Below are 71,799 nucleotides of genomic sequence, written 5' to 3'. Positions count from 1 at the left end.
TTGCTTTCGGCATTATGCCGAAACCGCGCCCGCGCATCTGTATTGTCTGTGTATTTTTGTGCTTAATATGTTCTTTGTTTTGTATATCTGTTTGTACTCGAGTCTAAATCTGGTACCATGGGGCAGTAAGTAACCATCTCTTTGACCCTAACTCTAGGAAAATCCAAAAGAAATGCAGACAGTCTGCCCTTCCTTTACTTCTCTAGGCTCTGCTGCTGAACTGCCCTGCTTGCTGTCGCGAGGGGGGAGGGAACAGGACTGTGATCTCCTGAGGCACAGCCTGGAGCCAGGCCTAGACGGGGCAACTGGCTCCAGCTCTGAGCAAACCTGTCAGCAGGACGCAGGGCGGGGCATGGCAGCAACCCTGGCCCGAGTCAGAGAAGGGGGCAGCCGTGGCCCCCCCTGAAATCCCTGTGCTGAAAATGACGTCCTCCCTTGCTGACCTGAAGTCCACCAGCACCGCACGGGAGGACTGGGGGAGGAGGGCTGCCTTAGACAGTCCAGGGTGTTCCCTCCCCCTACAGCCAATGCAAAGGCCTTCCCAGCTGCTACTGGCAGTGTGAGGGCTAAGAGGAACTGAGTGGACCAATCCTGACCTCACAAGTTCCCTGGAGGGAATGCCTCCTGGGGCCTCTGGAATCCCATTCAGAGAAAAGCTGCTAGATTGCTGTGAGTATAGAGATGGGATGTGGGAAGCTTGTGCTATACAACTAGGAGCTCACTGTGGACAGAGCTGAGGCTGAAGCCAGGTCCTGGGAGGATCCCCAGTGGGGTTCCCTGTGGAGAAGGCTTGTTTTCCTTAGAAAATAAGGTGCTAGAGACTGAATGGCAGCCCCCATCTGCAAATGCCATGTAAAACCTTGTACTAAAGATCTGTGGCCCTTGCCCAGGGGAAATAGCTGGTGCTAGCGCCAGGGTCACAGAACTAAGCCTGGGAACCTGCAGTAGGCTATTTCTCTGGGGTCGGATACCCTATTAAAAAGCAAAGGTCCCCTAAAGAACCTGGACCTTTCCATTTTGGCAGTAGGGCAAGAGATTGCAAGTAAATTTCCCTGTGGCTGTTGATAAATGATAAGTGTGGATTCAGGAGTAGTAGCTAATGGAATAAGCTGACATTAAAAGGGCCTGCCAGCCCTAATAACATCTGTCTTCTGGGGATGCTCTATACCAGTCATCATGTGCTGCATCCAGGTAAAAGCCTCTGGTTTAAAAATTGGGAAAATTAAATTAAGTCACTTTAAAATAATATGCTATTTGAAAAAAAAAAAAAACTACTATGCAGTGTGTCTAGAAGAAAAGTAAATTCCCAGTTCTGTTTAGATGGATGCAGGACTACACTGTCTTCAAGAACTATTGCTGTAGAAGGCCTGGCACAGGGCCGGGGCCATATGAACAGCCCAGCTGAGCTTCTAAGCCAGCCCATGTTTAGATCTGAATTTAACACTTGTCTGCTCACAATGCTTATGATAAGGTGGGGGCCCTGAGTTGCCCCACAAGACAAAGATCTGCTAAAGCCTCTCACCCCACTACAATGGCAAAGGGGGTGTTACTAAATGATGAGGTTGAGTTAAAATGGTCCTTTTGACTCTTTATAATGTTTATGGCTATTAAAAAAAAAAACATGGCGAAGATTCTCATTTATTATTAATATAAAAAAGGTGCATTTTGAGTTGTTTTCAGATTCTGTCAATGATAATATAAAGGATGTCGCTAAGTTTTTAAGGTAATATGTTATCTAATTTTGAAAGTCCACCATGCTAATGTTCAAAGTAGCTGTAAGCATAAATTGTCAAATGATATTTTTAATCTTGGTCAGTTTTACAAGAATAAGATAAAACCTCAAAATTGTTTAATTTGCATTTCCCTGATGATTAAGGATGTTGTATTTAAACAAATTTTAAATATCTTTCAGTCACTTCAAGTTCATTTGTTGAGAATTTACAGTTTTGGTCTGTGACGTAATTGTACTAATGAGGATTAAGTTCCTAAGTTCCTTATATGTCTCATGATACCTCCCCATTCTACAGGTTGATATTACGTTCTGCTGATTATATCCTTTGCTAAAATAAATTTTAAACTTTTTTCCTTCTATAAAAGGTTCAATATTGTTGGTTTTATGTTAAGGTCTTTAATTTGTTTGGATTTCAGTTTTGTGCATAGAGAAAAATATGGATCTATCTTCATTCTTCTAAAGGGAGAAACTGACAGTCAAAATGCTGGGCTCATGGCAAATCTCAGGCGGGGGCTGCAAGGCACCCCACTAATTCGGCCGAGATAAGAGAGGTTCTCCAGGGGCCAGTTAAAATCTGTGTTCCTTAAATGATTAATGAAAGTTTACAGGCATTTTACCCAACCTCTGAAGGTCAGCAGACAGCAGTAGCCACAAAAGAGAGAAAGAGAAAGAGAGAAAGAGAGAGAGAGAGAAAGAGAGAGAGAGAGAGAGAGAGGCGGGAAGCAAAAGAAAGATAGGACTCAGACAGATTAGGAGCCTGGGCAACAGAAGATCAAAGACAGATAAAGAGGGACACTGGAACTGAGTAAAGAATACAAACTGGACACCTTACGAACTATAAATTTGGGAAAAAGACAAATAAATGACTCGTTCCTCCCTGGTCACTTCTGAATGTATGACCAAAGCCTTTTGTTGACCAAACGAGGGACTTTTGCTTTCGCTGCTGTTTTCAGTTCTGCAGGAGACACAGGCTGCTTGTCTGCCTCTGCCTCTACCACGCCCTCCTCACCAGGATGACCACCTCTCCCTGCCTTCACCGCTGAAGAAATCCTCACCTCCTAGCAACTGCCTTGATGCTGTGCTTGCTCTAAAGCCTGCATGAGCCCTGACTGCTCACTCTACAGTCTTGCTCCCCTCACCCATGTCAGACTGCGATACAGCAGTCACCATGCTACCACAGGTGCCCTCCTGTGCCAGACTACTGCTCCTGTGCTGGGCTGACGTCGATGGACTATGGATCCTACCAGCATCTGCCTAAAGGACAGGCGAATGGCAAAATGGCAGGCTAAGCTGTGCCAGGCAGAGCCGAAAATGAGGGTGAAGCTTGCCAGGGGTACAAGGCTGGCGGTCCGAGCTAAGCAGGTACAGAAGACCGAAGGTAAGCGGAAGGCGGGGGCAACATTGGTGGACAGGAAGCAAATGATCTGGGCCAGTAGCCTCCCTTCAGGGATGGTGGCCCGACCAGAACGCTGAACTTGTGGCTTTGATACAAGCTCTACAGATGGCAGAGGAAACGTCTATACTAACAGCAGGTATGCTTTTGCCCTCACCTATATATATATATATATATATAAAGCAATATACAGACAAAAAGGACTGTTGACATCTGCGGAAATTTTGAGCCTCCAGGAGGCCACGCATTTGCCAAAGAAGATAGCCATCATACATTGACCAAGATTGAGACACCCAATGTAATGGCTAAGAAGATCAAAAAAAAAAAAAAATCATCCTAAGGTTTGGGATGGCCAAGATAATCATGTCCCATAATAGGCCTGCCTTTGTTGCCCAGGCAAGTTAGGGTGTGGCCAAGACATTGGGGATCAATTGGAACTTAAGCTTACCAACCTCAAAGCTCAGGTCAGATAGATAGGATAAGTAAGATTCTAAAAAAACAAATTGATATAATTGGCCCTGGAGACCAGCAAAAATGACTGGACAGACCTCCCTCCTGTCCTGTTCTGGGTTCAAAACACCCCGGCATCGTTGCCACTAGCTCTGTTGCCTGGCTAGTTAGCTGCTGCTCATGTATCTGCCGGCAATGGTTGACCTTGATGATGGAATCCTGAGCTCAAGGCTTGCACAGGGCAGGCGCATCTGCTGTAAGATGGGCTTACATCACCTTTAAGGCTCTTCTTTCCTAAAGTCAGAAACCCACAGGGCTCTGCTCATTTTTAATGTCTTTTGAAGCATAATATCAGACAGCAGAAGCAAAAGACAATTCTGTTCTGTTCCTCCTTTGTGTGTCTGGGACCTATTGACAGGAATTATTTAGTACAGTTTGAGACTTTTCCAGATCAGACCGTTTTGTGCAGATAACTGCAGAGAGAAGCAAACACACCTAAAGCCTCCTTACCTCTTGACAGGTTTTGTTTTTCTACAGGAAAATCTTGTTTTAATCTATGGGGTTATAAAATGATATGACTTTCAAAAGGTAAACAGATGTAATTTAATATATAATAAAATAGATATCAATGGGATGTTAAAACTTTTTGATGCTGTACTTACAAATGTGAAGCCTGGGTAAGGTCAGTCTCAAAAAGATATTTATGTCCTCATTGGCTGTCCTCTGGCTTTAGGGCTTTCTGTTTTGTTTTAAACATTTGTCATCCTGTATTGCATTTTCTCTCATTGTTTGTTAAAGTTCTCACAATGGACACAACCCTGTACATTTGGATAAAGCTGATGCTACGGGATGCAATGGAAACTCGTAAATGCCATGTGGTGCCAGCTGGACCGAAACTGACTTCTCCGGCACATTCTCTGGAGCTGAGGAACAACACTCCCGGTGTCTACAGCAAAAGAGATTTGTCTTCATAATACTAAACTTGCCTCTTAGGAGAAGGCATCCATGTGTTTCTTAGGGCTGAGTTAAGCTCTTTGTAGTCAATAGACTATTATTGCCACAATGTTGGGTGCTATTCTCGGGTCTACAGTGGTTCACAATGTCTACCATGTAGTTACTTTCAAGCCTCATTCAGATAGTTTTGCTAAGAGCTATTCTGCAAACCCTAGAGATGTTCTACTATCTTCTCAACAAGGATATTTTAAAGGATGGTTTAATAAATCACCATGGTTAAAAGCCTTAATTTCCATTATAGCTGGGCCCCTACTTATTTTACTTCTTATCTTTACAATCGGCCCTTACATTTTAAATCGCCTGGTGCAATTTATAAAAGACAGACTTTCAGTTATCCAAACCATGGTACTCTCCCAGCAATATCAGATATTAAAGCAGAATGACGTAGAGGTCTTTAAACACATGAATTTATGATTAAATCCATGATAAAAAAAAAGGGGGGAATGAAAGACCCCCACTCACTAAGCAGCAGTAATGCCATTTTGCAAGGCTTAAACTTTGGAGCAACGCAAGTAATTAGAGCAGGGAAGTTCGACTTGAAAGCAAGGGTGGAGAAGCCAGGCGAGATATCTGCGGTCAGCCGGTCAGCCACCTGGCCCCAAGCGATAAGGAACCCGCAGCTGGCCTGCTCTAATGAGAACCTCCCGTTTGCATAGTCAGCACATGTGCCCAACTTAGAATGTCAGTAATTCACAGAAGAAGACAACTCCCCCTATGAAAGATCCCAGCTTATCTGCTGTAACGTCATTTCACAAAGCTTTTGACGAACGACTGTAAGTGCAGAGTAAGGTCAGGGTCCCTGGCTGCAAAACAGGATCTTTATATCCATAGATTAGGACAGGACATCAATTAACAGGATGTCTGTTCCCATACATCTGTGCTGGGAGAGGAAAAAACCCCCTGTGCCCCTGGCCCCATTCCAACTGACCACTAACAATGCGTTTGCTTCTGTAATCTGCTTCTGCTGCCCTCTTTCCTATAAAAAGACCTTCCCCCAGTCTGCAGGCACGCGCTTGTCTTCCGAGAGACTAAGCCGCCCCAGGTACCTGTGTATTAAATAAAGCCTCTTGCTATTTGCATCCGAAGAGTGACTCGCTGTTCCTTGGGAGGGTCTCCTCAGCCTGAAAGACTGCCCAGCACTGGGGTCTTTCAATATGAACAGCCCAGCTGAGCTTCTAAGCCAGCCCATGTTTAGATCTGAATTTAACACTTGTCTGCTCACAATGCTTGTGATAAGGTGGGGGCCCTGAGTTGCCCCACAAGACAAAGATCTGCTAAAGCCTCTCACCCCACTACAATGGCAAAGGGGGTGTTACTAAATGATGAGGTTGAGTTAAAATGGTCCTTTTGACTCTTTATAATGTTTATGGCTATTTAAAAAAAAAACATGGCGAAGATTCTCATTTATTATTAATATAAAAAAGGTGCATTTTGAGTTGTTTTCAGATTCTGTCAATGATAATATAAAGGATGTCGCTAAGTTTTTAAGGTAATATGTTATCTAATTTTGAAAGTCCACCATGCTAATGTTCAAAGTAGCTGTAAGCATAAATTGTCAAATGATATTTTTAATCTTGGTCAGTTTTACAAGAATAAGATAAAATCTCAAAATTGTTTAATTTGCATTTCCCTGATGATTAAGGATGTTATATTTAAACAAATTTTAAATATCTTTCAGTCACTTCAAGTTCATTTGTTGAGAATTTACAGTTTTGGTCTGTGACGTAATTGTACTAAAATATTTGTTTTTATGAGGATTAAGTTCCTAAGTTCCTTATATGTCTCATGATACCTCCCCATTCTACAGGTTGATATTACGTTCTGTTGATTATATCCTTTGCTAAAATAAATTTTAAACTTTTTTCCTTCTATAAAAGGTTCAATATTGTTGGTTTTATGTTAAGGTCTTTAATTTGTTTGGATTTCAGTTTTGTGCATAGAGAAAAATATGGATCTATCTTCATTCTTCTAAAGGGAGAAACTGACAGTCAAAATGCTGGGCTCATGGCAAATCTCAGGCGGGGGCTGCAAGGCACCCCACTAATTCGGCCAAGATAAGAGAGGTTCTCCAGGGGCCAGTTAAAATCTGTGTTCCTTAAATGATTAATGAAAGTTTACAGGCATTTTACCCAACCTCTGAAGGTCAGCAGACAGCAGTAGCCACAAAAGAGAGAGAGGCGGGAAGCAGAAGAAAGACAGGACTCAGACAGATTAGGAGCCTGGGCAACAGAAGATCAAAGACAGATAAAGAGGGACACTGGAACTGAGTAAAGAATACAAACTGGACACCTTACGAACTATAAATTTGGGAAAAAGACAAATAAATGACTCGTTCCTCCCTGGTCACTTCTGAATGTATGACCAAAGCCTTTTGTTGACCAAACGAGGGACTTTTGCTTTCGCTGCTGTTTTCAGTTCTGCAGGAGACACAGGCTGCTTGTCTGCCTCTGTCTCTACCACGCCCTCCTCACCAGGACGACCACCTCTCCCTGCCTTCACCGCTGAAGAAATCCTCACCTCCTAGCAACTGCCTTGATGCTGTGCTTGCTCTTAAAGCCTGCATGAGCCCTGACTGCTCACTCTACAGTCTTGCTCCCCTCACCCATGTCAGACTGCGATACAGCAGTCACCATGCTACCACAGGTGCCCTCCTGTGCCAGACTACTGCTCCTGTGCTGGGCTGACGTCGATGGACTATGGATCCTACCAGCATCTGCCTAAAGGACAGGCGAATGGCAAAATGGCAGGCTAAGCTGTGCCAGGCAGAGCCGAAAATGAGGGTGAAGCTTGCCAGGGGTACAAGGCTGGCGTCCGAGCTAAGGCAGGTACAGAAGACCGAAGGTAAGCGGAAGGCGGGGGCAACATTGGTGGACAGAAGCAAATGATCTGGGCCAGTAGCCTCCCTTCAGGGATGGTGGCCCGACCAGAACGCTGAACTTGTGGCTTTGATACAAGCTCTACAGATGGCAGAGGGAACGTCTATACTAACAGCAGGTATGCTTTTGCCCTCACCTATATATATATATATATATATAAAGCAATATACAGACAAAAAGGACTGTTGACATCTGCGGAAATTTTGAGCCTCCAGGAGGCCACGCATTTGCCAAAGAAGATAGCCATCATACATTGACCAAGATTGAGACACCCAATGTAATGGCTAAGAAGATCAGAAAAAATCATCCTAAGGTTTGGGATGGCCAAGATAATCATGTCCCATAATAGGCCTGCCTTTGTTGCCCAGGTAAGTTAGGGTGTGGCCAAGACATTGGGGATCAATTGGAACTTAAGCTTACCAACCCCAAAGCTCAGGTCAGATAGATAGGATAAGTAAGATTCTAAAAAACAAATTGATATAATTGGCCCTGGAGACCAGCAAAAATGACTGGACAGACCTCCCTCCCTCCTGTCCTGTTCTGGGTTCAAAACACCCCCGGCATCGTTGCCACTAGCTCTGTTGCCTGGCTAGTTAGCTGCTGCTCATGTATCTGCTGACAATGGTTGACCTTGATGATGGAATCCTGAGCTCAAGGCTTGCACAGGGCAGGCACATCTGCTGTAAGATGGGCTTACATCACCTTTAAGGCTCTTCTTTCCTAAAGTCAGAAACCCACAGGGCTCTGCTCATTTTTAATGTCTTTTAAAGCATAATATCAGACAGCAGAAGCAAAAGACAATTCTGTTCTGTTCCTCCTTTGTGTGTCTGGGACCTATTGACAGGAATTATTTAGTATAGTTTGAGACTTTTCCAGATCAGACCGTTTTGTGCAGATAACTGCAGAGAGAAGCAAACACACCTAAAGCCTCCTTACCTCTTGACAGGTTTTGTTTTTCTACAGGAAAATCTTGTTTTAATCTATGGGGTTATAAAATGATATGGCTTTCAAAAGGTAAACAGATGTAATTTAATATATGATAAAATAGATATCAATGGGATGTTAAAACTTTTTGATGCTGTACTTACAAATGTGAAGCCTGGGTAAGGTCAGTCTCAAAAAGATATTTATGTCCTCATTGGCTGTCCTCTGCTTTAGGGCTTTCTGTTTTGTTTTAAACATTTGTCATCCTGTATTGCATTTTCTCTCATTGTTTGTTAAAGTTCTCACAATGGACACAACCCTGTACATTTGGATAAAGCTGATGCTACGGGATGCAATGGAAACTCGTAAATGCCATGTGGTGCCAGCTGGACCGAAACTGACTTCTCCGGCACATTCTCTGGAGCTGAGGAACAACACTCCCGGTGTCCTACAGCAAAAGAGATTTGTCTTCATAATACTAAACTTGCCTCTTAGGAGAAGGCATCCATATGTTTCTTAGGGCTGAGTTAAGCTCTTTGTAGTCAATAGACTATTATTGCCACAATGTTGGGTGCTATTCTCGGGTCTACAGTGGTTCACAATGTCTACCATGTAGTTACTTTCAAGCCTCATTCAGATAGTTTTGCTAAGAGCTATTCTGCAAACCCTAGAGATGTTCTACTATCTTCTCAACAAGGATATTTTAAAGGATGGTTTAATAAATCACCATGGTTAAAAGCCTTAATTTCCACTATAGCTGGGCCCCTACTTATTTTACTTCTTATCTTTACAATCGGCCCCTTACATTTTAAATCGCCTGGTGCAATTTATAAAAGACAGACTTTCAGTTATCCAAACCATGGTACTCTCCCAGCAATATCAGATATTAAAGCAGAATGACGTAGAGGTCTTTAAACACATGGATTTATGATTAAATCCATGAAAAAGAAAAAGGGGGGAATGAAAGACCCCCACTCACTAAGCAGCAGTAACGCCATTTTGCAAGGCTTAAACTTTGGAGCAACGCAAGTAATTAGAGCAGGGAAGTTCGACTTGAGAATAAGGGCGGAGAAGCCAGGCAAGATATCTGCGGTCAGCCGGTCAGCCATCTGGCCCCAAGCGATAAGGAACCCGCAGCTGGCCTGCTCTAATGAGAACATCCGTTTGCTTGGGGAAACAGGATGCCTATAGTCAGCACATGTGCCCAAACTTAGAATATTCAGTAATTCACAGAAGAGACAACTCCCCCTATGAAAGATCCCAGCTTATCTGCTGTAACGTCATTTCACAAAGCTTTTGACGAACGACTGTAAGTGCAGAGTAAGGGTCAGGGTCCCTGGCTGCAAAACAGGATCTTTATATCCATAGATTAGGACAGGACATCAATTAACAGGATATCTGTTTCCCATACATCTGTGCTGGGAGAGGAAAAACCACCTGTGCCCCTTGCCCCATTCCAACTGACCACTAACGATGCATTTGCTTCTGTAATCTGCTTCTGCTGCCCTCTTTCCTATAAAAAGACCTTCCCCCAGTCTGCAGGCGCGCTTGTCTTCCGAGAGACTAAGTCGCCCCAGGTGCCTGTGTACTGAATAAAGCCTCTTGCTATTTGCATCCGAAGAGTGACTCGCTGTTCCTTGGGAGGGTCTCCTCAGCCTGAAAGACTGCCCACCACTGGGGTCCTTTCAACAAGCCTATGGGGGCCATTCTTAGTCAACACCACCCCTGAATGACTAACTTAAATAAAAATACTGAATTTTTCTGTGTAAAAAAATAAGTGATTATGAGCCAGGTATGGTGACACACGTCTTTAATCCCAGCACTCGGGAGGCAGAGGCAGGCTAATCTCTGTGAGTTTGAAGCCAGCCTGGTCTACAAAGTGAGTTTCAAGGCAGTCCTGATACATAGAAAGAAATTGTCTTTTTAAAAAAGTGATTATTTCTAAGACTAAGATCAGAGCAAGACCTTTTTAGTAAGGTTGATTTATTTAATTGTTGTTTCAGTTGTTATATAATTGTACATACTTAGAGAATGTATGTTTGCAATGCTGGGCAAATAAATAATAAATAAATAAACAAACAAACAAATAAATAAATAAATAAATAAAGCAAGCTAATTAACAACCAAAAAATGCAGGATTCAGACCTGGTGTTGCATGCCTATAGTCTTAGTATTTGGGTGGTGGAGGCAGGAGAATCAGGATTTCAAGGCAAGCCTCAGATATATAGTTAATTCATGGTCAGCCTGAGTTAAATGAGACCCAGGTGTCAAATTTTTTTTAAAAAATTCAGAAAAAATTAATAAAACATATTAACATTGTCATAACTCTGATTCATAATCAGAGGGGTGTATCGTCTCTGAAATTCTTTTTTAATTTAATTTTATACATATGAATGGTATGCAGTTGCACCATGCATGTGTCTGGTGCCCATGGAGGTAAGAAGAGGACCATGGATTTCCTAGAAGTAGTTAGCATGGTTGTGAGCCAGTATGTGGGTTCTGGGAACTGAATCCAAGTCCTCTTCAAGAGCAGTAAGTGCTCTTAACTGCTGAGCCATCTCCCTAGCCCCATCTCTGAAATTCTTGTCCCAAACTCATAACCTCAGTCTAATTGTGAAAAGTCATCATTCAACCCATATTGACATTGTATTCCATTTATTGGTTTATGTATGTTGTAACAATGTTGCCTTTCTAGGATGAAGCCCATTTGGTTATAATGTGTAATCTTCTCAGTGTATACCTGAATTCAGTTTGTAAGCATTTTGTTAAGAATTTTTGCATCTGTGTTCATCAAAAAATTGGTCTGTATTTTTTTCTTTCTTTTTCCTTTCTTTATTCTCCTCCTTCATCTCTTCTCTTTTTTCTTCTTCCCTCTTTTTTTTAATATTTATTTATTTATTATGTATACAATATTCTGTCTGTGTGCATGTCTGCAGACCAGAAGAGGGCACCAGACCTCTTTACAGATGGTTGTGAGCCACCATGTGGTTGCTGGGAATTGAACTCAGGACCTTTGGAAGAGCAGGCAATGCTCTTAATCTCTGAGCCATCTCTCCAGCCCTTCTTCCCCCTTTTTTTTTGTTTTGGGTTTTTCGAAGCAGTGTTTCTCTCTGGTTGCTTTGGAACCTGTCCTTGAATTCACTGTAGACCCCCAGCATGTGCTGGGATTAAAGGCATGTGTCATCATGCCTGACCTAAAGAACTTTTTTTAATATATTACCTGAACTAACCAAACTATCAACAAATGGAACTGTATGGAATTGAACACTTTGTGTACATCCAAAGGGTGTTGGACTCTAGCGTCCAAACACCGAGAAGGAGTCACCCCCAGAGACCATCTCATACACCACAGCCGATGCAAAAGCATAAGGATTTTATTAATTCTGTCATGACAGGGGTCCCCCAGCATTCGGAAGCCGAGGGACCTCGAATAGCTGGTACAGTCTACTTTTAAAGGGGCCACAGATGCAAGGGGGGGTTGTTCTTTGAACATTCTGATTGGCTTATTTGCAAGGGCTATTACCAATAATTGACTGGAGAGCTGTTGCCAGATCAGATGAGGTAAGAGGTCATTTTGACCCCGTTTCCCAGGGGACCGAACCAAAGCATACGTATATGAGTAATTGTTCAGGAACCGAGTACGTGTGAGTGTAGCTGTTAGGTCCTTGGTTCCCGGGGAGGAGGGGAAGCACTATGGCACAGAGGCTGAGAGGATTCAGAATTGTCAAAAATGGCTTCAGGATTTGTCTTAAAGTCTTACAAGGGAACAGTGGGCAGAGCCAAGAGCAGAGATCTTTACTAGCTACACCCTCAGACAATGGGCTGATAGCCAGAATTTTTTTTTTTTTTTTTTTTTTTGTTTTTCGAGGACAGGGTTTCTCTGTGGTTTCTCTGTGGCCTGTCCTGGAACTAGCTCTTGTAGGCCAGGCTGGCCTCGAACTCACAGAGATCCACCTGCCCTCTGCCTCCCGAGTGCTGGAATTATAGGCGTGCGCCACCACCAGCCCTGCTTGATAGCCAGAATTTACAAAGAATTAAATTAAATTAAATACCAAGGAAACAAAATTGCCAGTCATCAAAAAGTACAAATGAGCTGGGCGTGGTGGCGCATGCCTTTAATCCTAGCACTCAGGCAGGTAGATCTCTGTGAGTTCAAGGCCAGCATGGTCTACAAAGTGAGTTCCAGGACAGCCAGGACGTAGAGAAACTGTTTAAATAAAAACGGGCTGGAGGGTAGTAATGGTGATGGTGACTGCGCATGCCTTTAATTCCCAGCACTCAGGAGGCTGAGACAGGTGGATACCTGAGTTTGAGGTCTGCATGGGGAAAACCAAACAAAAACGACCAATAACCATTTTTAAAGTGTTCACTATCCTTAGCCATTAAGGAAATGCAAATTAAACCTACTTTGAGATACCACCTCACCCCAGTCAGAATGGCTGTCCATAAATCTGACAACCAATGTTGGAAAGGATGTGGAGAGAAAGTACCCTTAATCAACTTTTGATAGTGGTGCAAGCTAATATAAAGTCATTGTGGAAATCAGTTTGAAGATTTCTCAAAGAACCCCATACCCTACCATAGAGATATTGCCACCCCCCATGTTTTATCGCTGCTTTAATCACTATAGGAAAGAATGAAATCTATCTAGTCCATTAACAACACACACCAAATTTTCATTAGCCGTATTGAAGGGTTTACCCAGCACTCCCCACCCCAGTTGGCAACTGTGACAGGCTGCAGAAAAGACCCAGCAAGATACAGGCCCCTGACTGAGCAGGATGTGCTGAGCCCCTGGCCTTGCCTTAATTACTGGGAAGAAATTGCCAGGTATTCCTCCATTTGGTAAGGAAGCAATCAGAAGTGAGCTGGCGCTGGCGGGCTCTGGATGTGCTTTACTGTTAATGGTGGAATGCAGTAACCGCTCCCCCATGGCTTCCAGGTATAGCAACCTTTCCCCAGCTGCAGCTGACCAATTACCTCAGGACAGGTTCCCCCAGCCTGGAGGTGTGCCTATCCCAGACTGTCCGTGCAACTTGAAGACTCCCAGACCATCCCCCCCTTTGCTCTATCCCCCTGCCCCACTGCTGCTCTTGGGGGGTCCCTCCTCCATCGGACCAGCGGGTGGACCAACGGACAGATGGACCCCATTTAACTTGTAATAAAAAAAGACTTTGCTTTTGCATTGGATGTGGTCTCTTGGTGGTTTTGGGGTTCCAGAATCCCAACAATATATTTAAAACAATGGAATGTTATTCAGTGCTAAAAAAAAAAAAAAAGTTAAACAAAAACTCGCAGGAAAATGGATGAACTTAGAATGTATTTTATTCTCAGAAAAATGCCTGTTATATTTGGAATGTAGCCAATAATATATGTATATATGTAAGCAAATGTTTACATGGGACACAGTATAGCAAAGAAAAGAACAAGAAAGACTAAGTATAAGGGAATGGGGAAGGACTGAATGCAAGGGAGATGGACATGAATTATGAAAAAAGATATGAAGCTAATTGTTGGTGGGTTTTATTTCTCTTAAATCTTCTAGGTATTTTGCTTGCCTCTATGTCTCTGCCCTACATGAGTGCCTGGTGTCTGCAGAGACCAGGGGAGTGCTCTCCTGGAACTGGAGTTCCAGAGAGTTGTGAGCCACCTTGTGGCTGCTAGGGATGAGCCCAGTCCTTTGAAGAGCAGCCAGTGCTCTTAAGTGCTGAGCCATCTCTCCAGCCCCTATTGTTACTATTTTTGTTATTTGTTTTTTTGTTTTGTTGTTGTTTGTTTGTTTGTTTTTGGCGAGGACTCAAGAACAGGGTCTCATTTCGTAGGCCCTAGCTGTCCTAGAACTCAGTTTGTAAACCATTATGTCCTCAAACTCAGATATCCGCCTGCCTCTGCCCCTCTCCCCTGAGTCTGGTATTAAAGGAGTGTGCCACTATGCCGGGCTCACGAAAGTTACTTTTATGAAATATCTGTGTAACGTTCGGTATTTTCCCCAAGCCCCTCCCCACCCTGTCAATCACTCCTATAACCGCAGTGTTCAGCAGGGTAGCAGGAGGATCTCCTCGAGTTTTAGGTCAAACTGGCCAACACAGGATGTTAGAAGCAGTGTGGACAATATAGAGTGTACGACTCTATCTCAAAAGTGAAAACCAGGTCACTCCACAACGTTTTCCCTTTCAAATATTTGCAGTCTCAGGACCGCACCCACCCTAAGACCTGGTGCTCAGGGAAGTAGCCACTCCCAAGCCCTGTGACGCTAGCTCGGCCCAAACCACTGCGTGGTGACCGGAGGGGACCATCTGAGCCGCGGATCGCGGCGGCCTTGGCTGAACCACATGGATGTCGGGCGTGGGGGGAACTCGGGAGCCGCCGCCCGGCTCGAGCCCCTGCAGGGCGCGGCCATCTTGGGACGGTTCCACTTGTCCATGGCGGAGGAGCGGGGCAAACAGGGAAGCGGCATCTCGGCCGCAGACGGCCACCATCCGCTCACACCCCAAAAACCCCGTCTGGGCGTGCTTCCCGCCACGCTGCGCTGGCGGATGGAACTATCGGGCCAGCGGGACGCCGCTATCCCACCCGGCACGTTCGCCCGCTTATCCTGCGACCCCCTCGAACCATTTGGAACCCGCTCCTAAGGCCCTCGCGCAGGCCATTGACTGAGGCGCTGCCCGCTTGGCTCTGATTGGTCGCCGGTCACGTTCGCAGATTTCCTGCGACCCCTCGAACCATTCGGAACCCGCTCCCGAGGCCCTCGCGCAGGCCATTGGCTGAGGCGCTGCCCCGCTTGGCTCTGAATTGGTCGCCGGCCACGTTCGCCGCTTTCCTGTGACCCCTCGAACCCATTTGGAACCCGCTCCCAAGGCCCTCGCTTCAGGCCATTGGCTGAGGCGCTGCCCTGGTGGGCTCTGATTGGTTGCCGGCCGGGCTCGAGGTCGGCCCTTTCCTGCGACCCCGGGTCGGCTGCTTTCTGCGGCTTGCGGGGGTCCTGGGAATAATGTAGCTCCACCCCCACCCTTGCTCCGGGTTCCCGGAACTGCTTCTAGACATGCGCAGTGGTTGTGACCTGTAGCTAGGCATCTTTCCAAAACCCAGGTTTAAGAACCTTAAGTCGCTGGTTCAAATACCACCTCAGTGTTTAAAACTGCTCGTGGCCGGGGCGGTGGTGGCGCACGCCTTTAATCCCAGCACTCGTAAAGCAGAGGCAGGCGGATCTCTGTTGAGTTCAAAGCCAGCCTGCTCTACAGAGCGAGTTCCAGGACAGCCAGGGCTATTAAGCAGAGAAACCCTGCCTCAAAAAACAAAAATTATAAAATAAAATTGATCGCGGGTCAAAAGTCAGCAGAGGATGCTTGTTTTTACTGTCAAAGATTAGTGAGATCACACCACCAGGCCTGGCGCTTTCATCATACTACAGTTTAAAATTTATCAATGCTGTTGTGCATGTTAGTGCGCCCCTTTAATCCCAGCACTAGGGAAGCAGAAACAGGCTGATTTTTTAAGTTCCAGAATCATTCTGATCTACATGGTTCCGCCAGACAGTGGTGGCACACGCCTTTAATCTCAGAGTGGTGGCGTATCTCCGTGAGTTCAAGACCAGCCTTGTCTAAAGAGCTAGTGCCAGGATAGGCTCCAAAGGTACACAGAGAAACCCTGTCTCGAGAAAAAAAAAAAAAAAAACAAGCCAAATAGGTATGCATGGTGTTATTAACAGGCAATAAATAATCTCGCCTTGCACAAAAGAACACTCAAAGGGAAAAATAAAGTAGCTAGGTAAGTTAGTTCTTGGAGGAGAGGGTGGCAAAAGAAGTGCTAGAACGCACACCTGGGCAAAACATGGCTATTTTTTTTGTAGGTGGAGGTGGTTGGCTTGCATTGCATTATACCCATTGGTGGGAACTTAACTTCACAATCTGACACGATTGGCTAATCAAAGCAAGGGGAATGGGGAAATTAGGGGAATACAAGTCCATTGCTGGACTGACTGCTTTTGATTTAAAAAAACAAACTTTTCTCATTATTTCTTCTTTTATTATGATTTTTTATTTCAAACTTAGAAAGCATACATAGGATCATTTGGAGGCTCTAGTAGCAGTGTTGGGCCCTAAAGCCCCACCAAGCAGGAGGTCGCCCCAAGAGACACTCTCCAGCACGGTTGATGCAATAGCACGAGGAATTTTTATTCTGCCACGGCAGAGGTCCCTCAGCCTCGAGAGGAGAAGGAAGGACTCCTGCTTTGTCTATTACAAGCTCTTTTAAAGGAAAAACCACAAAATCAGGGAGGGGGTAGTACAGAATCAAGGGAAAGTCCAAAAATCATTTGTCAACTATTTTGACTAGTTTCATTCAACGGTCAGCTAACTCTACTTGATCAATGTTATGGCGATTACAAGGAGGAACACCTGCAGGTCGTCTCACCCCAGTTCCAGGTCCAGGTCTATTGAGAAAGACTACAATGGGGATGGAAAGCACTCAAAGCTCCAGTGTATGCGTGGTTGGTTCCCAGGAAAGGGGTGCAGTAATGCTGAGGTGCCCCAAAGTCTTTCAGCAGTACATTACTGTTATGAGTGATGGCCTAAACATGGCTTTCAGCAGGGCTGCTCAACTTTCCTCCTGCAGCGACCCTTTATATACCTCATCGTTGTGGGGACCCCCCCAAAACACCATAAAATTATTTTCGTTGCTACTTCCTGTCATTTTGCTACTGTTGTGAACTGCAATGTAAATATCTGTTTTCCAATGTTTATAGGCAACCCCCTGTTAGGTCAAGGCCCTTAGGCTGTTAAAGAAACCACTGACTTACAGTCAGGATACCTTCCAAAGGGTAGTTTCTTGACAAAGCTATTGAACAGGCCCAACTGGAATATAAGGTTTTCACCCTGTTCAAAAATTTTATTCTCTTGACTAGAAAGAAATTTGTCTTTGCAAAGTCTTTATTTTCACTATTCTCCTCTCTGGAAGGGTCACTCTAGAATTGTTTAGGGAGCCAGATTCAAGATCAGGTTTCCCAAAACACTTTGGTGCCCAGACATTTTTGGGTTTTAGCCAAAAAAGAAAAGAAACTATATGCTTTTCCTTGGGGCCTTTTTACTTTAAAACTGTCTGGCCAATGTCTACCCCCCTCTCAAGAGGTGTCCCTAATTGCCATTATGGGATTGGGGTGATGGCCGGTCTGGCTTGCTCCATATGAATTTTCAGTGTCAGGTGTGGCATTTGGGGAGTACCAGCCCAGAGGGACTATCCAAAGGTTACCAACTACCAGCTGTAGGGAGGAAAGGAAGTTCTTAACTGCTGTCGAGGCATGCAAGGAGGATAAAGGCCAGAGTTAGGACAAGCAGGTAAGGAGGGAAAGGCAGAATATGGGAATATGTCTAAAACAAAGCCTATTAGAAGTTCTTTCTTCATTTGATTTTTCAAGACAGAGTTTCTAGTAGCTTTGAAGCCTGTCCTGGAACTCCCTCTGTAGACCAGGCTGGCTTCGAATTCACGGAGATCCTCCTGTCTCTGCTTCCTGAGTGCTGGAATTAAAGGCGTGCGCCACCACCGCCCAGCTCATTAGAATTTATTGATGGGCTCACATGGACATATTCTACTGGGCCTCTCATTTTTCCCCCAAGGTGGGGTTCAACAGGATCTGTGGGTTCTGGAAATCCAACCCATGTCTGTTGGAAAACAGCCAATGCTCTAAAGACTGAGCCATCTCAGCCATGGGTGTGGTGGTACACACTTCTAATCCCAGCACACAGGAGGCAAAGGCAGGCCATTCTCTGCGAGTTCAAGGCCACCCTGGTCTGCACAGCAAGTTCCAGGACAGGCGTTAAAGCCACAGAGAATCCCTGTCTCGAAAAACCAAAAGAAATGTATATTATTTTGTGTATATGGGTGTTTCTGCCTGCATCTATGTCCTGAATATCACATGCATGCAGAGTCCTCAGAGACCAGAAGAGGACATCAGATGTGCTGAGACTGGAAATACAGTTGTGAGCAGCCATGTGGGGACTGGGGACAGAACCTGGATCCTCTGGAAGAGCAGCCAATGCTCTTAACCATTAAGCCATCTCTCCAGCCCCCGTACATAGTTTTGCTTTGCTTGAGGCAGGGTCCTACTAGGCAGCCCTGAATGGCCTCAAAACTCGGAGGTCTGTCTACCTGTTTCCAGAGTCTAAAGTCTAGCCCATACCTGGCTCTCTATTGTGGTTGAGACGGGATCTCTCACTGGACTAGAGTTTGCCACTTTGGCTAAATGGTGGGCTACTGAGCCCCTGGGATCCTTCTGTCACCCCTGCCAGCTCCCACTGCTGAGATTAGAGATATACCACTCTGCCCAGATTTTACATGCATGCTGGGGTTCTGAACTCAGGTCCTAATACCTGCGCATCAAGCACTTTACCCACCAATGCATATCCATTACCCATTTTAATTTTTTTTAATTTTATATTATTATTGTTGTCATAATCTGGCTTTTTTAGACAGAGTTTCTCTGTAGCTTTGGATCATGTCCTGGAACTAATTTTATTTTTTAATGCGCATGGCTGCTTTGCTTGTATGTATGTCTGTGCACAACTTTATGCCTGGCGCCAGAAAAGGCCATTGGATCCCCTGGAACTGGAGTTAGAGAGTTGGGAGATTCCTTGGTACTGGGACCGACACTCGAGCCCTCTGGAAGAGTGGCCAGTGCTCTTAACTACTGAGTCATTTCTACAGCCCAACACAGTCTTCTGAAACAAGGTCTCATGAAATCTAGGCTTATCTCAGCCTTCCTGTATAACTGAGCCTGGCCTTGAACTCTCAGTCCTTGGTCTCTGCCTCCAAAATGCTGAAATTGCAGCTTGAGCCACCATGCCCAGCTTCCCTGAGATATTTTTTTTCTTCTGAGACAGGGTCTCACTGTGATCCCTGGCTAGCTACGTGAATGTGGACCAGGATGGCCTGGAAGTTGTGACAATCCTCTTGCCTCCCTGAGATATTTTTTTTTCTTCTAAGACAGGGTCTCACCGTTTATCCCTGACTAGCTACGTGAATGTGGACCAGGATGGCCTGGAACCTGTGGCAATCCTATTGCCTCTCTGCCTGCTGTGCTAGAATTATAAGCATGAGACATCATGCTCAGCCGCTCGTGCTATCTTGAGGGGATTCTTTAGATCTTCTGACTGAGGAATCGTGAGTGTTCTCCCCACGTTTGGGTCCAAGGCTAAATTGTCCTGCACAAGCTCAAACTCCTATAGCTCCAGGAGCTACTGGATACACGCCCTCTGCCGGTGGTAGAGGAGGCCAAGGGGTTGCTTCTGTAGCTTGTTGCAACACATTGCGCCTGCGCGGCAAAAACGAAACCAAGAAACCCTGCCCATTTACTGGGGGAGCCTTAGCCTCCCATGGGCCTGGGCAGGCAGAGAGCCGATATTTGGGAGCCGAGGGCCCGTGATTGTCTGTTAGGTTCCTAGGTGGGGCCAAGTGGGTATACTTCAGGACAAAAGCCTAGGAGGTGAGGCCTTAGGTTATCCTAGTGTAGTCTTCCCTGCAGTGGCTCTCAAGCTTCCTAACTGCGCCCCTTTGATCCAGTTCCTCGTGCTGTGGTGACCCCCCCCCCACCATAAAATCAGTTTCCTTGCTTCTTCATTACGTCATTTTGCTACCATTAGGAATCGTAATGCAAATCGTTCTGGAGACAGAGGCTTGTCAAATGGGGTGTAACCCACAGGTTCAGAACTGCTGTTTTCAAGTTTCAATGATAGAGGATTGTCAGAAGTTTTGTTCACCTGGGGTGATTTAACGCTTGGGAGGCTGAGGCAGAAGATTGTCACGAGTTCCTGGGTAAAACAAACAAACAAACAAAAAAAAAACACAACCTTAATTTCTCAATATTATTAATGGTATAAGTAATAGATAAGTAAATAGATGTTCGCTAAAATAGGAACCAGGAGGTAGAGGAGGCCCTTGGATTGTCTTTACCTTTTTAAAATATTTTTTGAAGGCCGGGCAGTGGTGGTGCACACCTTTAACCCCAGCTCCAGGCAGTGACAGGTGGATCTCAGAGTTCAAGGCCAGCCTGGTCTATGGAACAAGTTCCAGGACAGGCTCCGAAAAAACTATATATGTGTGTGTATGTATGTATGTATATATATGTGTGTGTGTGTATACATATATATATATGTGTGTGTATATATATGTATATATATATATATATATATATATAGAGAGAGAGAGAGAGAGAGAGAGAGAGAGAGAGAGAGCGCTAAGGTCTCATTTGTATGTTCGTATGTCTGACTGATTACTTATGTAGACCAGGCTGGCTTGGAACCTCCAGAGACTCACCTTCTTCTGACTCTGAGTTCTAAAATTAAAGGCATGGGTCATCATGTCCAGCTCAATTTAATTTATTAATCATTTGCCTTTAAACAGGTTTGAGGGAGAAGACATCACACTTCAATTTAAGCAAACACTTTCTACTGTCAGACTTCTCTCTTTCTGTACAGTAGGCCACGAATCCATAGGCAAGGGCCCCACCAGCTTGGGCTCCTTCGTATCAGTTTAATTACTTTATTTAATGATTTAAAATAGTTTTGTTGTTGTTTTTGTTTGACACAAAGTCTCAGTATGTATCCCTGACTGTTCTCGAACTCACTTGTAGACAAGTGGCCTTGAACTGCCAGAGTTCTAACACCCCTCTTCTTAACTCCGCGAGCTCTGCCAGCGCTTGGTACAGGTCTACATGCAAACACAAAACATTCACAGAAATAAAAACACCTCCAAACACCCTCTGAGGATCTGTGTCACACATGGCTGTAAAAGCAGGAAGGGACGGGCACAGGAGTGTATCAAGGGCACAAAGGGAGGCTAGTGCAAGACCCCTGCAGGTACAGGTGAGGGCATAAAAAGAAAAACTAGTGTCATTTCTAGCACCCTGTGCCAAGGCCTACTCTGGAGAAATTAAAGGCATAAAAATGGATGGATGAGTGGCCGGGCAGTGGTAGCACATGCTTTTAATCCCAGCATTCAGAGGCAGAGTCGAGTGAATCTCTGTGAGTTCAAGGCCAGCCTGATCTACAAAGTGAGTTCCAGGACAGGCTCCAAAAGCTACAGAGAAACCCTGTCTTGACACCCCTCCCCCACACACACTGAGAAAAAAGGATGAATGGACAGAAGGAAATAATACATGGTGGCTCGCACCTGTAATCCTAGCACTCAGGGGGCAGAGGAAGGACTGCTAGGAGTTCAAGCCCAGCCTGCACTATCTAATAATCAGACCATCCAAGACTACACAGCATGATCCTGTCCCAAAAAAGAATAAAGTTTTACATTGATTTATTTTGTGTATATTTGGGGAGGGGGTATGTGTACCTTGGTGTGCTTGTAGAGGTCATTGTCAGACTTGGTGGCAAGTGCCCACACGTGCTGAACCATCTCAATACCCCTAAATAAATCATTTTTAAAAAGGGCTGATGATATAGAACAGTGGTAAAGAGAAATCTTTGAAGAAAGAAATTGAAGGCCAGGCGATGGTGGCATACGTCTTTAATCCCAGCACTCGGGAGGCAGAGGCAGGTGGATCTCTGTGAGTTCGAGACCAGCCTGGTCTACAGAGCTAGTTCCAGGACAGGCTCCAAAGCTTCAGAGAAACCCTGTCTCGAAAAACCAAAAAAAAAAAAAAAAGAAAGAAAGAAAGAAAGAAAGAAAGAAATTGAAGAAGATGCCAGAAAGTGGAAAGATCTCCCATGCTCTTGGGTTGGTAGTTGGTAGAATTGTAAGACTTTAAGACAATCCTGAAGCCATTTTTGACAATTCTGAGTCCTCTCAGCCTCTGTGCCATAGTGCTTCCCCTCCTCCCCGGGAACCAAGGACCTGACAGCTATACTCACACGTACTCAGTTCCTGAACAATTACCCATATACGTATGCTTTGGTTCGGTCCCCTGGGAAACGGGGTCAAAATGACCTCTTACCTCATCTGATCTGGCAACAGCTCTCCAGCCAATTATTGGTAATAGCCCTTTCGAATAAGCCAATCACAACCCCCCTTGCTTCTGTGGCCTTCTCCTTTAAAAGTAGCCTGTGCAAGCTATTCGAGGTCTCTCGGCTTCCCGAATGCTGGGGGACCCTGTCATGACAGAATTAATAAAATCCTCATGCTTTTGCATTGGCTGTGGTGTGTGAGGTGGTCTCTGGGGGCGACTCCTCCTCGGTGTTTGGACGCTAGAGTCCAACAGAATTAACATAGTAAAAGTGGCAATCTTACAGATTCAATGCAATGCCCAGCAAAATCCCAACAAAATTCTTCACAGACCTCGAAAGAATGGTACTCAACTTCATGTGGAAAAGCAAAAAAAAAAAAAAAACAACCCAGGATAGCCCAAACAATCCTGTACAATAAAAGAACGTCTGGAGGCATTGCAATCCCTGACTTCAAACTCTACTACAGAGCTACAGTAATGAAAACAGCCTGGTATTGGCATAAGAACAGACAGGAGGACCAATGGAACCAAATTGAAGCCTGGATATTAATCCACACTCCTTCAAACTCCTGGTTTTTGGGGGGGTTTTTTTGGTTTTTTTTTTTTTGGTTTTTCGAGACAGGGTTTCTCTGTGGTTTTGGAGCCTGTCCTGGAACCAGCTCTTGTAGACCAGGCTCGAACTCACAGAGATCCACCTGCCTCTGCCTCCCAAGTGCTGGGATTAAAGGTGTGCGCCACCACCGCCCGGCCAAACACCTGGTTTTTGACAAAGAAGCAAAAAATATCAAATTGAAAAAAGAAAGTCTATTTAACAAATGGTGCTGGCACAACTGAATATCATCATGTAGAAGAATGAAAATAGACCCATATTTATCACCATGCACAAAACTCAAGTCCAAATGGATCAAAGACCTCAACATAAATTTAAGCACACTAAGCCTTAAAGAAGAGAAAGTGGGAAGTACACTTGATCGCATTGGCACAGGGAACCACTTCCTAAATATAACCCCAGCAGCACAGACACTGAGAGAAACAATTAATAAATGGGACCTCCTGAAACTGAAAAGCTTCTGTAAAGCAAAGGACATGGTCAACAAGACAAAACAGCTTATGGAATGGGAAAAGATTACCAACCCCACATCAGACAGAGGGCTGATCTCCAAAATATACAAAGAAATCAAGAAATTGTTTATCAAAAGAACAACTAATACAATAAAAAAATTGGAGTACAGATCTAAACAAAGAACTCTCAACAGAGGATCACAACCCAAGAGAACCTAGACAACAATGAGGACACTAAGAGAGACACACATGGACCTAATCTACATGGGAAGTAGAAAAATATAAGATCTCCTGAGTAAATTGGGAACATGGGGCCCTTCGGAGAGGATATAAGGGGAAGGGAGAAGCAGGGAGGAGAGCAGAGAAAAATGTAGAGCTCAAGAAAAATTTTTAAAAATGTGTATGTATAAATGTTTTGCCTGCATGTATGCATGTGAACTACATGCATGGTAGAAGCCTTCAGAAGTAAGCAGAGGGGGTCAGATCCCCTGGCACTGGGGTTATGGATGGATGTAAGTCACCATGTGGTTTCTGGGAAGAGAACCCAGGTCCTCTGGAGAACAAGTACTCTTAACTGTTGAGTCATCTCTCAGCCCCAAATAGACTTATTTTTTTATTTGTATGTGTGTATGTGCACATGTGCGGTGCCTATTGAAGAAAGAAGGGGACATCAGATGGTTGTGAGCTACATATGGTGCTGTGAATTGAATGGACTCATTCATCATAACCACTGAATCTTTTCTCCAGCATCTGGTTTCTTGACTTTGACAAAGTGTGTCCCAGCACGGGAGAGGCAGAGGCAGGTAGACGTCTGTGAGTTCAAAGTCAGCCTGTTCTATAAAACAAGTTCCAGGATAGCCAGAATTGTTACACAGAGAAACTCTGTCTCAGAAAAAGAGAAACAAACAAAAAAGATAAAAAGGGTCTTGCTGGCCTTAGTGGCAAGTCTGTAGTCTAGGCAACTGAGAGGCAGAAGCAGGAAGAGCAGAAGTTCAAGGTTCTTCCTGGCTAAAGATTTCTGGACCAGTTGGATGGAAATACAGTTAAGCAATATATATATGCTTGGAAGATGCAGTGTGTAGTGTCTTATGGGATCACACCTGTACATTTGTAATATCAGCAGTTCTTAAAACCAAGGGGGATCTAGAGTTCAAGGTCATCCTTAGCTACATATCAAATCTCAAACCACACATGAGATCCTGCCTCCAAAACCAAAAAGCAAAAGAGCAAAATAAAAACAAGGACCCACATGAAAGGAGAGAACTGACTCGGACAATTTGTTTTCTGACCTTCACACAGGCAATGTAACAAGTATACTCCCCCACACACACAAAAAATGTAAAGTCATTTTATTATTCTGTTTGCATGAATGTTCGGCTTGCATGTATTATCTGTACACCACACGGATCCAGTGAGTGCTACTGGAGGCCAGAAGAGGGTATCAGATCCCCTGGGACTGAAATAACAGACAGTTGGGAGAGCCCTGTGGATGCTGAGGATCGAACCTGGGTTCTTTGAAAGAGCAGGCAGTGTTTGTTCCATTGAGCCATCCCTCCAACCCTCTAAAAGATTTTTTAAAAAAACAAAATTAAAGCCAGGAATGGTGGTGCATGCTTTTAATCCCAGCACTCAGAGGGCATGGGGCCTACTCAGTGACTTTCAGGACAGTCCAAACTACATAAAGAGAGTGTATCTCAATAAAGAGAGAGAATGAGGGAAGAAGTAGAAAAAAGAAAGACACACACAGAGGAGAGGAGATTATTTAATGGGCAGATATACACATACATACATACATATATCATTTTTTAAAAATCATAAAGAAGCTGCTGGTAGTAGTCCATACCTTTAATCCCAGAACTCGGGAGGCAGAGGCAGGCAGATCTCTGTAAATTCAAGGCCAGCCTGGTCTACAGAATCAGTTCCAGAACAGGCTCCAAAGCTACACAAAGAGACCCTGTCTCAAAAAACAAAAACAAAATCATAACGATACTCAGTCTTGCACATTTAAGGAATTCCTCCAAAAAATTTCTTTTTTTATTTTTTGTTTTTTTTGTTTTGTTTTTTTCAAGACAGGGTTTGTCTGTTTAATAGCCCTGGCTGTCCTGGAACTAGCTCTAGTAGACCAGGCTGGTCTCGAACTCACAGAGATCCACCTGCCTCTGCCTCCCAAGTGCTGGGATTAAAGGCGTTCGCCACCACCGCCCAGCGATCTCATTTCTTTCTACCTCATCTGTAGGCGTGACAGAAAACATGCTGGAAACCCTGATTCCCAAGGGAGAGGGTCACCGTGTGATGGTGGTGCTGGGACCACATGCTGGAAAGGTGAGTCCCCACACCTGGAAATGACTCTGGAGATCACTGAGGATCTAGGCTGCCTTTGCTGACTCTCCCCATTCCTCCTCAGGTGGGACTTCTTCTGAGTCGGGACAGCGTGCAGAGTCAAGCTTTGGTGCAACTTGGGAGAGAGAACCAGGTTGTAGAGCTCCACTATGATGCTATCTGCCAGTACATGGGTCCCAGTAACTCGGATGAAGACTGACATGTGGACCACTGTCATCCCCCAGGCTGTCACTAGTTGTGTTGCAATCTGCAATGGATGCCATGGAGAAGATAGGAGACAATTGTTCTATCCTCCTTTGAGGAGCAAGAACAGAGGTGTGAGTTGATAGACCAGACTATTTACCAAAATTTAGAATATAATAAAACCCATTTTAAAAAGTGGGAAGATGACATCAAAACCAGTATGTGAGCTGTGAATTCAGGTGGGAACTGAGATGACTGAGGTGGAGCTACTTCACTTCTTAGCCTCATTTCCCTGCTCAGGGTGCAGGACAAGTTAAATTACCTATCCAATACAGAGTTCCCTCTTGGAGCATAGAAATGATGAGATCTGCCGGGCGTTGGTGGCGCACGCCTTTAATCCCAGCACTCGGGAGGCAGAGGCAGGCGGATCTCTGTGAGTTCGAGACCAGCCTGGTCTACAGAGCTAGTTCCAGGACGGGCTCCAAAGCCGCAGAGAAACCCTGTCTCGAAAAAACAAAAAAAAACAAAAAAAGAAATGATGAGATCTGTCCTCACACAAACACTATAGAATCTCCAGTGCTACATCTCAGAACAGCTTCCTGAGTTTGGATCTTGAATGGCTTTCAAAGACCCATATCTTTCTTTTTTTAAGGTTCATTGTATTTTTAGTTATATTATGTGTGTGCCTGTGTGAGAGTGTGCAATTATGAGTACAGATGCTTTCAGAGACCATTAGTGTTAAGTCCCCTGGGAACTGAAGCTACATGCAAGGAACCAAACTTGGGTCCTTTGAAAGAGCAGCAAGCACTCTTAACCACTGAGCCATCTCTCTAGCCCATATATCCATATGTTAAAGGATTCTTGCCCAGGATGATGCTAGTAGCACTTATTTTTGACCTTTGAAAGCTAACGGCCTGCTAGAGATTGCTTAGGCCATGACTTAGAACCTCCAAAACTGTGAACCAAAATAGACCTTTCCTCCTCACACTTTATTTCTGGTAGTTTGTCTGAGTAAGGGAAAACTGCTGCCCCCGCTGAGAACTCTAGTAGGACATCCGTTATCCTTGATCCAGGGCAGACCTCCAGGAATGTCACTGAGGTGATGATGCACTGAAGAGACATGGAGACTTATGCCCACAGATGGGATGGGTTACTTCTAATTTCCAAAGAAGCCAGTCACTTTTAGTCCTAAATTATTAGCTTGCAGGTTAAAAGCTATTTCTGACTCATGCAGTTTCTCTGCTTGCCCTAGGTAATTATATTTTTTTAAAAGGTTATTGTTGAGAATCCTGAACATTTTTCCTGCTTAATGGTGTAAGATAAAAATCAACAAGAGAAGTCAGAGTATTAGACACTATTGCTTCTCAATCATATTTGAAGCTTAAGTCATTCATGCAATAAATGGTATTTGACTTAGATCTGGGCCACAGATAAGAATACCTAAATGCCTATGGCATACATTGAAAAGAGTCAAAACACCCCAGAACAGGATGATAAGATAATTGGGACTAGGGATGGGGCTTAGTGTTGGTGTATGTGCCTAACATATGTAAAGCCTTGGGTTCCATCCCCAGTACCACCAGGAAAAGAGAAATTGCTGACTGTTGAACAAAGGCAAACTGAACTCTCTGGCCAAAATGAACAAACATAAAAACGATGTGAGTCACCAAGTGTGGTTGGTAGCCCATACCTGTAATCTAACACTTGAGAGCCGAGACAGGAAGATTTCCATGAGTTCTAGGACAGTCTGAGCTTCATCAAAAGACTCTTTCTTCAAAAACTTAAAAACAGGAAATGGGCTGGGTGTGGTGGCACACAGCTCTGATCCTAGCACTCAGTAGGCATAGTCAGGCAGATCTCCATGAGTGTGAGGCCACCTGGTCTACATAGCAAGTTCCATAGGGCTACATAGTGGGTCTCAGAAAAGAGTGTCGCTTTTCCCCTTCCTATTACCCCTTTTATGTCTCTTGTCTAATTGCTACAGCTAAGACTTTGACACTGTAGAAAACAGGTAGAGGAGAGTGGGCAACTTTCCTTATCTCATTCCTGATTTTAGAGGAAATGCTCAGTATGTCTCCATTTAATATAATGTTGGCTATAATAACATGTTGGTATATAACCTTTATTATTTTGAGGTGTTTTCCATCTGTTCCTACAGTCTCCAGAGCTTTTATCACAAAAACTTGTCGAACTTGTCCAATGTGTTTTAAACATCAGTTTAAATAATTAATGTAATTTCTGTCCTTGAGTTTGTTTGTATTCCATTTATTGGTTTATGTATGTTGTAACAATGTTGCCTTTCTAGGATGAAGCCCATTTGGTTATAATGTGTAATCTTCTCAGTGTATACCTGAATTCAGTTTGTAAGCATTTTGTTAAGAATTTTTGCATCTGTGTTCATCAAAAAATTGGTCTGTATTTTTTTCTTTCTTTTTCCTTTCTTTATTCTCCTCCTTCATCTCTTCTCTTTTTTCTTCTTCCCTTTTTTTTAATATTTATTTATTTATTATGTATACAATATTCTGTCTGTGTGCATGTCTGCAGACCAGAAGAGGGCACCAGACCTCTTTACAGATGGTTGTGAGCCACCATGTGGTTGCTGGGAATTGAACTCAGGACCTTTGGAAGAGCAGGCAATGCTCTTAATCTCTGAGCCATCTCTCCAGCCCTTCTTCCCCCTTTTTTTTTGTTTTGGGTTTTTCGAAGCAGTGTTTCTCTCTGTTGCTTTGGAACCTGTCCTTGAATTCACTGTAGACCCCCAGCATGTGCTGGGATTAAAGGCATGTGTCATCATGCCTGACCTAAAGAACTTTTTTTAATATATTACCTGAACTAACCCAAACTATCAACAAATGGAACTGTATGGAATTGAACACTTTGTGTACATCAAAGGGTGTTGGACTCTAGCGTCCAAACACCGAGAAGGAGTCACCCCCAGAGACCATCTCATACACCACAGCCGATGCAAAAGCATAAGGATTTTATTAATTCTGTCATGACAGGGTCCCCCAGCATTCGGGAAGCCGAGGGACCTGGAATAGCTGGTACAGTCTACTTTTAAAGGGGCCACAGAAGCAAGGGGGGTTGTTCTTTGAACATTCTGATTGGCTTATTTGCAAGGGCTATTACCAATAATTGACTGGAGAGCTGTTGCCAGATCAGATGAGGTAAGAGGTCATTTTGACCCCGTTTCCCAGGGGACCGAACCAAAGCATACGTATATGAGTAATTGTTCAGGAACCGAGTACGTGTGAGTGTAGCTGTTAGGTCCTTGGTTCCCAGGGAGGAGGGGAAGCACTATGGCACAGAGGCTGAGAGGATTCAGAATTGTCAAAAATGGCTTCAGGATTGTCTTAAAGTCTTACAAGGGAACAGTGGGCAGAGCCAAGAGCAGAGATCTTTACTAGCTACACCTCAGACAATGGGCTGATAGCCAGAATTTTTTTTTTTTTTTTTTTTTTTTTTGGTTTTTCGAGACAGGGTTTCTCTGTGGTTTCTCTGTGGCCTGTCCTGGAACTAGCTCTTGTAGGCCAGGCTGGCCTCGAACTCACAGAGATCCACCTGCCTCTGCCTCCCGAGTGCTGGAATTATAGGCGTGCGCCACCACCGCCCTGCTTGATAGCCAGAATTTACAAAGAATTAAATTAAATTAAATACCAAGGAAACAAAATTGCCAGTCATCAAAAAGTACAAATGAGCTGGGCGTGGGTCCAGGACAGCCAGGACGTAGAGAAACTGTTTAAATAAAAACGGGCTGGAGGGTAGTAATGGTGATGGTGACTGCGCATGCCTTTAATCCCAGCACTCAGGAGGCTGAGACAGGTGGATACCTGAGTTTGAGGTCTGCATGGGGAAAACCAAACAAAAACGACCAATAACCATTTTTAAAGTGTTCACTATCCTTAGCCATTAAGGAAATGCAAATTAAACCTACTTTGAGATACCACCTCACCCCAGTCAGAATGGCTGTCCATAAATCTGACAACCAATGTTGGAAAGGATGTGGAGAGAAAGTACCCTTAATCAACTTTTGATAGTGGTGCAAGCTAATATAAAGTCATTGTGGAAATCAGTTTGAAGATTTCTCAAAGAACCCCATACCCTACCATAGAGATATTGGCACCCCCATGTTTATCGCTGCTTTAATCACTATAGGAAAGAATGAAATCTATCTAGTCCATTAACACACACACCAAATTTTCATTAGCCGTATTGAAGGGTTTACCCAGCACTCCCCACCCCAGTTGGCAACTGTGACAGGCTGCAGAAAAGACCCAGCAAGATACAGGCCCCTGACTGAGCAGGATGTGCTGAGCCCCTGGCCTTGCCTTAATTACTGGGAAGAAATTGCCAGGTATTCTCCATTTGGTAAGGAAGCAATCAGAAGTGAGCTGGCGCTGGCGGGCTCTGGATGTGCTTTACTGTTAATGGTGGAATGCAGTAACCGCTCCCCCATGGCTTCCAGGTATAGCAACCTTTCCCCAGCTGCAGCTGACCAATTACCTCAGGACAGGTTCCCCCAGCCTGGAGGTGTGCCTATCCCAGACTGTCCGTGCAACTTGAAGACTCCCAGACCATCCCCCCTTTGCTCTATCCCCCTGCCCCACTGCTGCTCTTGGGGGGTCCCTCCTCCATCGGACCAGCGGGTGGACCAACGGACAGATGGACCCCATTTAACTTGTAATAAAAAAAGACTTTGCTTTTGCATTGGATGTGGTCTCTTGGTGGTTTTGGGGTTCCAGAATCCCAACAATATATTTAAAACAATGGAATGTTATTCAGTGCTAAAAAAAAAAAAAGTTAAACAAAAACTCGCAGGAAAATGGATGAACTTAGAATGTATTTTATTCTCAGAAAAATGCCTGTTATATTTGGAATGTAGCCAATAATATATGTATATATGTAAGCAAATGTTTACATGGGACACAGTATAGCAAAGAAAAGAACAAGAAAGACTAAGTATAAGGGAATGGGGAAGGACTGAATGCAGGGAATGGACATGAATTATGAAAAAAGATATGAAGCTAATTGTTGGTGGGTTTTATTTCTCTTAAATCTCTAGGTATTTTGCTTGCCTCTATGTCTCTGCCCTACATGAGTGCCTGGTGTCTGCAGAGACCAGGGGAGTGCTCTCCTGGAACTGGAGTTCCAGAGAGTTGTGAGCCACCTTGTGGCTGCTAGGGATGAGCCCAGTCCTTTGAAGAGCAGCCAGTGCTCTTAAGTGCTGAGCCATCTCTCCAGCCCCTATTGTTACTATTTTTGTTATTTGTTTTTTTGTTTTGTTGTTGTTTGTTTGTTTGTTTTTGGCGAGGACTCAAGACAGGGTCTCATTTCGTAGCCCTAGCTGTCCTAGAACTCAGTTTGTAAACCATTATGTCCTCAAACTCAGATATCCGCCTGCCTCTGCCCCTCTCCCCTGAGTCTGGTATTAAAGGAGTGTGCCACTATGCCGGGCTCACGAAAGTTACTTTTATGAAATATCTGTGTAACGTTCGGTATTTTCCCAAGCCCCTCCCCACCCTGTCAATCACTCCTATAACCGCAGTGTTCAGCAGGGTAGCAGGAGGATCTCCTCGAGTTTTAGGTCAAACTGGCCAACACAGGATGTTAGAAGCCAGTGTGGACAATATAGAGTGTACGACTCTATCTCAAAAGTGAAAACCAGGTCACTCCACAACGTGTTCCCTTTCAAATATTTGCAGTCTCAGGACCGCACCCACCCTAAGACCTGGTGCTCAGGGAAGTAGCCACTCCCAAGCCCTGTGACGCTAGCTCGGCCCAAACCACTGCGTGTGACCGGAGGGGACCATCTGAGCCGCGGATCGCGGCGGCCTGGGCTGAACCACATGGATGTCGGGCGTGGGGGGAACTCGGGAGCCGCCGCCCGGCTCGAGCCCCTGCAGGGCGCGGCCATCTTGGGACGTTCCACTTGTCCATGGCGGAGGAGCGGGGCAAACAGGGAAGCGGCATCTCGGCCGCAGACGGCCACCATCCGCTCACCCCAAAACCCCGTCTGGGCGTGCTTCCCGCCACGCTGCGCTGGCGGATGGAACTATCGGGCCAGCGGGACGCCGCTATCCCACCCGGCACGTTCGCCCGCTTTCCTGCGACCCCTCGAACCATTTGGAACCCGCTCCTAAGGCCCTCGCGCAGGCCATTGACTGAGGCGCTGCCCCGCTTGGCTCTGATTGGTCGCCGGTCACGTTCGCAGATTTCCTGCGACCCCTCGAACCATTCGGAACCCGCTCCCGAGGCCCTCGCGCAGGCCATTGGCTGAGGCGCTGCCCCGCTTGGCTCTGATTGGTCGCCGGCCACGTTCGCCGCTTTCCTGTGACCCCTCGAACCATTTGGAACCCGCTCCCAAGGCCCTCGCTCAGGCCATTGGCTGAGGCGCTGCCCTGGTGGGCTCTGATTGGTTGCCGGCCGGGCTCGAGGTCGGCCTTTCCTGCGACCCCGGGTCGGCTGCTTTCTGCGGCTGCGGGGTCCTGGGAATAATGTAGCTCCACCCCCACCCTTGCTCCGGGTTCCCGGAACTGCTTCTAGACATGCGCAGTGGTTGTGACCTGTAGCTAGGCATCCTTCCAAAACCCAGGTTTAAGAACCTTAAGTCGCTGGTTCAAATACCACCTCAGTGTTTAAAACTGCTCGTGGCCGGGCGGTGGTGGCGCACGCCTTTAATCCCAGCACTCGTAAAGCAGAGGCAGGCGGATCTCTGTTGAGTTCAAAGCCAGCCTGCTCTACAGAGCGAGTTCCAGGACAGCCAGGGCTATTAAGCAGAGAAACCCTGCCTCAAAAAACAAAAATTATAAAATAAAATTGATCGCGGGTCAAAAGTCAGCAGAGGATGCTTGTTTTTACTGTCAAAGATTAGTGAGATCACACACCAGGCCTGGCGCTTTCATCATACTACAGTTTAAAATTTATCAATGCTGTTGTGCATGTTAGTGCGCCCCTTTAATCCCAGCACTAGGGAAGCAGAAACAGGCTGATTTTTAAGTTCCAGATCATTCTGATCTACATGGTTCCGCCAGACAGTGGTGGCACACGCCTTTAATCTCAGAGTGGTGGCGTATCTCCGTGAGTTCAAGACCAGCCTTGTCTAAAGAGCTAGTGCCAGGATAGGCTCCAAAGGTACACAGAGAAACCCTGTCTCGAGAAAAAAAAAAACAAGCCAAATAGGTATGCATGGTGTTATTAACAGGCAATAAATAATCTCGCCTTGCACAAAAGAACACTCAAAGGGAAAAATAAAGTAGCTAGGTAAGTTAGTTCTTGGAGGAGAGGGTGGCAAAAGAAGTGCTAGAACGCACACCTGGGCAAACATGGCTATTTTTTTTGTAGGTGGAGGTGTTGGCTGCATTGCATTATACCCATTGGTGGGAACTTAACTTCACAATCTGACACGATTGGCTAATCAAAGCAAGGGGGAATGGGGAAATTAGGGGAATACAAGTCATTGCTGGACTGACTGCTTTTGATTTAAAAAAACAAACTTTTCTCATTATTTCTTCTTTTATTATGATTTTTTATTTCAAACTTAGAAAGCATACATAGATCATTTGGAGGCTCTAGTAGCAGTGTTGGGCCCTAAAGCCCCACCAAGCAGGAGGTCGCCCCAAGAGACACTCTCAGCACGGTTGATGCAATAGCACGAGGAATTTTTATTCTGCCACGGCAGAGGTCCCTCAGCCTCGAGAGGAGAAGGAAGGACTCCTGCTTTGTCTATTACAAGCTCTTTTAAAGGAAAAACCACAAAATCAGGGAGGGGGTAGTACAGAATCAAAGGGAAAGTCCAAAAATCATTTGTCAACTATTTTGACTAGTTCATTCAACGGTCAGCTAACTCTACTTGATCAATGTTATGGCGATTACAAGGAGGAACACCTGCAGGTCGTCTCACCCCAGTTCCAGGTCCAGGTCTATTGAAGAAAGACTACAATGGGGATGGAAAGCACTCAAAGCTCCAGTGTATGCGTGGTTGGTTCCCAGGAAAGGGGTGCAGTAATGCTGAGGTGCCCCAAAGTCTTTCAGCAGTACATTACTGTTATGAGTGATGGCCTAAACATGGCTTTCAGCAGGGCTGCTCAACTTTCCTCCTGCAGCGACCCTTTAATACCTCATGTTGTGGGGACCCCCAAAACACCATAAAATTATTTTCGTTGCTACTTCCTGTCATTTTGCTACTGTTGTGAACTGCAATGTAAATATCTGTTTTCCAATGTTTATAGGCAACCCCTGTTAGGTCAAGGCCCTTAGGCTGTAAAGAAACCACTGACTTACAGTCAGGATACCTTCCAAAGGGTAGTTTCTTGACAAAGCTATTGAACAGGCCCAACTGGAATATAAGGTTTTCACCCTGTTCAAAAATTTTATTCTCTTGACTAGAAAGAAATTTGTCTTTGCAAAGTCTTTATTTCACTATTCTCCTCTCTGGAAGGGTCACTCTAGAATTGTTTAGGAGCCAGATTCAAGATCAGGTTTCCCAAAACACTTTGGTGCCCAGACATTTTTGGGTTTTAGCCAAAAAAGAAAAGAAACTATATGCTTTTCCTTGGGGCCTTTTTACTTTAAACTGTCTGGCCAATGTCTACCCCCCTCTCAAGAGGTGTCCCTAATTGCCATTATGGGATTGGGGTGATGGCCGGTCTGGCTTGCTCCATATGAATTTTCAGTGTCAGGTGTGGCATTTGGGGAGTACCAGCCCAGAGGGACTATCCAAAGGTTACCAACTACCAGCTGTAGGGAGGAAAGGAAGTTCTTAACTGCTGTCGAGGCATGCAAGGAGGATAAAGGCCAGAGTTAGGACAAGCAGGTAAGGAGGGAAAGGCAGAATATGGGAATATGTCTAAAACAAAGCCTATTAGAAGTTCTTTCTTCATTTGATTTTTCAAGACAGAGTTTCTAGTAGCTTTGAAGCCTGTCCTGGAACTCCCTCTGTAGACCAGGCTGGCTTCGAATTCACGGAGATCCTCCTGTCTCTGCTTCCTGAGTGCTGGAATTAAAGGCGTGCGCCACCACCGCCCAGCTCATTAGAATTTATTGATGGGCTCACATGGACATATTCTACTGGGCCTCTCATTTTTCCCCCAAGGTGGGGTTCAACAGGATCTGTGGGTTCTGGAAATCCAACCCATGTCTGTTGGAAGAACAGCCAATGCTCTAAAGACTGAGCCATCTCAGCCAGGGTGTGGTGGTACACACTTCTAATCCCAGCACACAGGAGGCAAAGGCAGGCCATTCTCTGCGAGTTCAAGGCCACCCTGGTCTGCACAGCAAGTTCCAGGACAGGCGTTAAAGCCACAGAGAATCCCTGTCTCGAAAAACCAAAAGAAATGTATTATTATTTTGTGTATATGGGTGTTCTGCCTGCATCTATGTCTGAATATCACATGCATGCAGAGTCCTCAGAGACCAGAAGAGGACATCAGATGTGCTGAGACTGGAAATACAGTTGTGAGCAGCCATGTGGGGACTGGGGACAGAACCTGGATCCTCTGGAAGAGCAGCCAATGCTCTTAACCATTAAGCCATCTCTCCAGCCCCCGTACATAGTTTTGCTTTGCTTGAGGCAGGGTCCTACTAGGCAGCCCTGAATGGCCTCAAAACTCGGAGGTCTGTCTACCTGTTTCCAGAGTCTAAAGTCTAGCCCATACCTGGCTCTCTATTGTGGTTGAGACGGGATCTCTCACTGGACTAGAGTTTGCCACTTTGGCTAAATGGTGGGCTACTGAGCCCCTGGGATCCTTCTGTCACCCCTGCCAGCTCCCACTGCTGAGATTAGAGATATACCACTCTGCCCAGATTTTACATGCATGCTGGGGTTCTGAACTCAGGTCCTAATACCTGCGCATCAAGCACTTTACCCACCAATGCATATCCATTACCCATTTTAATTTTTTTTAATTTTATATTATTATTGTTGTCATAATCTGGCTTTTTTAGACAGAGTTTCTCTGTAGCTTTGGATCATGTCCTGGAACTAATTTTATTTTTTAATGCGCATGGCTGCTTTGCTTGTATGTATGTCTGTGCACAACTTTATGCCTGGCGCCAGAAAAGGCCATTGGATCCCCTGGAACTGGAGTTAGAGAGTTGGGAGATTCCTTGGTACTGGGACCGACACTCGAGCCCTCTGGAAGAGTGGCCAGTGCTCTTAACTACTGAGTCATTTCTACAGCCCAACACAGTCTTCTGAAACAAGGTCTCATGAAATCTAGGCTTATCTCAGCCTTCCTGTATAACTGAGCCTGGCCTTGAACTCTCAGTCCTTGGTCTCTGCCTCCAAAATGCTGAAATTGCAGCTTGAGCCACCATGCCCAGCTTCCCTGAGATATTTTTTTTCTTCTGAGACAGGGTCTCACTGTGATCCCTGGCTAGCTACGTGAATGTGGACCAGGATGGCCTGGAAGTTGTGACAATCCTCTTGCCTCCCTGAGATATTTTTTTTTCTTCTAAGACAGGGTCTCACCGTTTATCCCTGACTAGCTACGTGAATGTGGACCAGGATGGCCTGGAACCTGTGGCAATCCTATTGCCTCTCTGCCTGCTGTGCTAGAATTATAAGCATGAGACATCATGCTCAGCCGCTCGTGCTATCTTGAGGGGATTCTTTAGATCTTCTGACTGAGGAATCGTGAGTGTTCTCCCCACGTTTGGGTCCAAGGCTAAATTGTCCTGCACAAGCTCAAACTCCTATAGCTCCAGGAGCTACTGGATACACGCCCTCTGCCGGTGGTAGAGGAGGCCAAGGGGTTGCTTCTGTAGCTTGTTGCAACACATTGCGCCTGCGCGGCAAAACGAAACCAAGAAACCCTGCCCATTTACTGGGGGAGCCTTAGCCTCCCATGGGCCTGGGCAGGCAGAGAGCCGATATTTGGGAGCCGAGGGCCCGTGATTGTCTGTTAGGTTCCTAGGTGGGGCCAAGTGGGTATACTTCAGGACAAAAGCCTAGGAGGTGAGGCCTTAGGTTATCCTAGTGTAGTCTTCCCTGCAGTGGCTCTCAAGCTTCCTAACTGCGCCCCTTTGATCCAGTTCCTCGTGCTGTGGTGACCCCCCCCACCATAAAATCAGTTTCCTTGCTTCTTCATTACGTCATTTTGCTACCATTAGGAATCGTAATGCAAATCGTTCTGGAGACAGAGGCTTGTCAAATGGGGTGTAACCCACAGGTTCAGAACTGCTGTTTTCAAGTTTCAATGATAGAGGATTGTCAGAAGTTTTGTTCACCTGGGGTGATTTAACGCTTGGGAGGCTGAGGCAGAAGATTGTCACGAGTTCCTGGGTAAAACAAACAAACAAACAAAAAAAAAACACAACCTTAATTTCTCAATATTATTAATGGTATAAGTAATAGATAAGTAAATAGATGTTCGCTAAAATAGGAACCAGGAGGTAGAGGAGGCCCTTGGATTGTCTTTACCTTTTTAAAATATTTTTTGAAGGCCGGGCAGTGGTGGTGCACACCTTTAACCCCAGCTCCAGGCAGTGACAGGTGGATCTCAGAGTTCAAGGCCAGCCTGGTCTATGGAACAAGTTCCAGGACAGGCTCCGAAAAAACTATATATGTGTGTGTATGTATGTATGTATATATATGTGTGTGTGTGTGTATACATATATATGTGTGTGTATATATATGTATATACATATATATATATATATATATATATATATATATATATATATATAGAGAGAGAGAGAGAGAGAGAGAGAGAGAGAGAGAGAGAGAGAGAGAGAGAGAGAGCGCTAAGGTCTCATTTGTATGTTCGTATGTCTGACTGATTACTTATGTAGACCAGGCTGGCTTGGAACCTCCAGAGACTCACCTTCTTCTGACTCTGAGTTCTAAAATTAAAGGCATGGGTCATCATGTCCAGCTCAATTTAATTTATTAATCATTTGCCTTTAAACAGGTTTGAGGGAGAAGACATCACACTTCAATTTAAGCAAACACTTTCTACTGTCAGACTTCTCTCTTTCTGTACAGTAGGCCACGAATCCATAGGCAAGGGCCCCACCAGCTTGGGCTCCTTCGTATCAGTTTAATTACTTTATTTAATGATTTAAAATAGTTTTGTTGTTGTTTTTGTTTGACACAAAGTCTCAGTATGTATCCCTGACTGTTCTCGAACTCACTTGTAGACAAGTGGCCTTGAACTGCCAGAGTTCTAACACCCCTCTTCTTAACTCCGCGAGCTCTGCCAGCGCTTGGTACAGGTCTACATGCAAACAAAACATTCACAGAAATAAAAACACCTCCAAACACCCTCTGAGGATCTGTGTCACACATGGCTGTAAAAGCAGGAAGGGACGGGCACAGGAGTGTATCAAGGGCACAAAGGGAGGCTAGTGCAAGACCCCTGCAGGTACAGGTGAGGGCATAAAAAGAAAAACTAGTGTCATTTCTAGCACCCTGTGCCAAGGCCTACTCTGGAGAAATTAAAGGCATAAAAATGGATGGATGAGTGGCCGGGCAGTGGTAGCACATGCTTTTAATCCCAGCATTCAGAGGCAGAGTCGAGTGAATCTCTGTGAGTTCAAGGCCAGCCTGATCTACAAAGTGAGTTCCAGGACAGGCTCCAAAAGCTACAGAGAAACCCTGTCTTGACACCCCTCCCCCACACACACTGAGAAAAAAGGATGAATGGACAGAAGGAAATAATACATAGTGGCTCGCACCTGTAATCCTAGCACTCAGGGGGCAGAGGAAGGACTGCTAGGAGTTCAAGCCCAGCCTGCACTATCTAATAATCAGACCATCCAAGACTACACAGCATGATCCTGTCCCAAAAAAGAATAAAGTTTTACATTGATTTATTTTGTGTATATTTGGGGAGGGGGTATGTGTACCTTGGTGTGCTTGTAGAGGTCATTGTCAGACTTGGTGGCAAGTGCCCACACGTGCTGAACCATCTCAATACCCCTAAATAAATCATTTTTAAAAAGGGCTGATGATATAGAACAGTGGTAAAGAGAAATCTTTGAAGAAAGAAATTGAAGGCCAGGCGATGGTGGCATACGTCTTTAATCCCAGCACTCGGGAGGCAGAGGCAGGTGGATCTCTGTGAGTTCGAGACCAGCCTGGTCTACAGAGCTAGTTCCAGGACAGGCTCCAAAGCTTCAGAGAAACCCTGTCTCGAAAAACCAAAAAAAAAAAAAAAGAAAGAAAGAAAGAAAGAAAGAAATTGAAGAAGATGCCAGAAAGTGGAAAGATCTCCCATGCTCTTGGGTTGGTAGTTGGTAGAATTGTAAGACTTTAAGACAATCCTGAAGCCATTTTTGACAATTCTGAGTCCTCTCAGCCTCTGTGCCATAGTGCTTCCCCTCCTCCCCGGGAACCAAGGACCTGACAGCTATACTCACACGTACTCAGTTCCTGAACAATTACCCATATACGTATGCTTTGGTTCGGTCCCCTGGGAAACGGGGTCAAAATGACCTCTTACCTCATCTGATCTGGCAACAGCTCTCCAGCCAATTATTGGTAATAGCCCTTTCGAATAAGCCAATCACAACCCCCCTTGCTTCTGTGGCCTTCTCCTTTAAAAGTAGCCTGTGCAAGCTATTCGAGGTCTCTCGGCTTCCCGAATGCTGGGGGACCCTGTCATGACAGAATTAATAAAATCCTCATGCTTTTGCATTGGCTGTGGTGTGTGAGGTGGTCTCTGGGGGCGACTCCTCCTCGGTGTTTGGACGCTAGAGTCCAACAGAATTAACATAGTAAAAGTGGCAATCTTACAGATTCAATGCAATGCCCAGCAAAATCCCAACAAAATTCTTCACAGACCTCGAAAGAATGGTACTCAACTTCATGTGGAAAAGCAAAAAAAAAAAAAAACAACCCAGGATAGCCCAAACAATCCTGTACAATAAAAGAACGTCTGGAGGCATTGCAATCCCTGACTTCAAACTCTACTACAGAGCTACAGTAATGAAAACAGCCTGGTATTGGCATAAGAACAGACAGGAGGACCAATGGAACCAAATTGAAGCCTGGATATTAATCCACACTCCTTCAAACTCCTGGTTTTTGGGGGGGTTTTTTTGGTTTTTTTTTTTTGGTTTTTCGAGACAGGGTTTCTCTGTGGTTTTGGAGCCTGTCCTGGAACCAGCTCTTGTAGACCAGGCTCGAACTCACAGAGATCCACCTGCCTCTGCCTCCCAAGTGCTGGGATTAAAGGTGTGCGCCACCACCGCCCGGCCAAACACCTGGTTTTTGACAAAGAAGCAAAAAATATCAAATTGAAAAAAGAAAGTCTATTTAACAAATGGTGCTGGCACAACTGAATATCATCATGTAGAAGAATGAAAATAGACCCATATTTATCACCATGCACAAAACTCAAGTCCAAATGGATCAAAGACCTCAACATAAATTTAAGCACACTAAGCCTTAAAGAAGAGAAAGTGGGAAGTACACTTGATCGCATTGGCACAGGGAACCACTTCCTAAATATAACCCCAGCAGCACAGACACTGAGAGAAACAATTAATAAATGGGACCTCCTGAAACTGAAAAGCTTCTGTAAAGCAAAGGACATGGTCAACAAGACAAAACAGCTTATGGAATGGGAAAAGATTACCAACCCCACATCAGACAGAGGGCTGATCTCCAAAATATACAAAGAAATCAAGAAATTGTTTATCAAAAGAACAACTAATACAATAAAAAAATTGGAGTACAGATCTAAACAAAGAACTCTCAACAGAGGATCACAACCCAAGAGAACCTAGACAACAATGAGGACACTAAGAGAGACACACATGGACCTAATCTACATGGGAAGTAGAAAAATATAAGATCTCCTGAGTAAATTGGGAACATGGGGCCCTTCGGAGAGGATATAAGGGGAAGGGAGAAGCAGGGAGGAGAGCAGAGAAAAATGTAGAGCTCAAGAAAAATTTTTAAAAATGTGTATGTATAAATGTTTTGCCTGCATGTATGCATGTGAACTACATGCATGGTAGAAGCCTTCAGAAGTAAGCAGAGGGGGTCAGATCCCCTGGCACTGGGGTTATGGATGGATGTAAGTCACCATGTGGTTTCTGGGAAGAGAACCCAGGTCCTCTGGAGAACAAGTACTCTTAACTGTTGAGTCATCTCTCAGCCCCAAATAGACTTATTTTTTTATTTGTATGTGTGTATGTGCACATGTGCGGTGCCTATTGAAGAAAGAAGGGGACATCAGATGGTTGTGAGCTACATATGGTGCTGTGAATTGAATGGACTCATTCATCATAACCACTGAATCTTTTCTCCAGCATCTGGTTTCTTGACTTTGACAAAGTGTGTCCCAGCACGGGAGAGGCAGAGGCAGGTAGACGTCTGTGAGTTCAAAGTCAGCCTGTTCTATAAAACAAGTTCCAGGATAGCCAGAATTGTTACACAGAGAAACTCTGTCTCAGAAAAAGAGAAACAAACAAAAAAGATAAAAAGGGTCTTGCTGGCCTTAGTGGCAAGTCTGTAGTCTAGGCAACTGAGAGGCAGAAGCAGGAAGAGCAGAAGTTCAAGGTTCTTCCTGGCTAAAGATTTCTGGACCAGTTGGATGGAAATACAGTTAAGCAATATATATATGCTTGGAAGATGCAGTGTGTAGTGTCTTATGGGATCACACCTGTACATTTGTAATATCAGCAGTTCTTAAAACCAAGGGGGATCTAGAGTTCAAGGTCATTCTTAGCTACATATCAAATCTCAAACCACACATGAGATCCTGCCTCCAAAACCAAAAAGCAAAAGAGCAAAATAAAAACAAGGACCCACATGAAAGGAGAGAACTGACTCGGACAATTTGTTTTCTGACCTTCACACAGGCAATGTAACAAGTATACTCCCCCACACACACAAAAAATGTAAAGTCATTTTATTATTCTGTTTGCATGAATGTTCGGCTTGCATGTATTATCTGTACACCACACGGATCCAGTGAGTGCTACTGGAGGCCAGAAGAGGGTATCAGATCCCCTGGGACTGAAATAACAGACAGTTGGGAGAGCCCTGTGGATGCTGAGGATCGAACCTGGGTTCTTTGAAAGAGCAGGCAGTGTTTGTTCCATTGAGCCATCCCTCCAACCCTCTAAAAGATTTTTTAAAAAAACAAAATTAAAGCCAGGAATGGTGGTGCATGCTTTTAATCCCAGCACTCAGAGGGCATGGGGCCTACTCAGTGACTTTCAGGACAGTCCAAACTACATAAAGAGAGTGTATCTCAATAAAGAGAGAGAATGAGGGAAGAAGTAGAAAAAAGAAAGACACACACAGAGGAGAGGAGATTATTTAATGGGCAGATATACACATACATACATACATATATCATTTTTTAAAAATCATAAAGAAGCTGGCTGGTAGTAGTCCATACCTTTAATCCCAGAACTCGGGAGGCAGAGGCAGGCAGATCTCTGTAAATTCAAGGCCAGCCTGGTCTACAGAATCAGTTCCAGAACAGGCTCCAAAGCTACACAAAGAGACCCTGTCTCAAAAAACAAAAACAAAATCATAACGATACTCAGTCTTGCACATTTAAGGAATTCCTCCAAAAAATTTCTTTTTTTATTTTTTGTTTTTTTTTTGTTTTTTTCAAGACAGGGTTTGTCTGTTTAATAGCCCTGGCTGTCCTGGAACTAGCTCTAGTAGACCAGGCTGGTCTCGAACTCACAGAGATCCACCTGCCTCTGCCTCCCAAGTGCTGGGATTAAAGGCGTTCGCCACCACCGCCCAGCGATCTCATTTCTTTCTACCTCATCTGTAGGCGTGACAGAAAACATGCTGGAAACCCTGATTCCCAAGGGAGAGGGTCACCGTGTGATGGTGGTGCTGGGACCACATGCTGGAAAGGTGAGTCCCCACACCTGGAAATGACTCTGGAGATCACTGAGGATCTAGGCTGTCTTTGCTGACTCTCCCCATTCCTCCTCAGGTGGGACTTCTTCTGAGTCGGGACAGCGTGCAGAGTCAAGCTTTGGTGCAACTTGGGAGAGAGAACCAGGTTGTAGAGCTCCACTATGATGCTATCTGCCAGTACATGGGTCCCAGTAACTCGGATGAAGACTGACATGTGGACCACTGTCATCCCCCAGGCTGTCACTAGTTGTGTTGCAATCTGCAATGGATGCCATGGAGAAGATAGGAGACAATTGTTCTATCCTCCTTTGAGGAGCAAGAACAGAGGTGTGAGTTGATAGACCAGACTATTTACCAAAATTTAGAATATAATAAAACCCATTTTAAAAAGTGGGAAGATGACATCAAAACCAGTATGTGAGCTGTGAATTCAGGTGGGAACTGAGATGACTGAGGTGGAGCTACTTCACTTCTTAGCCTCATTTCCCTGCTCAGGGTGCAGGACAAGTTAAATTACCTATCCAATACAGAGTTCCCTCTTGGAGCATAGAAATGATGAGATCTGCCGGGCGTTGGTGGCGCACGCCTTTAATCCCAGCACTCGGGAGGCAGAGGCAGGCGGATCTCTGTGAGTTCGAGACCAGCCTGGTCTACAGAGCTAGTTCCAGGACGGGCTCCAAAGCCGCAGAGAAACCCTGTCTCGAAAAAACAAAAAAAAAACAAAAAAAAAAAAAAGAAATGATGAGATCTGTCCTCACACAAACACTATAGAATCTCCAGTGCTACATCTCAGAACAGCTTCCTGAGTTTGGATCTTGAATGGCTTTCAAAGACCCATATCTTTCTTTTTTTAAGGTTCATTGTATTTTTAGTTATATTATGTGTGTGCCTGTGTGAGAGTGTGCAATTATGAGTACAGATGCTTTCAGAGACCATTAGTGTTAAGTCCCCTGGGAACTGAAGCTACATGCAAGGAACCAAACTTGGGTCCTTTGAAAGAGCAGCAAGCACTCTTAACCACTGAGCCATCTCTCTAGCCCATATATCCATATGTTAAAGGATTCTTGCCCAGGATGATGCTAGTAGCACTTATTTTTGACCTTTGAAAGCTAACGGCCTGCTAGAGATTGCTTAGGCCATGACTTAGAACCTCCAAAACTGTGAACCAAAATAGACCTTTCCTCCTCACACTTTATTTCTGGTAGTTTGTCTGAGTAAGGGAAAACTGCTGCCCCCGCTGAGAACTCTAGTAGGACATCCGTTATCCTTGATCCAGGGCAGACCTCCAGGAATGTCACTGAGGTGATGATGCACTGAAGAGACATGGAGACTTATGCCCACAGATGGGATGGGTTACTTCTAATTTCCAAAGAAGCCAGTCACTTTTAGTCCTAAATTATTAGCTTGCAGGTTAAAAGCTATTTCTGACTCATGCAGTTTCTCTGCTTGCCCTAGGTAATTATATTTTTTTAAAAGGTTATTGTTGAGAATCCTGAACATTTTTCCTGCTTAATGGTGTAAGATAAAAATCAACAAGAGAAGTCAGAGTATTAGACACTATTGCTTCTAAATCATATTTGAAGCTTAAGTCATTCATGCAATAAATGGTATTTGACTTAGATCTGGGCCACAGATAAGAATACCTAAATGCCTATGGCATACATTGAAAAGAGTCAAAACACCCCAGAACAGGATGATAAGATAATTGGGACTAGGGATGGGGCTTAGTGTTGGTGTATGTGCCTAACATATGTAAAGCCTTGGGTTCCATCCCCAGTACCACCAGGAAAAGAGAAATTGCTGACTGTTGAACAAAGGCAAACTGAACTCTCTGGCCAAAATGAACAAACATAAAAACGATGTGAGTCACCAAGTGTGGTTGGTAGCCCATACCTGTAATCTAACACTTGAGAGCCGAGACAGGAAGATTTCCATGAGTTCTAGGACAGTCTGAGCTTCATCAAAAGACTCTTTCTTCAAAAACTTAAAAACAGGAAATGGGCTGGGTGTGGTGGCACACAGCTCTGATCCTAGCACTCAGTAGGCATAGTCAGGCAGATCTCCATGAGTGTGAGGCCACCTGGTCTACATAGCAAGTTCCATAGGGCTACATAGTGGGTCTCAGAAAAGAGTGTCGCTTTTCCCCTTCCTATTACCCCTTTTATGTCTCTTGTCTAATTGCTACAGCTAAGACTTTGACACTGTAGAAAACAGGTAGAGGAGAGTGGGCAACTTTCCTTATCTCATTCCTGATTTTAGAGGAAATGCTCAGTATGTCTCCATTTAATATAATGTTGGCTATAATAACATGTTGGTATATAACCTTTATTATTTTGAGGTGTTTTCCATCTGTTCCTACAGTCTCCAGAGCTTTTATCACAAAAACTTGTCGAACTTGTCCAATGTGTTTTAAACATCAGTTTAAATAATTAATGTAATTTCTGTCCTTGAGTTTGTTTGTATTCCATTTATTGGTTTATGTATGTTGTAACAATGTTGCCTTTCTAGGATGAAGCCCATTTGGTTATAATGTGTAATCTTCTCAGTGTATACCTGAATTCAGTTTGTAAGCATTTTGTTAAGAATTTTTGCATCTGTGTTCATCAAAAAATTGGTCTGTATTTTTTTCTTTCTTTTTCCTTTCTTTATTCTCCTCCTTCATCTCTTCTCTTTTTTCTTCTTCCCTTTTTTTTTAATATTTATTTATTTATTATGTATACAATATTCTGTCTGTGTGCATGTCTGCAGACCAGAAGAGGGCACCAGACCTCTTTACAGATGGTTGTGAGCCACCATGTGGTTGCTGGGAATTGAACTCAGGACCTTTGGAAGAGCAGGCAATGCTCTTAATCTCTGAGCCATCTCTCCAGCCCTTCTTCCCCCTTTTTTTTTGTTTTGGGTTTTTCGAAGCAGTGTTTCTCTCTGTTGCTTTGGAACCTGTCCTTGAATTCACTGTAGACCCCCAGCATGTGCTGGGATTAAAGGCATGTGTCATCATGCCTGACCTAAAGAACTTTTTTTAATATATTACCTGAACTAACCCAAACTATCAACAAATGGAACTGTATGGAATTGAACACTTTGTGTACATCAAAGGGTGTTGGACTCTAGCGTCCAAACACCGAGAAGGAGTCACCCCCAGAGACCATCTCATACACCACAGCCGATGCAAAAGCATAAGGATTTTATTAATTCTGTCATGACAGGGTCCCCCAGCATTCGGGAAGCCGAGGGACCTCGAATAGCTGGTACAGTCTACTTTTAAAGGGGCCACAGAAGCAAGGGGGGGTTGTTCTTTGAACATTCTGATTGGCTTATTTGCAAGGGCTATTACCAATAATTGACTGGAGAGCTGTTGCCAGATCAGATGAGGTAAGAGGTCATTTTGACCCCGTTTCCCAGGGGACCGAACCAAAGCATACGTATATGAGTAATTGTTCAGGAACCGAGTACGTGTGAGTGTAGCTGTTAGGTCCTTGGTTCCCGGGGAGGAGGGGAAGCACTATGGCACAGAGGCTGAGAGGATTCAGAATTGTCAAAAATGGCTTCAGGATTGTCTTAAAGTCTTACAAGGGAACAGTGGGCAGAGCCAAGAGCAGAGATCTTTACTAGCTACACCTCAGACAATGGGCTGATAGCCAGAATTTTTTTTTTTTTTTTTTTTTTGTTTTTCGAGACAGGGTTTCTCTGTGGTTTCTCTGTGGCCTGTCCTGGAACTAGCTCTTGTAGGCCAGGCTGGCCTCGAACTCACAGAGATCCACCTGCCTCTGCCTCCCGAGTGCTGGAATTATAGGCGTGCGCCACCACCGCCCTGCTTGATAGCCAGAATTTACAAAGAATTAAATTAAATTAAATACCAAGGAAACAAAATTGCCAGTCATCAAAAAGTACAAATGAGCTGGGCGTGGTGGCGCATGCCTTTAATCCTAGCACTCAGGCAGGTAGATCTCTGTGAGTTCAAGGCCAGCATGGTCTACAAAGTGAGTTCCAGGACAGCCAGGACGTAGAGAAACTGTTTAAATAAAAACGGGCTGGAGGGTAGTAATGGTGATGGTGACTGCGCATGCCTTTAATCCCAGCACTCAGGAGGCTGAGACAGGTGGATACCTGAGTTTGAGGTCTGCATGGGGAAAACCAAACAAAAACGACCAATAACCATTTTTAAAGTGTTCACTATCCTTAGCCATTAAGGAAATGCAAATTAAACCTACTTTGAGATACCACCTCACCCCAGTCAGAATGGCTGTCCATAAATCTGACAACCAATGTTGGAAAGGATGTGGAGAGAAAGTACCCTTAATCAACTTTTGATAGTGGTGCAAGCTAATATAAAGTCATTGTGGAAATCAGTTTGAAGATTTCTCAAAGAACCCCATACCCTACCATAGAGATATTGGCACCCCCATGTTTATCGCTGCTTTAATCACTATAGGAAAGAATGAAATCTATCTAGTCCATTAACACACACACCAAATTTTCATTAGCCGTATTGAAGGGTTTACCCAGCACTCCCCACCCCAGTTGGCAACTGTGACAGGCTGCAGAAAAGACCCAGCAAGATACAGGCCCCTGACTGAGCAGGATGTGCTGAGCCCCTGGCCTTGCCTTAATTACTGGGAAGAAATTGCCAGGTATTCTCCATTTGGTAAGGAAGCAATCAGAAGTGAGCTGGCGCTGGCGGGCTCTGGATGTGCTTTACTGTTAATGGTGGAATGCAGTAACCGCTCCCCCATGGCTTCCAGGTATAGCAACCTTTCCCCAGCTGCAGCTGACCAATTACCTCAGGACAGGTTCCCCCAGCCTGGAGGTGTGCCTATCCCAGACTGTCCGTGCAACTTGAAGACTCCCAGACCATCCCCCCTTTGCTCTATCCCCCTGCCCCACTGCTGCTCTTGGGGGGTCCCTCCTCCATCGGACCAGCGGGTGGACCAACGGACAGATGGACCCCATTTAACTTGTAATAAAAAAAGACTTTGCTTTTGCATTGGATGTGGTCTCTTGGTGGTTTTGGGGTTCCAGAATCCCAACAATATATTTAAAACAATGGAATGTTATTCAGTGCTAAAAAAAAAAAAAAGTTAAACAAAAACTCGCAGGAAAATGGATGAACTTAGAATGTATTTTATTCTCAGAAAAATGCCTGTTATATTTGGAATGTAGCCAATAATATATGTATATATGTAAGCAAATGTTTACATGGGACACAGTATAGCAAAGAAAAGAACAAGAAAGACTAAGTATAAGGGAATGGGGAAGGACTGAATGCAGGGAATGGACATGAATTATGAAAAAAGATATGAAGCTAATTGTTGGTGGGTTTTATTTCTCTTAAATCTCTAGGTATTTTGCTTGCCTCTATGTCTCTGCCCTACATGAGTGCCTGGTGTCTGCAGAGACCAGGGGAGTGCTCTCCTGGAACTGGAGTTCCAGAGAGTTGTGAGCCACCTTGTGGCTGCTAGGGATGAGCCCAGTCCTTTGAAGAGCAGCCAGTGCTCTTAAGTGCTGAGCCATCTCTCCAGCCCCTATTGTTACTATTTTTGTTATTTGTTTTTTTGTTTTGTTGTTGTTTGTTTGTTTGTTTTTGGCGAGGACTCAAGACAGGGTCTCATTTCGTAGCCCTAGCTGTCCTAGAACTCAGTTTGTAAACCATTATGTCCTCAAACTCAGATATCCGCCTGCCTCTGCCCCTCTCCCCTGAGTCTGGTATTAAAGGAGTGTGCCACTATGCCGGGCTCACGAAAGTTACTTTTATGAAATATCTGTGTAACGTTCGGTATTTTCCCAAGCCCCTCCCCACCCTGTCAATCACTCCTATAACCGCAGTGTTCAGCAGGGTAGCAGGAGGATCTCCTCGAGTTTTAGGTCAAACTGGCCAACACAGGATGTTAGAAGCCAGTGTGGACAATATAGAGTGTACGACTCTATCTCAAAAGTGAAAACCAGGTCACTCCACAACGTGTTCCCTTTCAAATATTTGCAGTCTCAGGACCGCACCCACCCTAAGACCTGGTGCTCAGGGAAGTAGCCACTCCCAAGCCCTGTGACGCTAGCTCGGCCCAAACCACTGCGTGTGACCGGAGGGGACCATCTGAGCCGCGGATCGCGGCGGCCTGGGCTGAACCACATGGATGTCGGGCGTGGGGGGAACTCGGGAGCCGCCGCCCGGCTCGAGCCCCTGCAGGGCGCGGCCATCTTGGGACGTTCCACTTGTCCATGGCGGAGGAGCGGGGCAAACAGGGAAGCGGCATCTCGGCCGCAGACGGCCACCATCCGCTCACCCCAAAACCCCGTCTGGGCGTGCTTCCCGCCACGCTGCGCTGGCGGATGGAACTATCGGGCCAGCGGGACGCCGCTATCCCACCCGGCACGTTCGCCCGCTTTCCTGCGACCCCTCGAACCATTTGGAACCCGCTCCTAAGGCCCTCGCGCAGGCCATTGACTGAGGCGCTGCCCCGCTTGGCTCTGATTGGTCGCCGGTCACGTTCGCAGATTTCCTGCGACCCCTCGAACCATTCGGAACCCGCTCCCGAGGCCCTCGCGCAGGCCATTGGCTGAGGCGCTGCCCCGCTTGGCTCTGATTGGTCGCCGGCCACGTTCGCCGCTTTCCTGTGACCCCTCGAACCATTTGGAACCCGCTCCCAAGGCCCTCGCTCAGGCCATTGGCTGAGGCGCTGCCCTGGTGGGCTCTGATTGGTTGCCGGCCGGGCTCGAGGTCGGCCTTTCCTGCGACCCCGGGTCGGCTGCTTTCTGCGGCTGCGGGGTCCTGGGAATAATGTAGCTCCACCCCCACCCTTGCTCCGGGTTCCCGGAACTGCTTCTAGACATGCGCAGTGGTTGTGACCTGTAGCTAGGCATCCTTCCAAAACCCAGGTTTAAGAACCTTAAGTCGCTGGTTCAAATACCACCTCAGTGTTTAAAACTGCTCGTGGCCGGGCGGTGGTGGCGCACGCCTTTAATCCCAGCACTCGTAAAGCAGAGGCAGGCGGATCTCTGTTGAGTTCAAAGCCAGCCTGCTCTACAGAGCGAGTTCCAGGACAGCCAGGGCTATTAAGCAGAGAAACCCTGCCTCAAAAAACAAAAATTATAAAATAAAATTGATCGCGGGTCAAAAGTCAGCAGAGGATGCTTGTTTTTACTGTCAAAGATTAGTGAGATCACACACCAGGCCTGGCGCTTTCATCATACTACAGTTTAAAATTTATCAATGCTGTTGTGCATGTTAGTGCGCCCCTTTAATCCCAGCACTAGGGAAGCAGAAACAGGCTGATTTTTAAGTTCCAGATCATTCTGATCTACATGGTTCCGCCAGACAGTGGTGGCACACGCCTTTAATCTCAGAGTGGTGGCGTATCTCCGTGAGTTCAAGACCAGCCTTGTCTAAAGAGCTAGTGCCAGGATAGGCTCCAAAGGTACACAGAGAAACCCTGTCTCGAGAAAAAAAAAAACAAGCCAAATAGGTATGCATGGTGTTATTAACAGGCAATAAATAATCTCGCCTTGCACAAAAGAACACTCAAAGGGAAAAATAAAGTAGCTAGGTAAGTTAGTTCTTGGAGGAGAGGGTGGCAAAAGAAGTGCTAGAACGCACACCTGGGCAAACATGGCTATTTTTTTTGTAGGTGGAGGTGTTGGCTGCATTGCATTATACCCATTGGTGGGAACTTAACTTCACAATCTGACACGATTGGCTAATCAAAGCAAGGGGGAATGGGGAAATTAGGGGAATACAAGTCATTGCTGGACTGACTGCTTTTGATTTAAAAAAACAAACTTTTCTCATTATTTCTTCTTTTATTATGATTTTTTATTTCAAACTTAGAAAGCATACATAGATCATTTGGAGGCTCTAGTAGCAGTGTTGGGCCCTAAAGCCCCACCAAGCAGGAGGTCGCCCCAAGAGACACTCTCAGCACGGTTGATGCAATAGCACGAGGAATTTTTATTCTGCCACGGCAGAGGTCCCTCAGCCTCGAGAGGAGAAGGAAGGACTCCTGCTTTGTCTATTACAAGCTCTTTTAAAGGAAAAACCACAAAATCAGGGAGGGGGTAGTACAGAATCAAAGGGAAAGTCCAAAAATCATTTGTCAACTATTTTGACTAGTTCATTCAACGGTCAGCTAACTCTACTTGATCAATGTTATGGCGATTACAAGGAGGAACACCTGCAGGTCGTCTCACCCCAGTTCCAGGTCCAGGTCTATTGAAGAAAGACTACAATGGGGATGGAAAGCACTCAAAGCTCCAGTGTATGCGTGGTTGGTTCCCAGGAAAGGGGTGCAGTAATGCTGAGGTGCCCCAAAGTCTTTCAGCAGTACATTACTGTTATGAGTGATGGCCTAAACATGGCTTTCAGCAGGGCTGCTCAACTTTCCTCCTGCAGCGACCCTTTAATACCTCATGTTGTGGGGACCCCCAAAACACCATAAAATTATTTTCGTTGCTACTTCCTGTCATTTTGCTACTGTTGTGAACTGCAATGTAAATATCTGTTTTCCAATGTTTATAGGCAACCCCTGTTAGGTCAAGGCCCTTAGGCTGTAAAGAAACCACTGACTTACAGTCAGGATACCTTCCAAAGGGTAGTTTCTTGACAAAGCTATTGAACAGGCCCAACTGGAATATAAGGTTTTCACCCTGTTCAAAAATTTTATTCTCTTGACTAGAAAGAAATTTGTCTTTGCAAAGTCTTTATTTCACTATTCTCCTCTCTGGAAGGGTCACTCTAGAATTGTTTAGGAGCCAGATTCAAGATCAGGTTTCCCAAAACACTTTGGTGCCCAGACATTTTTGGGTTTTAGCCAAAAAAGAAAAGAAACTATATGCTTTTCCTTGGGGCCTTTTTACTTTAAACTGTCTGGCCAATGTCTACCCCCCTCTCAAGAGGTGTCCCTAATTGCCATTATGGGATTGGGGTGATGGCCGGTCTGGCTTGCTCCATATGAATTTTCAGTGTCAGGTGTGGCATTTGGGGAGTACCAGCCCAGAGGGACTATCCAAAGGTTACCAACTACCAGCTGTAGGGAGGAAAGGAAGTTCTTAACTGCTGTCGAGGCATGCAAGGAGGATAAAGGCCAGAGTTAGGACAAGCAGGTAAGGAGGGAAAGGCAGAATATGGGAATATGTCTAAAACAAAGCCTATTAGAAGTTCTTTCTTCATTTGATTTTTCAAGACAGAGTTTCTAGTAGCTTTGAAGCCTGTCCTGGAACTCCCTCTGTAGACCAGGCTGGCTTCGAATTCACGGAGATCCTCCTGTCTCTGCTTCCTGAGTGCTGGAATTAAAGGCGTGCGCCACCACCGCCCAGCTCATTAGAATTTATTGATGGGCTCACATGGACATATTCTACTGGGCCTCTCATTTTTCCCCCAAGGTGGGGTTCAACAGGATCTGTGGGTTCTGGAAATCCAACCCATGTCTGTTGGAAGAACAGCCAATGCTCTAAAGACTGAGCCATCTCAGCCAGGGTGTGGTGGTACACACTTCTAATCCCAGCACACAGGAGGCAAAGGCAGGCCATTCTCTGCGAGTTCAAGGCCACCCTGGTCTGCACAGCAAGTTCCAGGACAGGCGTTAAAGCCACAGAGAATCCCTGTCTCGAAAAACCAAAAGAAATGTATTATTATTTTGTGTATATGGGTGTTCTGCCTGCATCTATGTCTGAATATCACATGCATGCAGAGTCCTCAGAGACCAGAAGAGGACATCAGATGTGCTGAGACTGGAAATACAGTTGTGAGCAGCCATGTGGGGACTGGGGACAGAACCTGGATCCTCTGGAAGAGCAGCCAATGCTCTTAACCATTAAGCCATCTCTCCAGCCCCCGTACATAGTTTTGCTTTGCTTGAGGCAGGGTCCTACTAGGCAGCCCTGAATGGCCTCAAAACTCGGAGGTCTGTCTACCTGTTTCCAGAGTCTAAAGTCTAGCCCATACCTGGCTCTCTATTGTGGTTGAGACGGGATCTCTCACTGGACTAGAGTTTGCCACTTTGGCTAAATGGTGGGCTACTGAGCCCCTGGGATCCTTCTGTCACCCCTGCCAGCTCCCACTGCTGAGATTAGAGATATACCACTCTGCCCAGATTTTACATGCATGCTGGGGTTCTGAACTCAGGTCCTAATACCTGCGCATCAAGCACTTTACCCACCAATGCATATCCATTACCCATTTTAATTTTTTTTAATTTTATATTATTATTGTTGTCATAATCTGGCTTTTTTAGACAGAGTTTCTCTGTAGCTTTGGATCATGTCCTGGAACTAATTTTATTTTTTAATGCGCATGGCTGCTTTGCTTGTATGTATGTCTGTGCACAACTTTATGCCTGGCGCCAGAAAAGGCCATTGGATCCCCTGGAACTGGAGTTAGAGAGTTGGGAGATTCCTTGGTACTGGGACCGACACTCGAGCCCTCTGGAAGAGTGGCCAGTGCTCTTAACTACTGAGTCATTTCTACAGCCCAACACAGTCTTCTGAAACAAGGTCTCATGAAATCTAGGCTTATCTCAGCCTTCCTGTATAACTGAGCCTGGCCTTGAACTCTCAGTCCTTGGTCTCTGCCTCCAAAATGCTGAAATTGCAGCTTGAGCCACCATGCCCAGCTTCCCTGAGATATTTTTTTTCTTCTGAGACAGGGTCTCACTGTGATCCCTGGCTAGCTACGTGAATGTGGACCAGGATGGCCTGGAAGTTGTGACAATCCTCTTGCCTCCCTGAGATATTTTTTTTTCTTCTAAGACAGGGTCTCACCGTTTATCCCTGACTAGCTACGTGAATGTGGACCAGGATGGCCTGGAACCTGTGGCAATCCTATTGCCTCTCTGCCTGCTGTGCTAGAATTATAAGCATGAGACATCATGCTCAGCCGCTCGTGCTATCTTGAGGGGATTCTTTAGATCTTCTGACTGAGGAATCGTGAGTGTTCTCCCCACGTTTGGGTCCAAGGCTAAATTGTCCTGCACAAGCTCAAACTCCTATAGCTCCAGGAGCTACTGGATACACGCCCTCTGCCGGTGGTAGAGGAGGCCAAGGGGTTGCTTCTGTAGCTTGTTGCAACACATTGCGCCTGCGCGGCAAAAACGAAACCAAGAAACCCTGCCCATTTACTGGGGGAGCCTTAGCCTCCCATGGGCCTGGGCAGGCAGAGAGCCGATATTTGGGAGCCGAGGGCCCGTGATTGTCTGTTAGGTTCCTAGGTGGGGCCAAGTGGGTATACTTCAGGACAAAAGCCTAGGAGGTGAGGCCTTAGGTTATCCTAGTGTAGTCTTCCCTGCAGTGGCTCTCAAGCTTCCTAACTGCGCCCCTTTGATCCAGTTCCTCGTGCTGTGGTGACCCCCCCCCACCATAAAATCAGTTTCCTTGCTTCTTCATTACGTCATTTTGCTACCATTAGGAATCGTAATGCAAATCGTTCTGGAGACAGAGGCTTGTCAAATGGGGTGTAACCCACAGGTTCAGAACTGCTGTTTTCAAGTTTCAATGATAGAGGATTGTCAGAAGTTTTGTTCACCTGGGGTGATTTAACGCTTGGGAGGCTGAGGCAGAAGATTGTCACGAGTTCCTGGGTAAAACAAACAAACAAACAAAAAAAAACACAACCTTAATTTCTCAATATTATTAATGGTATAAGTAATAGATAAGTAAATAGATGTTCGCTAAAATAGGAACCAGGAGGTAGAGGAGGCCCTTGGATTGTCTTTACCTTTTTAAAATATTTTTTGAAGGCCGGGCAGTGGTGGTGCACACCTTTAACCCCAGCTCCAGGCAGTGACAGGTGGATCTCAGAGTTCAAGGCCAGCCTGGTCTATGGAACAAGTTCCAGGACAGGCTCCGAAAAAACTATATATGTGTGTGTATGTATGTATGTATATATATGTGTGTGTGTGTATACATATATATATATGTGTGTGTATATATATGTATATATATATATATATATATATAGAGAGAGAGAGAGAGAGAGAGAGAGAGAGAGAGAGAGCGCTAAGGTCTCATTTGTATGTTCGTATGTCTGACTGATTACTTATGTAGACCAGGCTGGCTTGGAACCTCCAGAGACTCACCTTCTTCTGACTCTGAGTTCTAAAATTAAAGGCATGGGTCATCATGTCCAGCTCAATTTAATTTATTAATCATTTGCCTTTAAACAGGTTTGAGGGAGAAGACATCACACTTCAATTTAAGCAAACACTTTCTACTGTCAGACTTCTCTCTTTCTGTACAGTAGGCCACGAATCCATAGGCAAGGGCCCCACCAGCTTGGGCTCCTTCGTATCAGTTTAATTACTTTATTTAATGATTTAAAATAGTTTTGTTGTTGTTTTTGTTTGACACAAAGTCTCAGTATGTATCCCTGACTGTTCTCGAACTCACTTGTAGACAAGTGGCCTTGAACTGCCAGAGTTCTAACACCCCTCTTCTTAACTCCGCGAGCTCTGCCAGCGCTTGGTACAGGTCTACATGCAAACACAAAACATTCACAGAAATAAAAACACCTCCAAACACCCTCTGAGGATCTGTGTCACACATGGCTGTAAAAGCAGGAAGGGACGGGCACAGGAGTGTATCAAGGGCACAAAGGGAGGCTAGTGCAAGACCCCTGCAGGTACAGGTGAGGGCATAAAAAGAAAAACTAGTGTCATTTCTAGCACCCTGTGCCAAGGCCTACTCTGGAGAAATTAAAGGCATAAAAATGGATGGATGAGTGGCCGGGCAGTGGTAGCACATGCTTTTAATCCCAGCATTCAGAGGCAGAGTCGAGTGAATCTCTGTGAGTTCAAGGCCAGCCTGATCTACAAAGTGAGTTCCAGGACAGGCTCCAAAAGCTACAGAGAAACCCTGTCTTGACACCCCTCCCCCACACACACTGAGAAAAAAGGATGAATGGACAGAAGGAAATAATACATGGTGGCTCGCACCTGTAATCCTAGCACTCAGGGGGCAGAGGAAGGACTGCTAGGAGTTCAAGCCCAGCCTGCACTATCTAATAATCAGACCATCCAAGACTACACAGCATGATCCTGTCCCAAAAAAGAATAAAGTTTTACATTGATTTATTTTGTGTATATTTGGGGAGGGGGTATGTGTACCTTGGTGTGCTTGTAGAGGTCATTGTCAGACTTGGTGGCAAGTGCCCACACGTGCTGAACCATCTCAATACCCCTAAATAAATCATTTTTAAAAAGGGCTGATGATATAGAACAGTGGTAAAGAGAAATCTTTGAAGAAAGAAATTGAAGGCCAGGCGATGGTGGCATACGTCTTTAATCCCAGCACTCGGGAGGCAGAGGCAGGTGGATCTCTGTGAGTTCGAGACCAGCCTGGTCTACAGAGCTAGTTCCAGGACAGGCTCCAAAGCTTCAGAGAAACCCTGTCTCGAAAAACCAAAAAAAAAAAAAAGAAAGAAAGAAAGAAAGAAAGAAAGAAATTGAAGAAGATGCCAGAAAGTGGAAAGATCTCCCATGCTCTTGGGTTGGTAGTTGGTAGAATTGTAAGACTTTAAGACAATCCTGAAGCCATTTTTGACAATTCTGAGTCCTCTCAGCCTCTGTGCCATAGTGCTTCCCCTCCTCCCCGGGAACCAAGGACCTGACAGCTATACTCACACGTACTCAGTTCCTGAACAATTACCCATATACGTATGCTTTGGTTCGGTCCCCTGGGAAACGGGGTCAAAATGACCTCTTACCTCATCTGATCTGGCAACAGCTCTCCAGCCAATTATTGGTAATAGCCCTTTCGAATAAGCCAATCACAACCCCCCTTGCTTCTGTGGCCTTCTCCTTTAAAAGTAGCCTGTGCAAGCTATTCGAGGTCTCTCGGCTTCCCGAATGCTGGGGGACCCTGTCATGACAGAATTAATAAAATCCTCATGCTTTTGCATTGGCTGTGGTGTGTGAGGTGGTCTCTGGGGGCGACTCCTCCTCGGTGTTTGGACGCTAGAGTCCAACAGAATTAACATAGTAAAAGTGGCAATCTTACAGATTCAATGCAATGCCCAGCAAAATCCCAACAAAATTCTTCACAGACCTCGAAAGAATGGTACTCAACTTCATGTGGAAAAGCAAAAAAAAAAAAAAACAACCCAGGATAGCCCAAACAATCCTGTACAATAAAAGAACGTCTGGAGGCATTGCAATCCCTGACTTCAAACTCTACTACAGAGCTACAGTAATGAAAACAGCCTGGTATTGGCATAAGAACAGACAGGAGGACCAATGGAACCAAATTGAAGCCTGGATATTAATCCACACTCCTTCAAACTCCTGGTTTTTGGGGGGGTTTTTTTGGTTTTTTTTTTTTGGTTTTTCGAGACAGGGTTTCTCTGTGGTTTTGGAGCCTGTCCTGGAACCAGCTCTTGTAGACCAGGCTCGAACTCACAGAGATCCACCTGCCTCTGCCTCCCAAGTGCTGGGATTAAAGGTGTGCGCCACCACCGCCCGGCCAAACACCTGGTTTTTGACAAAGAAGCAAAAAATATCAAATTGAAAAAAGAAAGTCTATTTAACAAATGGTGCTGGCACAACTGAATATCATCATGTAGAAGAATGAAAATAGACCCATATTTATCACCATGCACAAAACTCAAGTCCAAATGGATCAAAGACCTCAACATAAATTTAAGCACACTAAGCCTTAAAGAAGAGAAAGTGGGAAGTACACTTGATCGCATTGGCACAGGGAACCACTTCCTAAATATAACCCCAGCAGCACAGACACTGAGAGAAACAATTAATAAATGGGACCTCCTGAAACTGAAAAGCTTCTGTAAAGCAAAGGACATGGTCAACAAGACAAAACAGCTTATGGAATGGGAAAAGATTACCAACCCCACATCAGACAGAGGGCTGATCTCCAAAATATACAAAGAAATCAAGAAATTGTTTATCAAAAGAACAACTAATACAATAAAAAAATTGGAGTACAGATCTAAACAAAGAACTCTCAACAGAGGATCACAACCCAAGAGAACCTAGACAACAATGAGGACACTAAGAGAGACACACATGGACCTAATCTACATGGGAAGTAGAAAAATATAAGATCTCCTGAGTAAATTGGGAACATGGGGCCCTTCGGAGAGGATATAAGGGGAAGGGAGAAGCAGGGAGGAGAGCAGAGAAAAATGTAGAGCTCAAGAAAAATTTTTAAAAATGTGTATGTATAAATGTTTTGCCTGCATGTATGCATGTGAACTACATGCATGGTAGAAGCCTTCAGAAGTAAGCAGAGGGGGTCAGATCCCCTGGCACTGGGGTTATGGATGGATGTAAGTCACCATGTGGTTTCTGGGAAGAGAACCCAGGTCCTCTGGAGAACAAGTACTCTTAACTGTTGAGTCATCTCTCAGCCCCAAATAGACTTATTTTTTTATTTGTATGTGTGTATGTGCACATGTGCGGTGCCTATTGAAGAAAGAAGGGGACATCAGATGGTTGTGAGCTACATATGGTGCTGTGAATTGAATGGACTCATTCATCATAACCACTGAATCTTTTCTCCAGCATCTGGTTTCTTGACTTTGACAAAGTGTGTCCCAGCACGGGAGAGGCAGAGGCAGGTAGACGTCTGTGAGTTCAAAGTCAGCCTGTTCTATAAAACAAGTTCCAGGATAGCCAGAATTGTTACACAGAGAAACTCTGTCTCAGAAAAAGAGAAACAAACAAAAAAGATAAAAAGGGTCTTGCTGGCCTTAGTGGCAAGTCTGTAGTCTAGGCAACTGAGAGGCAGAAGCAGGAAGAGCAGAAGTTCAAGGTTCTTCCTGGCTAAAGATTTCTGGACCAGTTGGATGGAAATACAGTTAAGCAATATATATATGCTTGGAAGATGCAGTGTGTAGTGTCTTATGGGATCACACCTGTACATTTGTAATATCAGCAGTTCTTAAAACCAAGGGGGATCTAGAGTTCAAGGTCATCCTTAGCTACATATCAAATCTCAAACCACACATGAGATCCTGCCTCCAAAACCAAAAAGCAAAAGAGCAAAATAAAAACAAGGACCCACATGAAAGGAGAGAACTGACTCGGACAATTTGTTTTCTGACCTTCACACAGGCAATGTAACAAGTATACTCCCCCACACACACAAAAAATGTAAAGTCATTTTATTATTCTGTTTGCATGAATGTTCGGCTTGCATGTATTATCTGTACACCACACGGATCCAGTGAGTGCTACTGGAGGCCAGAAGAGGGTATCAGATCCCCTGGGACTGAAATAACAGACAGTTGGGAGAGCCCTGTGGATGCTGAGGATCGAACCTGGGTTCTTTGAAAGAGCAGGCAGTGTTTGTTCCATTGAGCCATCCCTCCAACCCTCTAAAAGATTTTTTAAAAAAACAAAATTAAAGCCAGGAATGGTGGTGCATGCTTTTAATCCCAGCACTCAGAGGGCATGGGGCCTACTCAGTGACTTTCAGGACAGTCCAAACTACATAAAGAGAGTGTATCTCAATAAAGAGAGAGAATGAGGGAAGAAGTAGAAAAAAGAAAGACACACACAGAGGAGAGGAGATTATTTAATGGGCAGATATACACATACATACATACATATATCATTTTTTAAAAATCATAAAGAAGCTGGCTGGTAGTAGTCCATACCTTTAATCCCAGAACTCGGGAGGCAGAGGCAGGCAGATCTCTGTAAATTCAAGGCCAGCCTGGTCTACAGAATCAGTTCCAGAACAGGCTCCAAAGCTACACAAAGAGACCCTGTCTCAAAAAACAAAAACAAAATCATAACGATACTCAGTCTTGCACATTTAAGGAATTCCTCCAAAAAATTTCTTTTTTTATTTTTTGTTTTTTTTTGTTTTGTTTTTTTCAAGACAGGGTTTGTCTGTTTAATAGCCCTGGCTGTCCTGGAACTAGCTCTAGTAGACCAGGCTGGTCTCGAACTCACAGAGATCCACCTGCCTCTGCCTCCCAAGTGCTGGGATTAAAGGCGTTCGCCACCACCGCCCAGCGATCTCATTTCTTTCTACCTCATCTGTAGGCGTGACAGAAAACATGCTGGAAACCCTGATTCCCAAGGGAGAGGGTCACCGTGTGATGGTGGTGCTGGGACCACATGCTGGAAAGGTGAGTCCCCACACCTGGAAATGACTCTGGAGATCACTGAGGATCTAGGCTGCCTTTGCTGACTCTCCCCATTCCTCCTCAGGTGGGACTTCTTCTGAGTCGGGACAGCGTGCAGAGTCAAGCTTTGGTGCAACTTGGGAGAGAGAACCAGGTTGTAGAGCTCCACTATGATGCTATCTGCCAGTACATGGGTCCCAGTAACTCGGATGAAGACTGACATGTGGACCACTGTCATCCCCCAGGCTGTCACTAGTTGTGTTGCAATCTGCAATGGATGCCATGGAGAAGATAGGAGACAATTGTTCTATCCTCCTTTGAGGAGCAAGAACAGAGGTGTGAGTTGATAGACCAGACTATTTACCAAAATTTAGAATATAATAAAACCCATTTTAAAAAGTGGGAAGATGACATCAAAACCAGTATGTGAGCTGTGAATTCAGGTGGGAACTGAGATGACTGAGGTGGAGCTACTTCACTTCTTAGCCTCATTTCCCTGCTCAGGGTGCAGGACAAGTTAAATTACCTATCCAATACAGAGTTCCCTCTTGGAGCATAGAAATGATGAGATCTGCCGGGCGTTGGTGGCGCACGCCTTTAATCCCAGCACTCGGGAGGCAGAGGCAGGCGGATCTCTGTGAGTTCGAGACCAGCCTGGTCTACAGAGCTAGTTCCAGGACGGGCTCCAAAGCCGCAGAGAAACCCTGTCTCGAAAAAACAAAAAAAAAACAAAAAAAAAAAAAGAAATGATGAGATCTGTCCTCACACAAACACTATAGAATCTCCAGTGCTACATCTCAGAACAGCTTCCTGAGTTTGGATCTTGAATGGCTTTCAAAGACCCATATCTTTCTTTTTTTAAGGTTCATTGTATTTTTAGTTATATTATGTGTGTGCCTGTGTGAGAGTGTGCAATTATGAGTACAGATGCTTTCAGAGACCATTAGTGTTAAGTCCCCTGGGAACTGAAGCTACATGCAAGGAACCAAACTTGGGTCCTTTGAAAGAGCAGCAAGCACTCTTAACCACTGAGCCATCTCTCTAGCCCATATATCCATATGTTAAAGGATTCTTGCCCAGGATGATGCTAGTAGCACTTATTTTTGACCTTTGAAAGCTAACGGCCTGCTAGAGATTGCTTAGGCCATGACTTAGAACCTCCAAAACTGTGAACCAAAATAGACCTTTCCTCCTCACACTTTATTTCTGGTAGTTTGTCTGAGTAAGGGAAAACTGCTGCCCCCGCTGAGAACTCTAGTAGGACATCCGTTATCCTTGATCCAGGGCAGACCTCCAGGAATGTCACTGAGGTGATGATGCACTGAAGAGACATGGAGACTTATGCCCACAGATGGGATGGGTTACTTCTAATTTCCAAAGAAGCCAGTCACTTTTAGTCCTAAATTATTAGCTTGCAGGTTAAAAGCTATTTCTGACTCATGCAGTTTCTCTGCTTGCCCTAGGTAATTATATTTTTTTAAAAGGTTATTGTTGAGAATCCTGAACATTTTTCCTGCTTAATGGTGTAAGATAAAAATCAACAAGAGAAGTCAGAGTATTAGACACTATTGCTTCTAAATCATATTTGAAGCTTAAGTCATTCATGCAATAAATGGTATTTGACTTAGATCTGGGCCACAGATAAGAATACCTAAATGCCTATGGCATACATTGAAAAGAGTCAAAACACCCCAGAACAGGATGATAAGATAATTGGGACTAGGGATGGGGCTTAGTGTTGGTGTATGTGCCTAACATATGTAAAGCCTTGGGTTCCATCCCCAGTACCACCAGGAAAAGAGAAATTGCTGACTGTTGAACAAAGGCAAACTGAACTCTCTGGCCAAAATGAACAAACATAAAAACGATGTGAGTCACCAAGTGTGGTTGGTAGCCCATACCTGTAATCTAACACTTGAGAGCCGAGACAGGAAGATTTCCATGAGTTCTAGGACAGTCTGAGCTTCATCAAAAGACTCTTTCTTCAAAAACTTAAAAACAGGAAATGGGCTGGGTGTGGTGGCACACAGCTCTGATCCTAGCACTCAGTAGGCATAGTCAGGCAGATCTCCATGAGTGTGAGGCCACCTGGTCTACATAGCAAGTTCCATAGGGCTACATAGTGGGTCTCAGAAAAGAGTGTCGCTTTTCCCCTTCCTATTACCCCTTTTATGTCTCTTGTCTAATTGCTACAGCTAAGACTTTGACACTGTAGAAAACAGGTAGAGGAGAGTGGGCAACTTTCCTTATCTCATTCCTGATTTTAGAGGAAATGCTCAGTATGTCTCCATTTAATATAATGTTGGCTATAATAACATGTTGGTATATAACCTTTATTATTTTGAGGTGTTTTCCATCTGTTCCTACAGTCTCCAGAGCTTTTATCACAAAAACTTGTCGAACTTGTCCAATGTGTTTTAAACATCAGTTTAAATAATTAATGTAATTTCTGTCCTTGAGTTTGTTTGTATTCCATTTATTGGTTTATGTATGTTGTAACAATGTTGCCTTTCTAGGATGAAGCCCATTTGGTTATAATGTGTAATCTTCTCAGTGTATACCTGAATTCAGTTTGTAAGCATTTTGTTAAGAATTTTTGCATCTGTGTTCATCAAAAAATTGGTCTGTATTTTTTTCTTTCTTTTTCCTTTCTTTATTCTCCTCCTTCATCTCTTCTCTTTTTTCTTCTTCCCTTTTTTTTTAATATTTATTTATTTATTATGTATACAATATTCTGTCTGTGTGCATGTCTGCAGACCAGAAGAGGGCACCAGACCTCTTTACAGATGGTTGTGAGCCACCATGTGGTTGCTGGGAATTGAACTCAGGACCTTTGGAAGAGCAGGCAATGCTCTTAATCTCTGAGCCATCTCTCCAGCCCTTCTTCCCCCTTTTTTTTTGTTTTGGGTTTTTCGAAGCAGTGTTTCTCTCTGTTGCTTTGGAACCTGTCCTTGAATTCACTGTAGACCCCCAGCATGTGCTGGGATTAAAGGCATGTGTCATCATGCCTGACCTAAAGAACTTTTTTTAATATATTACCTGAACTAACCCAAACTATCAACAAATGGAACTGTATGGAATTGAACACTTTGTGTACATCAAAGGGTGTTGGACTCTAGCGTCCAAACACCGAGAAGGAGTCACCCCCAGAGACCATCTCATACACCACAGCCGATGCAAAAGCATAAGGATTTTATTAATTCTGTCATGACAGGGTCCCCCAGCATTCGGGAAGCCGAGGGACCTCGAATAGCTGGTACAGTCTACTTTTAAAGGGGCCACAGAAGCAAGGGGGGGTTGTTCTTTGAACATTCTGATTGGCTTATTTGCAAGGGCTATTACCAATAATTGACTGGAGAGCTGTTGCCAGATCAGATGAGGTAAGAGGTCATTTTGACCCCGTTTCCCAGGGGACCGAACCAAAGCATACGTATATGAGTAATTGTTCAGGAACCGAGTACGTGTGAGTGTAGCTGTTAGGTCCTTGGTTCCCGGGGAGGAGGGGAAGCACTATGGCACAGAGGCTGAGAGGATTCAGAATTGTCAAAAATGGCTTCAGGATTGTCTTAAAGTCTTACAAGGGAACAGTGGGCAGAGCCAAGAGCAGAGATCTTTACTAGCTACACCTCAGACAATGGGCTGATAGCCAGAATTTTTTTTTTTTTTTTTTTTTTGTTTTTCGAGACAGGGTTTCTCTGTGGTTTCTCTGTGGCCTGTCCTGGAACTAGCTCTTGTAGGCCAGGCTGGCCTCGAACTCACAGAGATCCACCTGCCTCTGCCTCCCGAGTGCTGGAATTATAGGCGTGCGCCACCACCGCCCTGCTTGATAGCCAGAATTTACAAAGAATTAAATTAAATTAAATACCAAGGAAACAAAATTGCCAGTCATCAAAAAGTACAAATGAGCTGGGCGTGGTGGCGCATGCCTTTAATCCTAGCACTCAGGCAGGTAGATCTCTGTGAGTTCAAGGCCAGCATGGTCTACAAAGTGAGTTCCAGGACAGCCAGGACGTAGAGAAACTGTTTAAATAAAAACGGGCTGGAGGGTAGTAATGGTGATGGTGACTGCGCATGCCTTTAATCCCAGCACTCAGGAGGCTGAGACAGGTGGATACCTGAGTTTGAGGTCTGCATGGGGAAAACCAAACAAAAACGACCAATAACCATTTTTAAAGTGTTCACTATCCTTAGCCATTAAGGAAATGCAAATTAAACCTACTTTGAGATACCACCTCACCCCAGTCAGAATGGCTGTCCATAAATCTGACAACCAATGTTGGAAAGGATGTGGAGAGAAAGTACCCTTAATCAACTTTTGATAGTGGTGCAAGCTAATATAAAGTCATTGTGGAAATCAGTTTGAAGATTTCTCAAAGAACCCCATACCCTACCATAGAGATATTGGCACCCCCATGTTTATCGCTGCTTTAATCACTATAGGAAAGAATGAAATCTATCTAGTCCATTAACACACACACCAAATTTTCATTAGCCGTATTGAAGGGTTTACCCAGCACTCCCCACCCCAGTTGGCAACTGTGACAGGCTGCAGAAAAGACCCAGCAAGATACAGGCCCCTGACTGAGCAGGATGTGCTGAGCCCCTGGCCTTGCCTTAATTACTGGGAAGAAATTGCCAGGTATTCTCCATTTGGTAAGGAAGCAATCAGAAGTGAGCTGGCGCTGGCGGGCTCTGGATGTGCTTTACTGTTAATGGTGGAATGCAGTAACCGCTCCCCCATGGCTTCCAGGTATAGCAACCTTTCCCCAGCTGCAGCTGACCAATTACCTCAGGACAGGTTCCCCCAGCCTGGAGGTGTGCCTATCCCAGACTGTCCGTGCAACTTGAAGACTCCCAGACCATCCCCCCTTTGCTCTATCCCCCTGCCCCACTGCTGCTCTTGGGGGGTCCCTCCTCCATCGGACCAGCGGGTGGACCAACGGACAGATGGACCCCATTTAACTTGTAATAAAAAAAGACTTTGCTTTTGCATTGGATGTGGTCTCTTGGTGGTTTTGGGGTTCCAGAATCCCAACAATATATTTAAAACAATGGAATGTTATTCAGTGCTAAAAAAAAAAAAAGTTAAACAAAAACTCGCAGGAAAATGGATGAACTTAGAATGTAATTTATTCTCAGAAAAATGCCTGTTATATTTGGAATGTAGCCAATAATATATGTATATATGTAAGCAAATGTTTACATGGGACACAGTATAGCAAAGAAAAGAACAAGAAAGACTAAGTATAAGGGAATGGGGAAGGACTGAATGCAGGGAATGGACATGAATTATGAAAAAAGATATGAAGCTAATTGCTGGTGGGTTTTATTTCTCTTAAATCTCTAGGTATTTTGCTTGCCTCTATGTCTCTGCCCTACATGAGTGCCTGGTGTCTGCAGAGACCAGGGGAGTGCTCTCCTGGAACTGGAGTTCCAGAGAGTTGTGAGCCACCTTGTGGCTGCTAGGGATGAGCCCAGTCCTTTGAAGAGCAGCCAGTGCTCTTAAGTGCTGAGCCATCTCTCCAGCCCCTATTGTTACTATTTTTGTTATTTGTTTTTTTGTTTTGTTGTTGTTTGTTTGTTTGTTTTTGGCGAGGACTCAAGACAGGGTCTCATTTCGTAGCCCTAGCTGTCCTAGAACTCAGTTTGTAAACCATTATGTCCTCAAACTCAGATATCCGCCTGCCTCTGCCCCTCTCCCCTGAGTCTGGTATTAAAGGAGTGTGCCACTATGCCGGGCTCACGAAAGTTACTTTTATGAAATATCTGTGTAACGTTCGGTATTTTCCCAAGCCCCTCCCCACCCTGTCAATCACTCCTATAACCGCAGTGTTCAGCAGGGTAGCAGGAGGATCTCCTCGAGTTTTAGGTCAAACTGGCCAACACAGGATGTTAGAAGCCAGTGTGGACAATATAGAGTGTACGACTCTATCTCAAAAGTGAAAACCAGGTCACTCCACAACGTGTTCCCTTTCAAATATTTGCAGTCTCAGGACCGCACCCACCCTAAGACCTGGTGCTCAGGGAAGTAGCCACTCCCAAGCCCTGTGACGCTAGCTCGGCCCAAACCACTGCGTGTGACCGGAGGGGACCATCTGAGCCGCGGATCGCGGCGGCCTGGGCTGAACCACATGGATGTCGGGCGTGGGGGGAACTCGGGAGCCGCCGCCCGGCTCGAGCCCCTGCAGGGCGCGGCCATCTTGGGACGTTCCACTTGTCCATGGCGGAGGAGCGGGGCAAACAGGGAAGCGGCATCTCGGCCGCAGACGGCCACCATCCGCTCACCCCAAAACCCCGTCTGGGCGTGCTTCCCGCCACGCTGCGCTGGCGGATGGAACTATCGGGCCAGCGGGACGCCGCTATCCCACCCGGCACGTTCGCCCGCTTTCCTGCGACCCCTCGAACCATTTGGAACCCGCTCCTAAGGCCCTCGCGCAGGCCATTGACTGAGGCGCTGCCCCGCTTGGCTCTGATTGGTCGCCGGTCACGTTCGCAGATTTCCTGCGACCCCTCGAACCATTCGGAACCCGCTCCCGAGGCCCTCGCGCAGGCCATTGGCTGAGGCGCTGCCCCGCTTGGCTCTGATTGGTCGCCGGCCACGTTCGCCGCTTTCCTGTGACCCCTCGAACCATTTGGAACCCGCTCCCAAGGCCCTCGCTCAGGCCATTGGCTGAGGCGCTGCCCTGGTGGGCTCTGATTGGTTGCCGGCCGGGCTCGAGGTCGGCCTTTCCTGCGACCCCGGGTCGGCTGCTTTCTGCGGCTGCGGGGTCCTGGGAATAATGTAGCTCCACCCCCACCCTTGCTCCGGGTTCCCGGAACTGCTTCTAGACATGCGCAGTGGTTGTGACCTGTAGCTAGGCATCCTTCCAAAACCCAGGTTTAAGAACCTTAAGTCGCTGGTTCAAATACCACCTCAGTGTTTAAAACTGCTCGTGGCCGGGCGGTGGTGGCGCACGCCTTTAATCCCAGCACTCGTAAAGCAGAGGCAGGCGGATCTCTGTTGAGTTCAAAGCCAGCCTGCTCTACAGAGCGAGTTCCAGGACAGCCAGGGCTATTAAGCAGAGAAACCCTGCCTCAAAAAACAAAAATTATAAAATAAAATTGATCGCGGGTCAAAAGTCAGCAGAGGATGCTTGTTTTTACTGTCAAAGATTAGTGAGATCACACACCAGGCCTGGCGCTTTCATCATACTACAGTTTAAAATTTATCAATGCTGTTGTGCATGTTAGTGCGCCCCTTTAATCCCAGCACTAGGGAAGCAGAAACAGGCTGATTTTTAAGTTCCAGATCATTCTGATCTACATGGTTCCGCCAGACAGTGGTGGCGCACGCCTTTAATCTCAGAGTGGTGGCGTATCTCCGTGAGTTCAAGACCAGCCTTGTCTAAAGAGCTAGTGCCAGGATAGGCTCCAAAGGTACACAGAGAAACCCTGTCTCGAGAAAAAAAAAAACAAGCCAAATAGGTATGCATGGTGTTATTAACAGGCAATAAATAATCTCGCCTTGCACAAAAGAACACTCAAAGGGAAAAATAAAGTAGCTAGGTAAGTTAGTTCTTGGAGGAGAGGGTGGCAAAAGAAGTGCTAGAACGCACACCTGGGCAAACATGGCTATTTTTTTTGTAGGTGGAGGTGTTGGCTGCATTGCATTATACCCATTGGTGGGAACTTAACTTCACAATCTGACACGATTGGCTAATCAAAGCAAGGGGGAATGGGGAAATTAGGGGAATACAAGTCATTGCTGGACTGACTGCTTTTGATTTAAAAAAACAAACTTTTCTCATTATTTCTTCTTTTATTATGATTTTTTATTTCAAACTTAGAAAGCATACATAGATCATTTGGAGGCTCTAGTAGCAGTGTTGGGCCCTAAAGCCCCACCAAGCAGGAGGTCGCCCCAAGAGACACTCTCAGCACGGTTGATGCAATAGCACGAGGAATTTTTATTCTGCCACGGCAGAGGTCCCTCAGCCTCGAGAGGAGAAGGAAGGACTCCTGCTTTGTCTATTACAAGCTCTTTTAAAGGAAAAACCACAAAATCAGGGAGGGGGTAGTACAGAATCAAAGGGAAAGTCCAAAAATCATTTGTCAACTATTTTGACTAGTTCATTCAACGGTCAGCTAACTCTACTTGATCAATGTTATGGCGATTACAAGGAGGAACACCTGCAGGTCGTCTCACCCCAGTTCCAGGTCCAGGTCTATTGAAGAAAGACTACAATGGGGATGGAAAGCACTCAAAGCTCCAGTGTATGCGTGGTTGGTTCCCAGGAAAGGGGTGCAGTAATGCTGAGGTGCCCCAAAGTCTTTCAGCAGTACATTACTGTTATGAGTGATGGCCTAAACATGGCTTTCAGCAGGGCTGCTCAACTTTCCTCCTGCAGCGACCCTTTAATACCTCATGTTGTGGGGACCCCCAAAACACCATAAAATTATTTTCGTTGCTACTTCCTGTCATTTTGCTACTGTTGTGAACTGCAATGTAAATATCTGTTTTCCAATGTTTATAGGCAACCCCTGTTAGGTCAAGGCCCTTAGGCTGTAAAGAAACCACTGACTTACAGTCAGGATACCTTCCAAAGGGTAGTTTCTTGACAAAGCTATTGAACAGGCCCAACTGGAATATAAGGTTTTCACCCTGTTCAAAAATTTTATTCTCTTGACTAGAAAGAAATTTGTCTTTGCAAAGTCTTTATTTCACTATTCTCCTCTCTGGAAGGGTCACTCTAGAATTGTTTAGGAGCCAGATTCAAGATCAGGTTTCCCAAAACACTTTGGTGCCCAGACATTTTTGGGTTTTAGCCAAAAAAGAAAAGAAACTATATGCTTTTCCTTGGGGCCTTTTTACTTTAAACTGTCTGGCCAATGTCTACCCCCCTCTCAAGAGGTGTCCCTAATTGCCATTATGGGATTGGGGTGATGGCCGGTCTGGCTTGCTCCATATGAATTTTCAGTGTCAGGTGTGGCATTTGGGGAGTACCAGCCCAGAGGGACTATCCAAAGGTTACCAACTACCAGCTGTAGGGAGGAAAGGAAGTTCTTAACTGCTGTCGAGGCATGCAAGGAGGATAAAGGCCAGAGTTAGGACAAGCAGGTAAGGAGGGAAAGGCAGAATATGGGAATATGTCTAAAACAAAGCCTATTAGAAGTTCTTTCTTCATTTGATTTTTCAAGACAGAGTTTCTAGTAGCTTTGAAGCCTGTCCTGGAACTCCCTCTGTAGACCAGGCTGGCTTCGAATTCACGGAGATCCTCCTGTCTCTGCTTCCTGAGTGCTGGAATTAAAGGCGTGCGCCACCACCGCCCAGCTCATTAGAATTTATTGATGGGCTCACATGGACATATTCTACTGGGCCTCTCATTTTTCCCCCAAGGTGGGGTTCAACAGGATCTGTGGGTTCTGGAAATCCAACCCATGTCTGTTGGAAGAACAGCCAATGCTCTAAAGACTGAGCCATCTCAGCCAGGGTGTGGTGGTACACACTTCTAATCCCAGCACACAGGAGGCAAAGGCAGGCCATTCTCTGCGAGTTCAAGGCCACCCTGGTCTGCACAGCAAGTTCCAGGACAGGCGTTAAAGCCACAGAGAATCCCTGTCTCGAAAAACCAAAAGAAATGTATTATTATTTTGTGTATATGGGTGTTCTGCCTGCATCTATGTCTGAATATCACATGCATGCAGAGTCCTCAGAGACCAGAAGAGGACATCAGATGTGCTGAGACTGGAAATACAGTTGTGAGCAGCCATGTGGGGACTGGGGACAGAACCTGGATCCTCTGGAAGAGCAGCCAATGCTCTTAACCATTAAGCCATCTCTCCAGCCCCCGTACATAGTTTTGCTTTGCTTGAGGCAGGGTCCTACTAGGCAGCCCTGAATGGCCTCAAAACTCGGAGGTCTGTCTACCTGTTTCCAGAGTCTAAAGTCTAGCCCATACCTGGCTCTCTATTGTGGTTGAGACGGGATCTCTCACTGGACTAGAGTTTGCCACTTTGGCTAAATGGTGGGCTACTGAGCCCCTGGGATCCTTCTGTCACCCCTGCCAGCTCCCACTGCTGAGATTAGAGATATACCACTCTGCCCAGATTTTACATGCATGCTGGGGTTCTGAACTCAGGTCCTAATACCTGCGCATCAAGCACTTTACCCACCAATGCATATCCATTACCCATTTTAATTTTTTTTAATTTTATATTATTATTGTTGTCATAATCTGGCTTTTTTAGACAGAGTTTCTCTGTAGCTTTGGATCATGTCCTGGAACTAATTTTATTTTTTAATGCGCATGGCTGCTTTGCTTGTATGTATGTCTGTGCACAACTTTATGCCTGGCGCCAGAAAAGGCCATTGGATCCCCTGGAACTGGAGTTAGAGAGTTGGGAGATTCCTTGGTACTGGGACCGACACTCGAGCCCTCTGGAAGAGTGGCCAGTGCTCTTAACTACTGAGTCATTTCTACAGCCCAACACAGTCTTCTGAAACAAGGTCTCATGAAATCTAGGCTTATCTCAGCCTTCCTGTATAACTGAGCCTGGCCTTGAACTCTCAGTCCTTGGTCTCTGCCTCCAAAATGCTGAAATTGCAGCTTGAGCCACCATGCCCAGCTTCCCTGAGATATTTTTTTTCTTCTGAGACAGGGTCTCACTGTGATCCCTGGCTAGCTACGTGAATGTGGACCAGGATGGCCTGGAAGTTGTGACAATCCTCTTGCCTCCCTGAGATATTTTTTTTTCTTCTAAGACAGGGTCTCACCGTTTATCCCTGACTAGCTACGTGAATGTGGACCAGGATGGCCTGGAACCTGTGGCAATCCTATTGCCTCTCTGCCTGCTGTGCTAGAATTATAAGCATGAGACATCATGCTCAGCCGCTCGTGCTATCTTGAGGGGATTCTTTAGATCTTCTGACTGAGGAATCGTGAGTGTTCTCCCCACGTTTGGGTCCAAGGCTAAATTGTCCTGCACAAGCTCAAACTCCTATAGCTCCAGGAGCTACTGGATACACGCCCTCTGCCGGTGGTAGAGGAGGCCAAGGGGTTGCTTCTGTAGCTTGTTGCAACACATTGCGCCTGCGCGGCAAAAACGAAACCAAGAAACCCTGCCCATTTACTGGGGGAGCCTTAGCCTCCCATGGGCCTGGGCAGGCAGAGAGCCGATATTTGGGAGCCGAGGGCCCGTGATTGTCTGTTAGGTTCCTAGGTGGGGCCAAGTGGGTATACTTCAGGACAAAAGCCTAGGAGGTGAGGCCTTAGGTTATCCTAGTGTAGTCTTCCCTGCAGTGGCTCTCAAGCTTCCTAACTGCGCCCCTTTGATCCAGTTCCTCGTGCTGTGGTGACCCCCCCCACCATAAAATCAGTTTCCTTGCTTCTTCATTACGTCATTTTGCTACCATTAGGAATCGTAATGCAAATCGTTCTGGAGACAGAGGCTTGTCAAATGGGGTGTAACCCACAGGTTCAGAACTGCTGTTTTCAAGTTTCAATGATAGAGGATTGTCAGAAGTTTTGTTCACCTGGGGTGATTTAACGCTTGGGAGGCTGAGGCAGAAGATTGTCACGAGTTCCTGGGTAAAACAAACAAACAAACAAAAAAAAACACAACCTTAATTTCTCAATATTATTAATGGTATAAGTAATAGATAAGTAAATAGATGTTCGCTAAAATAGGAACCAGGAGGTAGAGGAGGCCCTTGGATTGTCTTTACCTTTTTAAAATATTTTTTGAAGGCCGGGCAGTGGTGGTGCACACCTTTAACCCCAGCTCCAGGCAGTGACAGGTGGATCTCAGAGTTCAAGGCCAGCCTGGTCTATGGAACAAGTTCCAGGACAGGCTCCGAAAAAACTATATATGTGTGTGTATGTATGTATGTATATATATGTGTGTGTGTATACATATATATGTGTGTGTATATATATGTATATACATATACATATACATATATATATATATATATATATATATATATATATATA

General features: G+C 45.1%; 4 long non-coding RNA genes across 4 annotated transcripts in view; all 4 read left to right on the top strand.

Moving 5' to 3' along the window:
• The first annotated feature begins 17,666 nt into the window (after positions 1-17,666).
• LOC121444333 lies at positions 17,667-28,336 on the top strand. The gene is made up of 3 exons (XR_005973778.1): positions 17,667-17,721; positions 25,630-25,715; positions 25,798-28,336. It is a non-coding gene; the product is annotated as an uncharacterized LOC121444333 (long non-coding RNA).
• A 6,337-nt stretch (positions 28,337-34,673) lies between these two features.
• On the top strand, positions 34,674-43,457 carry LOC121444341. The gene is made up of 3 exons (XR_005973779.1): positions 34,674-34,728; positions 42,662-42,747; positions 42,830-43,457. It is a non-coding gene; the product is annotated as an uncharacterized LOC121444341 (long non-coding RNA).
• An 8,331-nt stretch (positions 43,458-51,788) lies between these two features.
• On the top strand, positions 51,789-60,516 carry LOC121444353. Its single transcript, XR_005973781.1, has 3 exons — positions 51,789-51,843; positions 59,745-59,830; positions 59,913-60,516. It is a non-coding gene; the product is annotated as an uncharacterized LOC121444353 (long non-coding RNA).
• An 8,353-nt stretch (positions 60,517-68,869) lies between these two features.
• The window catches only part of LOC121444352, an 8,760-nt gene continuing 5,830 nt past the window's right edge, over positions 68,870-71,799 (top strand). Inside the window, exon 1 of the long non-coding RNA XR_005973780.1 lies at positions 68,870-68,924. This is a non-coding gene — a long non-coding RNA (uncharacterized LOC121444352). The remainder of the gene's footprint in view (positions 68,925-71,799) is intronic.

Source organism: Microtus oregoni, unplaced genomic scaffold, assembly GCF_018167655.1.
Source record: "Microtus oregoni isolate MIOR12 unplaced genomic scaffold, Mior012 000121F_001, whole genome shotgun sequence".
Taxonomy (NCBI): domain Eukaryota; kingdom Metazoa; phylum Chordata; class Mammalia; order Rodentia; family Cricetidae; genus Microtus; species Microtus oregoni.
This window is presented reverse-complemented; position numbering and strand designations above follow the sequence as displayed.